The sequence below is a fragment of the Diadema antillarum genome, unplaced genomic scaffold, assembly GCF_040938485.1.
Source record: "Diadema antillarum isolate AM-2024a unplaced genomic scaffold, OU_Dant_1.0 seq00000599_RagTag, whole genome shotgun sequence".
Lineage (NCBI taxonomy): Eukaryota > Metazoa > Echinodermata > Echinoidea > Diadematoida > Diadematidae > Diadema > Diadema antillarum.
Window position 1 is genome coordinate 351,193 of NW_027271529.1, and position 60,948 is coordinate 412,140.

Below are 60,948 nucleotides of genomic sequence, written 5' to 3' on the forward strand. Positions count from 1 at the left end.
AAAAGCAAAAAGGCACAAAACATGAAAACAACAAACAATATTAAAGACATAAAGCATTGATAACTTGGGCAACCTGTTTTTCCCCCTAGTAGACGTTATCCTATGATAACGATAACGTAAGGTCAAGATTGGTAAGTTTGCTGAATTGAGCCTGCGAGATTCCAGACATCATGTCAGTTTGACAGATGAAGTTCTTCATCTTTAATTCGTACTTTCTAAGTCACTTAGCTTGATTCAAGTCAAATAGCGGTACTGCCGCTTAATAAATGCGGGCATTAGAAGTTATCACTAGAATGAGAACTCATCGAGGACGTGGACCTAGCACACTGGATAATCGATATCGGGTTTAAGTTTCAGGGTACTACAATCGTGTCTATTCATTGAGCGTGTGAACTTAGTTGTTGTCTGCAAAAACTTTACACTCGTCCCCATTTGCACCGATTATAAGGTCGAGCGAAGAGTTGCTTTGCAAGTCTTAAGTGATTACAACAAAAAAATAATGGGTTGTGGAGACAGGAGACAAAAGTGTTCTGTAAAAGATGGACCAGTTCTCACGGGGGTCGCCCTGTCAAAGACGATAAAAAGAAGACACTGAAACTTGGGAGATGAAAAGCCCCCGATCGTCAAGCCCATTTTGCCTACTCGGGTTAAGCCAGGCCTTTGATTGGCTGTGACGCTTGACCAATGAGTGAGCTCTATTCAGGGCGTGCGCGGCGTGCGGTTTGTAAGCTATTGTTTCACACATCGCCACACAGTCATATCAATGTCCCAAAGCACTGCGACGTTCGCGAATAGCGACCTTGCCATCAAAAATAGTTCTAGAAAAGAAAACAAGGAAAAAAAAAAACAAGAACTGACTTGTACATCCCCGCTCGTGTGTTCATCGTCGGTTTACTATTAGGTCATTAATATCGCCTTAAGCCCTGTTAATCCACGCGAAAAGCCGAGAACAAGCCACGCGATTGCAAACCTTTCTCGGGTTGTTGGGATCATTGAGGAGAAATACCGAGAGTTCTTGTCAGCCTGTCGACGTCTCGTTACTCTCACTGGTACTTCTAGTTTTCGAACGATTTTGCGAAGACGGAAAAGAGGCAATTTGAGACAAAGGAGAGAGAGTTGTCGACGGCGAACATTCGACACCAAGTTGTCCTTTTTGTCGTCTGCTCCACAGTTCTTACGGGAGCATCCCTGCTTGGTTCTGAAAGAGGTTTCTATCTACTTTTCCTCTTGCGAATGGAAACAGTATATTGCAAGTTGGTGCGGCGTTCTTGTTAGAGGACGACGTTTAGAAGACTGAGCCGGAGATTCGGTGATAAGCACGCAGATCGGCTGGCCTGGCCGAGAGGTTTAGCTTGCTCGCTTGTGCAAATTTTTGTTTGCTTTTCAAACCTCCTCGGATGATCAGTGTTGCATTCTTCTTCTTCTTCGAGATCAACGAATATCATCGGGGAGAGAAAAATATGCCCTCCGGCGACTTTGAGGAAACGACGCCAGTTTAGAATCCCCCGTACCGACCACTGCGGACATAATATTCGCTGTTTAGGAAGACTTTCCTGTGTAGTCTCCGACGGTGCAAAGAAGCTAAGGAAGGTGCCATCTCAGTATGGATGCTGTTACCAAGAGCATGAGAAAACACTTATAGAAACATTTCCTGCAAGTAAACGCCTCGCACTTAAAACAAAGAGGCGCTGAGGTACACCAATCGTCTTCGTTGCCTGTCTCTCTGTCTTTCTGTATTCTCTCACCCTCTTATTTCCCCTCAAAACTTGTATCTAGGGTAATCGAATCTTGAAGTCGCCTGTATCGAAGGAGAGAAAAAAAAAAACCCGACAGAGAACCGAATTTGTAAACTTGGATTGACGGGCAAGCACCCGGGGGGTTTCGGCCAGACGTTGGAGGATATATGGTTGTTTTCCTCGGGTTGGATACTTCATACATACACATCTTTTTTTCCCTTTCTTGCTGGAGTTAGTTTTGATGAGCAGTCTGAGATGAAATTGGAATGGTTTGTAGCCTTTTTCTTCATTCCCACCGCCAGCCTGCTCGCCAAGAAAACGACGGCAGCGTCCAGCACAAAATGGTGGTAAGTCCGTCTTCATTTCTATTAGTTCACCTATCATTACCACGGTCAATGTTGTGTGTTGAAATATTATGTCCGTGTCTTTCAGTTACGGCAGCGCACGTTGTATTTTCTTACGGTTTTTCTTTTTCGTTGCTTTTTATTTTCTGTGACTCTTCCGTGACCACGAGAAGTAAACCATTATGCTTGTGGTCACCTCTTAGCGTTCGCCCAGATGGCATCACTACACAAAGAGTCGAATGATGACATACTTCCTATAATGCACGAGCGTACATCCAGAAGTGCAGCATCACTGTGCATATGAACACGCTAGGCGAAAGTTACTGAGAATGCTTAATTAAGAGTCTGATGAGAAGTATACTCTTCGCTGTTTAATCAGCAAATAAGGGCTCTGAGAAGCTTAAGTTTAAAATTCTCTCTGTGGATAGTTTACACTTTCATATTAATAATTTTGTATGTTTTCGTATGTTTTTGATTTTGTTGTGTCATGAAATGTAGACCCCCTTTTTGTATTTAGTGATATGGACTAAACTTATAACGAACTTGTCGCAGAGGTGACGATGACAGGGCAGTGTTTAGCCTCCGGCGTGTACGATACACCCTCAGTGCGACATACGTTAAAAACGCTTACATCCCTGTTCAGGTATTAAACATTTAATGAGCAGCGACGTAATCTAGCATACCATACTCCCCCACTCACGTCTGCACGTGTATGCATAGAGCAGCAAGATGCTATAGCCTTTATGAAGTCTCCCTCATAACAAGTGGTGTTAATGATTTGATCAGCTATTTGAGGTTCAATCTTTCATGGGTCTTTTTTTTTTGTTGTCTTTCCTTGAACAATTTCTTTGACAGTTATTTTGTCTCTTCTTGAGGAATATCCAGATCGCTTAAGTGATATCTTGCAACATTGCACGAAATCATTGCTTGCCTTATCCTGTTAGCCTCCTTCCAACTCGATAGAATGTTCAATAAGCTACCTAATAAAATTTTCTTATCATGATGGAAGTTTCAAAGTATTTGCGTTTTGTCTCTCTAATCCTAGATTTTCGTGTACATAAATGGACTGCACGTTGTTTTGAAAGTGGCTCCGTTCTCCATTCTAGGCAAGATGCAGTTCTTTAATCTCTTACACACATGCAAATATGTCAACTAATTCACATGTTCTACACTGTGCATGATGGGAGTTAGTATAACATGCCTCTGATGTGTTTCCTGCTGGTGATTGTTTCTTTCGGTGCTCACCTACTGAAGAGGTTTTAATTTACATGCTGAGTGGTTTTGCATACATCAGTTAATAGAGAAAGAATGATCTATTATGGATGATGTACAGATTGAAACATGACTGTAGTGTTTAAAGCATTTGAGCTGTGTTGTTACTATCTAAGGCTTTGTAACGCTGCCTGCATGTGTCCCGGGTTAAGGTTACGATACGGAAGAGGCTGGGGAATCAATTCAGACGCACACGTGTGTCTGTGGCGTGCGATCCGCGGATGAGCTCACACTCCAGCGGCTCGAGGCGGGCTCCCCTGGCCGATACACACTGCGCGATGACAGTACCTGCCGCGCCTCCAAAACATCAGCTTTAATCATCGGCAGCTGGTTCCAAGTGCAGCCTAAACATCAAACACTTGCACTTTCCGCCTTCTAGGGGGGTCATAATCTCTATGACTACCCGTTCACACGACTCGACATGAGTAAATGATTTCTAGCCAGACTTTCCTCTGTAACCCTTTTTTCCTTATCGATCTTATTTGAAAGGCTAAAGCAAGTTGTGTTTGGCGGGTTGTAAATACGGTGAGATATAGAACCCACAATAGTTTCCAGGCACCCATAAAGCATCGCTCGCTTTGGCACTATCACCGCCAAGAGTTAAACTACTCCTTCCGCTTTCGACATGTCTAAAGTTCGGCAGCGAACAAGTAATCACACGGGGATACTCTGAAGAACTAGTAGATAATAGTAAGATTGGATAGAAGGAGAAGAAGAAGGAGAAGAAGAAGAAAATGAAGGGGAAGGAGAATAAGAATAATGAAAATATGAAGATACAGCTAGTTGCGGTTTTGTTTCAATAGGAATAGTATAGTAGTACTAGTAGTAGTAGTAGAAGTACAGTGTAGTAGTAGTAGTGGTAGTAGTAGTAGTAGTAGTAGTAGTAGTAGTAGTAGTAGTGGTAGTAGTAGTAGTAGTAGTAGCAGCAGCAGTAGTAGTACAATATGTAGAAGTACATATAGTAGTAGTAATAGTATTAGTAGTATTAGTAGCATTAGTAGTAGTAGTAGTAGTAGTAGGAGGAGGAGGAGGAGGAGAAGGAGGAGGAGAAAAATTAGGAGGACAGAATGAAGAAGAAGAAGAAAGAGGAAGAGGAGGAGGACGTGAAGATATGATTGTTGAAGAGAAGGAATATATGATTGTGAAGAAGGATTCGACTGTATACAGCAATCTTCTACCAATCACTACAATGTCATTGTCATCTCATACCCGACGCACTTGTACTTCAAACCATAAACTTCAAAAAGTACAGTAATATCATCATCGACGAAACGCAAATTAGCAGAACTTTACACATTTGGAGAGACAATATTCCTTAAGTCTGACAAAATTTTTGACTCCAAAATCTATACGTGTTATTGTTAGATCTACACTAGTCTTGTTACATCCTCACTCACATCCCCCTCTGTTTCAGAAGGGGCAAAGCATGCAGGAGCAGCTGGAATGAACGAAAAAAATGTTATTTCTTCACCTTAAAACTTATTTTTATAAACCTCGTTTTCTTGTAGGAACATCGGGAGCTGTACGACCGATCTTCAAGTGCTTTTCAACAAGGTTTAGATCAGATCAATTCGGTTTTATTTCTGCATTCCGTTGTCAATAATACAGTATAACAAACTTCAACAAAGTGTCGGCAATACTGTACTCAAATACTGGGCAACGTTAATCGGTCGATGCTTGTGTCGTCATTCCATGGCGTATCTCTCTCTGTCTTCCTCTCTCTCTCTCTCTCTTACAATAAAGATATTATTGGGCTTCGGAAATATGACAATTGGGGGTTCCCCATAGACGAGTTTGCCCCCCTTCCGCTCCTTAACGATTTCAGACCGCCGTACAACGGAGGGGGCGAGATCGCAGCATTTGATAACTATATTTGTCACCGTTGTTCTGAAATGAACAACTCAATGTCAGATCTAGATATGTTAGCACCGGTGATGGTCTCTTTTCAAGACTTATTAATTATTCACTTCTATCTAACTACATTCCTTTTTTTGGGGGGGGGAGGGGGTAGGGAGACCATACGTATTTATCGATGATAGGTACAAAACGGTACGGAAATATCTACGATGTTATATCAAGACGATAGCGAATAGTGCATTCGTAATCCCCAAGTATACAGTCTCATCTTCGTCCAGTTCTAGCAACCGAAAAAGGCGAAGGGTTATTAAACTTGTGATCGTGAAAAAGCAATGCTGTCTGTTTCACTTCTTTGCAAAAGTTTGTGCGCTTGCAGATTATTATTATTGTGTTTTTTTTAAAGAGAGGGTTGATACTCTGACTTTTGATCCTGAAATACGCTCTGTATGAAAATCAATGCCTGTTCGAGTTTTATAGATCCAATTATACGTGAATACGGGTTATGCAGTTATGGTTGATTGTGGTCGGTTACGGGAGACACGCAGGGCAACCTTTTATAAGAATAAACAAAGCCAGCAACAATAATGAGCTGTAGATATGAAAATACACCAAGGACCCTTATTGGACGATAAACACACGGAACTAAGGTGCTGCGCCACTATAAAATCATAAATCACTCGATAAACGACACATTATTGCAGGAGAGTAGTTATTATACCAATGAGCATACTCATGCCAGATTGATGAATCAGTGTGTCTATTACCTGATGGTACTGTATCATCTTTAAAAATAAAGAATGGCTACTTACGTCATTAATCAACTTAGATGGAAAGTTAGGAATGGACAATAAAAAAGACAACCCTGTCCTATCCAGACTTACCCCCTTTCATGGAAGAAATTCCAGGAGTAACGTACAATTTGGGGGTAAATTGGGCGCGAATCAGGAGATGTTCAGCACCTTGTGTGGTGGAGATATTGGTGTGAAGAGAGCAGCATTTATTACCTGTGGTAGGTAAAACAGCAGTATTGGCGCGTATCTTGTGAAGTGCGGCCACACAATGGCTTTTGCTTTGGGCTTCAACTTTGCAGTTCTGGGTTGGAGGTGTGTGTGTGTATGGGGGGGGGGGGTGCAGGAATACCCCCATCTTCTGTAGATCACGTGACTAAGACAAGCCTGATCATTACTTCTGAAAAAGGTTTTTAGATTGTTGCAATTATTCTTGTTCGGTCATGGGCCTTTTACGAGAATAGCAAACAAGACAGTATTTACTCTTTGCTCCGATTAAAAGAAATGGTAATTCAAGGTCTTGGCGGTCTCTCGATCTTTCGGATACATTATTTTGTACTGTCAATGAACTCAGAATTACTTTTGCCTTGCTGAATTTGCTGTATTGATTGAGTATGATTTCATTTCTGAATTTTCTGTGAGTTCGATGACGAGTGGCTAGTGTTCAATTATATACTAAATGATTGTTCTCTTTGTTATGCTTTTATTTTCATTTTATTCCTATATTCTCAGGAGATTTTTATAAATACACACATGATAATTTCAAAGGTCTTTCCAAATTATGTACTCTCCCCTTGTCAATACGCTATTCATTATCATAGAATATATTTCCGCACCGCTCTTTTTAATTAAAATATCTGTAATTAAGTTTAAAAATCAAAAATTAGTACATACAGATGTTATTCTGGTACTATTCTGCATGAGTCAGCCTTTCCAATGTGGGATGCGCATGTCTGACATGCCAGGGTTGGAAAAAGTAAACGCTATGATATGCTCACTGGAATCGTGTGGCTTGCGTAGTAACTCTATGGGTGACGAAAAGTCCTACAGACAACAGGTTAACTGAATCATTATGATCAACAAATCTTCCTCCAAGAAACCCATCCTGGTTGCTCCCAACATCTATCACAGAGATGTTCCATAGTATGCAAGGCGGAAAACAATATGAATCAACGAACCACGAAGTAATTGATGAGTGAATGTAATACGTTCGTATAGCTGTATGAATCTGTCCATCAGCAAGGCCATTATTCGTTGTGGACGATGCTTTTCTAAGCTACTTCGTTGTTAGTCGCGTTTATCCTTGATTTGACACAGCGAAATGCCAACCATCTAATCTATAATAACACCAATCAACCCAGCAGTTTGAATGTGCCAAATTTTCACTTCAAAAGTCCATCGACATATAGGGGGGAGTTGCTGTGTTCTGTGATGTCTTCATCTTTACCAAAACAAAACAAAAACAATTATCAGCGGGCCTCTTTTGTTCTTATTTGCCTCGGCTACCTGATAAAAGGAGCGATTCTTGATTTCATTGCATGGACTTTGAATCCAAATCATTGTATCATAATCTGCCTCCAACTTGTGGTTTTCATCCAAGAAAATTATATATTTTCATTTGTGACTAAAACTCTCTCAAATAGCATTCTCTCAAATAGCATTAACAATGATAAAACAACAAATCTGCACATAATTATGCACTTGCACCCTAACTCACCATTGCACTGATGCATTTTGTAGCTACCCTATTCGGTTACACAATTTGATATGTATTAAATGATTTGTAAAGAAATATAAGCCATATGCTTTTCCTGAGGCCGCCATCAAACTCAAGGTTCAGCTTAAGATGACGGTCTCCTGCATTTTGTATGTATTAACTCGATTGAATAATCAATGATTTTCCCATTGTTTTTGTATGATTATAATTCACCTATACAATATTTCATTATTGGCACGTTATGACTGCATTTCTATTCATCTTGTGTTGGATATGATATGTTACAGTAATGGAAAATTGTTTGTTATGTTGTATAATACTTTATGAAAATGCAGAAATTAATCAAATCAAATCAAATCAAATCAAATGAACGCACACATACAGTACACGCACACATACAGTACACGCACAACAACAGCAACAACAAGAACAACTACAACGACAACATCAAAGCAGCTTCACTTAACGATTTTAACACGAAGGCGTGATCAAGTGATGCTGGACTAGGTGTATTCATTTCGACACGTGTGTTCTTTCCTGTAATACAGTGTATACCTCACGCTCGCTTTTACCTAGAGCGCTATGTGTGTCTGTCAACCGTATCACGACAAATTATGAAAATTAACCCAGACTCTGACGCCGCAGTTCGGCTTCAACCAACAGATTCTCTTCCGGCGCTCGAAGATAAAAGACACAGAAAATATCCCTGACTAAGGGAGGAAGCTTACAAACTGATACATCCTACCCTGAAAATTCTACAGGGTGTTAAAACCCGAACCAAAGAGCACTCAAGTCTTGGCAAGAAACGTTCTCGCATATTTTGTTTTGTTTGTTTGTTATTTTCCTCGTGATATTCTGCGTGCTTGTTTTCTGAGAGTGTTGTGCTGTCATGTTCGCGCCCTTTTGCTCACACTGGAAGCTGACGGATGCCTGCTGGCATGAAAAATGTTCCTCTTTAAAGTGTCGGGCCATGTCCCGAGATAGCTGTAACTTTGGCGTGTGTCACAGTGACGTATTGCTCCAACCCCCTCGTCTGCCCGCCCGTAAATAATCCAGCGAAGCGTTACGAGAACGCGACCGGGGAAGCGGTCGGCTGCAGACGGGCGGGCAGCGCAGGGCCGAGTGGCGAACGTCACTCTGAGGTGCACAGCCAGCGTGTTGATTAGAACACGTAGGATGCGGGCTATCTATAGCAAGTTATGCATCATTATCTCAGACATCATTCTCATCTGTCTTTGTGTGTGTGCGAAATTAACTTGTGCATTATATACTCTCTGTGACTATAGATAATATGGCAAATGTGACTAAACACAATCATACATTATGTATTTGCACATGTATGCGTAACGAGAGAAAATGTTTTCAGCAACACCTGTGAACATGACCTGCAAGTGTATAGTCATAATTCTTCGTTTATTTCATATATCCATATACACAAACAAGCGTTATATACTTACGCATTGACACGATAAAGATAGCAATAATAGTAATGCTGATAACAAAAATAATAATGTTAGCAATTACAATATTTATGATCAACGTATGCAAATTTCATTTCATTTCAGTTTTTTCATATTTCTCACATAATAATATCACAATAAAGTATATTGATACGAAAATTATAAGGAACATAATTTGAAATAGAACTTCACCGGAATGTTCAAAAGTTTGTCTTGGTATAAACACAAGGTCTTTATACATGCGAGTTAAACTGAAATCATAATGCGAAAAAATATGATGGGGCCTGCGTAAAAGCAAGCTTGTATAGAGCCGCAGGTCCCGTGATAAAATCAGATTAGGGGACGTATAAGTACAGGTATTTTTTTTAGACCATACTATAACTGGGGGATCCGATTAAAACGAACAAAGATCAGATCAAATAAGTGTTACTAAATAAAATACAGAAAGGTCACATGTTGCAACTATAACCTACTACAAGTAAGGACATTGGGAGAACAACGACTGAGATTGTAAGGAATCAAATATACACACATACACACATGATAAGTCATATATACATGCAAACATATAGGCCTAGATATATCAATATACCTGTATATCTAGATTTTAACATATCTTAATTATACACATTCGTTAATTCCTATCTTAATTTTCTAATATGCATATGACACACTCTATACCTATTTAAATCCATTCTGTATCATGAAACCTTTCAGTTCAGTCTGTATACACTGAATTTTCAAATTTTCGTTTCTATTCACTGAACTGTAGATGTACATGCATGTTACAAATGTAATTTGTGTGGAAAACTTGATAAATGAAATTAAATGAAATATAAATCTACGCCAAAATGAAATCATTTATACACGCACACACACACACACGCAAATACATGCGTTATATCTGTGAGAGGTGAGAGACAGCGGGGTTAAGATATGTATGTAAGTTTGACATGATCATAAACTAGCTAGCACTTATACTATTCTCTCAGCAAACACACACGCCGCGGCATTCTTTCCCTAAGCCCTGGCGGATAGAGGGGGTTCTCGTCTTACCGACCGGAACTCCGCGTCAGATACTTTAGCATGTGGCCGTGGAGAGGCAAAAGTTCAACAGAAAGGGAGAGAGAGGAAAAAAAATCTCCTCCCCATAGGGTCTTCCAAGTTTGCAAGCCCCCGAGTTCTATTTTCTTCCGCAGTCTCTCATACACTCACCGCGAAGCGCTGAACTTCTGCTGTGATATACCCACAAATCCAGCTTTCTCTATTTATCATGTTAATCACATTTCTTTTTATGTGCTGGGTCAGATTATATATCATGTATATATGACTGTTGCATGAACATGAATGAGACTATATATGTATTCATATATATCACTGTGTGTTCATGTGTCTGTGTGTCTAGAAAACGGTGTGTAACCATGGTAACCAAGTCCATAATCAAAGCCACTTCTCCATAATTCATGATGAAATTTTATTTCATCTTAGGTAGATCGAGAGAATAAGCACAGTTGGTAGACGTCATCTTAATTTTACCTCTTCAAAGAGGTCCCACCAGACTGTTTTTTTTTCTATTTTCCCATATTCAGTTCAGTTATCATTTATTTTCATCCAACAAAAGAGTGAAACAAAATACAAAGCATACATCACAAAAATCATATATTGTTTTACCAATTTGTAAGAAATACAATGCTGCATGTAGACCATATATTTATGAAGAATAACCGAGAACATTCATTCATACTTTGCAAGGTTGGCATAAAGGTAAATATGGAAAAGAGTGGTCCACCGAAAAAAAAAACCCAGGACTTTTAAAACGTGGATCACTAAAAACGTTATACGTTTCATTCAAAATCTATTCATGTACAGCTAAAACGTAGCTGTTGAATGTAAAACAGGTGACAAGGACATCATCATTATAAACAGGTACTCTTCTTAAGTACCAAAAATACACATTCAGATTAAGCTAACGATGTTAGAGCCTAACAATTGTAACATTGTTAATTCAATTCAATTCAATTTCATTTCATACTTCTCGTATATATCATTATTACATCAAAAGTAATAGTACCTTGTACCTTGTCAATAATGTATAAAACAAACAAAAACAACATACAATGTAAATACATGGTATTTATATTTAGTAGTTATAATGATGATTGGTCGAAATCTCGGTTTGGGCTGTACAAAGAGAAATATGACGGGACCTACAAGAGTTGTACATGAAAGCAAGCTTGTTTGGCTGTAAGCCCCGAGCAATAAGTGTTTGTAAAGGTGAAAGACAAACGAAGAATGTGAACAATGCTACAAAGTTCGTCATCATTCACACTTCATACTACCCATCGACTAGGAACTATTTCTATGCAAATGCATGCTGACGTGTGCTGATTTGAGACACCCTCATCATCACTTATGTCGCTGAATAATATCTAATATGTGCCATCTGATTTATAGTAATTTTTTACTACTTTTCTTCATATTACTTGGGCAATTGTTGGATACACTGTACACCCAAAAAAAAAAACCAACACACACAACAACCTTGGAAACTACGATTCTGCCAGTGACGTCATTTGTCATTTACTAGTTTTGGTAAAGTACTAGTATGATTAACAAAAGACATTGGAATACACTGAGCATAACTTTACATGTTTCCATGTTCTTAACAATGATAACAAAAGGACATCGCTGGGAAACATACAAGTTATGTTCGACCTATAGGAGAATTAGTGCATTCCAATGTCTTTTGTTAATCACATTAGTACTGTAGCAATGGTTGACAGATGATATAAATGGTAAGAACTTTGGTTTGGAAGTTATTATTTTTTTGTGAGCGTATCCAAGTAATCTAAAGAAATATAGCAGAAATATCATTACAAAATATTCAGCACATATTTAGATTTTTTTTGGGGGGGGGGGGCGGGGGCACATAAGAGATAATTAGGATATCATTAGTCAATGCAAGTCAACATGCATTTGTATTGCATATATAGTGCCTTTAATATTGTCTCATTGTAATTGTTTCAATATCAGGACAGTATTCTCCCACAGTCATAACGACGACAAGACGAAAAAAGGAGAGGAAAAGAAATGCCATGAGCTCGTTACCATAGCAACGTCGATCAACAACCTGTAAGACAAGGAAGACCAGCTGTGTCAGGCAAAGACGCGGGCGAAATAGTGATACCCGCCTTCTTCGTGTGAGGATACATGTTGTAGATAATTATGTAAGGTACTCCGATTTTTTGAAATTCATCGCTGTTGCTATAATCTATAACGGAAGTAGATAGATACAAACTGCACTGCAGTAACTAGCAATCGGGCAAACCAACCAAATTAACTGTTAAGCAATGAGCACGTTTGTTTGTCTTTTGTCTACTTGGTTGTTTTCTCTTTTGGGGCGAATGCTTTTCTTTTGTATGATTCAATCAGTTTGCGATGGATCTAAGCGTTTTCGGAGAGTTGGCGAGGGACTACAGAGTATACATATAAAAATCTTTGGCGATGACTACTGAAAGCCGTGACACATTGGCACGGGTTCGATACCCACAAACAGCAACACAACACTAAAAAAGCAACAACAACAGCATCGTGATACATTGGACATCACACTTAAAAGATTGTTTCATAGTAAAATGTTTGCCATCAATCATTCACCGCACCGCTGTGAAGTCTTAACACCCGCCAAAGCTGTTTGAATGGGGATTCATCGCACCATTCATTGGTTGGACCGTGCCAAATGCTGTGGGGGAAAAAATTATGCAGGAGTACAGGCTGCTTCTCTCCTCCCTCCCCCCTTCGTTGTCATGACAATGTCAAATGTGACCAGAGGCGCCAAGAATGTTGGCTGTTTCACGTAATGTCTCACGTATGGCGAATAGACATAACTTTGTCTTTGCGTGAGTTGTGCAAGTTCCCAACAGGAAGTGCCAAAGGAAGCGAAACCCGAAATTTTAAAGGAGCGAAGAGGACATCCGGTTGATGTATCTTCGGAAGGTGTGTGGAATTCACGCATCATAAGAAAGTTACTTCAAACTAGAAATCGTTTATCGACAACTTCGCGCAAATGAACAATCAAAGACGAGTTTGAAAAGGTTTTCACACAATGAGGCTGCTATAGAACCAGGACGTATCCTTAACGAACCGTCCTATGTTCACCAACCTAACCAACTTTTCCCCGACTTGATTCTTACATGCATCTATCAGACTGGAGTATACTGTGCTTCTGATATAACTCAATTGCTCCTTAAGATCAACATCTTCACAAATGGACTTTTTTTTCCTCACAAGAAGATGCATTTATGTTCTTGTGTGTGTGTGAACAAAATCACACCCTCAAAATGACCCATATCGTCCATCACTGCTTACGCTTGCTTTATCAGGATAATGCAATTATTCTGGCAAAATGTTTAATTACAAATCGTAGGCCAACCCCCCCCCCCCCCGTCACCAGCGAATTGCAGGTGTGTTGGTTGGACCCATCACGCTGCCACATTCAGAGCGAGCATGGCGTTTATTGCACACCATGATGACGATGCACTGTTCTCAAGCGATGGAGGTATGGATCTTACACCCCTTTCCTCCACTTTTCTGCTAATATTACCCTCACCATCACCTTCTGCTCGACCGTCTGTTCCACTTCCCCGCTTCTACCAAACATAACTTTCACGACCACATTAAAGCGCAGCCCTCGCCAGCTTACCCCAAAAAGCATCGCTCAACCCACCCCCCTTCGCACGAATATCAGCAAGAGTTTAATGTTTCCACGACACATGCATACAGTATGAATCACCCCTAATACATAATTAAGATTATCCGCAAGAGTGGCATGCGTTTTTTGCCTTGTCTTGCCAGCTTGGCTGAAACTCCGAAATTATAGACTTTTGAGGATAGAAACCGCCTTTTGGTTTGGGAACCAAGGTCGTGAGTGGTGTCACAATGAAAATGAGCCCATTACGGTATGAAATTAGTATTACTGCGGTGAGCATGATCACACTCTATTCAATAAAGCGAAAGCTGAAACTAGTCATCATGACAAAGTCATGCCGTCAAGCTACCCCAAAGCTCATTAAGATAACGTTGCAAAACATCAACGAACATTTCCATTGCTTACGGAATATGGCAGATGGCTCGCGCATAATCTCCAGATACGTATATACCGCCAATCTAACAGAATATGCCACATTCATCCCAAATGGGTTGCAGAGTGACATAGGTATTACCGTTTGTGTTGAAGGGTAGTATAAGTAAAAAATAAAATACCTGGCTAAATGTTATGTTAAAGGTGTTATTTTTCTTGAGCTCCAGATGTTCTAATTCCTGCATTAAAAAAAAAAAAACTTTTTGAAGACTTGTTTGATGCAACTGAAGTAAAGTGTTAAAGAATGAGGTGTTTCTTGGAAGGTTTTAAAATGACAATTAGTGTTATGAGCTTCAGTCTAGTGACAGACTAGTGATTTACTTCTTATTGTGCAATGTTGTGTAAGTTAAGTCAGTGTTACTCATGGTCATAATGACGATGAAAATACGGATGACGCAAATGACGTATCTACAAGCTTTTATTAGTCACAACTAAATAAACGAAAGTAAATGGAATGAGATAAAATAGGAACAAGGAATGATGTAGTCATGTACTAATGATAATAGAAGTCACACATCAACAAGAATGATAATAAAAGATAACATGAATGAATGATTAAATTTAAGAATGAATTCGCCAACACTAGACAAAAAGTTCAACATACCCACGAGAGAAGGACAAAGGAGATAAGAAGTCAATGTTAATGATGCTAACATCATTCAATTCAGTTCAATTTACTTCAGTTTTTCATCCATAGAATGAAATCAAAACCTGGACGCTGTCTGATTAAATTTTGTGTTATAGCATCATTCCAATTAAGGGTTACAAGTCTACTAATTACAACTAACAAGTCGCAGAAGTATCAATATGAGACCTATCGGCTAGATAAAAGACACGTGGTTGCTCAGTTTAAATCTGGACAAACTCCTCAGGACCACGGTTCTACTTATTCCGTAACCCAAAGCACTGCGTTCGCAATTACTATTGAATCAATCATTATGAAGTTTTATAATTCAATCAAGGACCATGAATCTTCCCCCCTCCCCCGAGTACACACATTGTCGTAGTGAATGTATGTTGCCAACAACTGTAGGACGTAATGAGATTTTCTAAGTTGCGACATTAATGATTCAAGAACGTAAGATCTTCGCATGAAATGCGCATTATGACGTCACACATCGTGGTCGTCTGATCAGCGCGATACCTGTGATGCAATTACTTTAAGTACGAAGAGGTGCAGAGGAGATGCACTTGGCGGTATAACCCCAGTGTTTTAACTTCCAAACTCTTCCGTTCGGTCGGATCTGTTATGTCACTTTTGCTCTTTGTTCGAACCATGAAGCAATCTTTCCTTCTCCGGCTGATGTGACAGTGTTTGATCATAATCTTTTAACTTTTTTACATACCACCATTTTGTCATCCTTGTATATGATCGTGATTATGTTCATCGCAACTAAAGTCCGCATCACCAGCATTTCTCCCATCATCCTTGGTGTTTGGTCACCATAGCAACGACACTGCCATTACCTCCTCAACCACCACACTACACTACGTCCATCTTCTTTACCACATTTCCAACAATTTGGTTTCAATACACACACACATACACCATGTCAACCACCTCTACGCACCACCACTTCCGCCACCAATACAACACCACCACCAACAATACAACACCACCACCACCAATACAGCACATCCACCACCACACTATGAACACCACTAAGATACCCTTTCCCAACCAATATACACACCACCACGTAAACAACGTTCACCACCATCTCCAATACCACACCTCAACCCCACCACACCACCACACCAAAACACTCTATTATCACGTTATACACCAGAAGATCACCTGATGTAGGATGCATTTAACAGACACCACTGCTGGGAATATAATGACTTGAGCGATTATACGATTATAACTTTCATGAATGGCATCGTCATTATTGTTAAAATTCATTATTGCCTCGATCATTTTATCAACGGGAAGAACATGAACAAAAGAATCACGATCAGCATGTCCCTGTCTTTACCATGATGAAAGTGGTTGAACCGAATCAGCGTTGTTACGCGTGACGCTTAAAGGCCTGTATCGATCAACCAAAGGAGTTCTGCCCCTATACCCTTTTCTCATTAACCCCTTGTTTGAGGAATATGAAAAGATACCCAGTACGCATTTCTAAACTTTGATAGTTTAATCAAGGCATGCAAAATCCTGTCTTTCAATATACATGTCGAATGAAATGGCGGGACGAATGTCAGTATAGCTGATGATGAATAATGATGATGATGACGAAGAAGTAGAAGATGATGATGATGATGATGATGATGATGATGAAGAACGACACAATTTGCCACCTTCGCCACAAACTCATCAAAAAATGAATGAACACATACATGCACACCAGACTTAAGTTGTTTATTCTAATTGTTACTTTGTTTACGAGGAACATACATATCCCTGAAGGTACAAGTAGTATTTGTATGATCAAATGGAAGGGGGTTGCCATCTTTACAGCAAGAGTCGATGCTGAAATTATGTAGGGGGGGACCTGAAGGAACTATACTCGGAGGTAGGAAGTAATCAGTTTATGATGTGAGTTCATTTATTGATGCCTCGCTATTGCGATTGTGAGGTCCAAACTTAGTTCACTTTAATCGCATTTGACGCTGATGATATCACGGAGATCATAAGGGCCATTTTCCGTACAAACTCTGGAGTTATGCCACATGGTTTTGATGACTTGCTGAAAATACGTTTATAGATGTTAGTGTTACTTATACTGATCATGCATTCATTGTCAGACAAAATTGTGTTCTATTTTTATCCCGTATATCCATCCTGATTTTTCTCCTACGAAGAAAGTGGAGAGCTATTTCTAACAAGATAAGGATAGTACTCACCAGTCCTATATCAAGGGGAGCGTCTCAAAACACGTGGAAAATATGACCATGAAGCTGTATATTAACTTCACCCCTTAAAATTTGATTAGGCGCGTAAGATTGATATTATTACAAGCTAGTACCTCATGCAGCTCGCGTATTGCCACGGGCGTGAAGGGTTGAGTGAAATCCAAGATGGAACGTGTGGATTTGATAGACATTCGACTTGATCAACTTATAATGAAAGTCAGACCTAATCGTCTCCGCTAGATGCCCCAATTATGTGACGAATTATGCTAATGACTGCACGACACACGGAAGGTAAGGAGCGGACAGGCGCTACATGCGTACCTGGTTTTGTCTACACGTGGAGTTGGTGGAGGTATTAAGTGCACCCGCATCATCAGATTATATTGAATTCTTCGCGCGATCAGGTAAAACGTGTAGATCGCAAAGAGCAAAAGGTGAGAACACTATTTTCCCAAGGAACGGGACTTGATGACTACGTACAACGGAGTTAACGCAGACAAAGGTCATATTTTCCAGGTGAAGAACATATAGCGTAGGCCTACATGTAAACGGATAACCGGAAGTTTTTGCGGGATTGGTATCGTGGCGTGCAATTCACATCAAATTGAATGTGAATGGAAAAAGAAAGTTTATGTGAAAACAAGTGGGCGTTTGTTACTCTTGAAGACAAACTTGTGCTTGGTGTGGTGGCAGAAGTATGATAGTGATGCATATCAACAGAACATAGGAAGTGATTACTCTTTTTTCCCCCCAAGCTCAAGCTTATTAATCCCTAGTATTGGTTAATCATTTTTTTTTTTTAGCATTAAGTTTCACTTATCATGCCTAATGACGTAACGAACTTAGTGTCTGTGTGTATTTAAGCATACGAATATAAAACCAAACAAGAAAGGTGTAGTAGAGAGTTTATAATATGCCGCTTTGAAGGAATCTATCGACTCCGACAAAATGCTCACAGATTACAAGATTTCTTGCTTTTAGAAATCCTGTCAGTAATGGCGGACAACGATTTTCGTTAGAGGATCCCGGATGGATGTGCATGAGACGCTGTTATCTTCGCTTGCTAGCAAGGCAAAGTGTGATTATTGCGTGCATGACCTCAACAGCGAATCAGCTACAAATTTGCACGACGCGAAAGCTGCAACACACTGTACGACCTTCTGCGGGACTTGTCGCAGCCAATTACGCGCCTCTCGGTGGCGTCTTCGTGAGATGTGTGAGAGCATGTGACTCCCCGCCAAGAGAGTTTTCAAGGTGTCGCTGGCAGACGACGATCCAGCGCACAGTGCATTGCCCGGCGTGATGAGTCTTGTAATCTGATTGAATGCTATATGCGAAACAAGTGCGTCTGTAGCGTGATTTGACGAGAGAGAAATTCTGACCAGCCCCTTCTAGATGCGTTTATTGGCAACTTCAGATGTCTTTCTTCGCAGAGAAGTGAAACTTTAATTACCTTATCCATTTGCAGTTTTTAAGGTTATAACATACAATATTGAAATGATGGTGAACCTTGAACAAGTAGGGTATGTTTCGAATCAAGCGCATTCGAGGTATCTTTATGTGTACATAAAGTCACTGTACATTATGGAATTAATACTGTTAGTTATCCATGATTCTTTCAAAGATTTCGAGAAGAATCCACAATAACAAAGACGAACATCCCGAGCTTGTAGTGCATTGTTGGACCTTATGCATATGTGGGACCTACTATTTCAAGAAAATGTCCAATACATAGGCAGTGTCTTCGAATGTATGTAGATAGGCAAATGTTATGGTAACCACACAATACTTGTACTGATATAATTTGTCGGCTATTCGAATCCGTTCAACTGCAATCTACATTCTAGAAATTTATACGTGTCCCAACTCCTTTTCAACTTTAATGTCTTCATTTATGTAATCCGTTTCTTACCCGAGAGCATCTGCTATGACATTGGTTGTTTGCATTTTGTTTTGTTTTGTTTTGTTTTGTTTTTTGTCTGCATTGTCCAGAAGTCTTACTCTGCTTTCGGTGACACCGATGTCTGCATGTTAGCTGTGTTTGTACACCTACAGTTTTTTTCTTTTTGTCTTATACAAGATGTGGTTTCATTTTCAATTTCTTTTGTTTTGAACCTGGATTTGAGTTTGTTTATTTTTTTTTTTAGATTCAAGTATTTACTCTCTGCTCAGGAAGAAAATGCTTTGGTGTCTCACTTAAACCCAGAAATATTGAGTTCTCTGTTGTCACATCCAAATGCTGCTTTATCCAAAAACTGGCGACAATTTATAATGACACCAACATCTATTATAGTGTCAGTACAAGTATGTTCTCTCCAGCACTGAATGAATAGTATCGGTGCATAACGCAATGCAATCCTCAGGGTGAAAAACAATAGCTTTCCTTCTTCCTATAATATACTTGAACCAATTACGAACTATGCTCTGAGAAGCTTTGTTTACTGAAATTACGCAAAACGGGAAACACGTGTTCGTTGTGAGTAAATACAGCGAGGCACCATACGTTTCCTCAAATCACGTGATCAAAAGTCGTTAAAAAGGCATAAGGGATTAGCACATCGCGCCGATTGCCTGAAGTAAGCGCCAATTCCAAATAACCGCATAAACAGGTGCCAGTACAGTCACCGTGATGCAACGAAGAGTGGGCATATGCGCTCAGCGAACTGACTACCTTAACATGATAGAGAACTCTGAATAGTGACGCTCGATTTTTTTTTCTTTTTCGATATACTGAGGGCTAATGTTTGGCTGACTTACTAAGTATGTGACTACTTGATTTCTGACAAGCTGGGAAGGAATGTTCTTTTGAACAACAGGAGGTTGAGCTATCCTTGACTACATTAGAAGTGTAGCCATGGTTACAACTCACTTGCGATTTGTGTTGATTCTAAACCCCTTCATGTTAATCTGCATGTTACTTTGTCATTGTCCTGTAACACATGACTGCAGAATTTGCGAATGAGAGAAAGCTCTTTTTCTTTTTCGCTCTATATCGGCACAGTTGTTGGATATAATTTCATATCATTTTGAGTGTGCAAAATCTTCAGCATTTCGTTTGTCCATTAAATCGATATTTTTTTCATTTATTGGTCCCGATCTCCTCATTCATCCGATCTTCCCGTTTTCATCATGACTTATTGACGTCACTTTTTTCACTGTGAAACCAAAGCAATGATTCTTAAACCTACTCATGTCAGCTTGCAAAAGTGAGTTAGTGAAATGAATTAGCATGAAAGTAGGTATATTATGTTGTTCTCCTGTTGTAACAAAATTGACTACTGTAAGAAGTATATAAAGTGTAAGTATCAAGTATAAGTATAAGGTACATGTATAAGTATAAGCATAAGCATAAGCATTTATGAGCATAAGCATAAGTATAAGTGTAAGAAGTATCACGACAATGATAATTTCTTGTTTCACAGTCGGCAGTGCATGTCGCGAGTTATCGGAAAGGTTCGGATGGATTTCGACATCTATCGACGGAGTCGCGTGGAACTTGAACATCTTATCCACACTTCGGGGGTTTTACGAAGGATGCGTCCTTCGAAAGTAGAAGAGTGGGGATCGACATGGATGCATCAACGAGTAAGGTGTCTTTTCGTGACGCCATTAATTTGTGAATGACGTTGGAATTAACCAGCCTGGGCGTCAACAGAACTCTACTTGCATCGAATGCGATCGCTACGCCACACTAAGGCAATTACACAGTTGACGAAAGGCCTAATGATGTATGGTACGCCAAGCGTTCTAAAAACTCGCCACTTAATCACCATCATACATGAACCAAAGAAATACGCTGCACAGGGTGAAAGCATTATTCTCTGACGATAGTTTTATTTGTCAATAAAGTCTGCTGACCTCGTTGTCTTTTGATTTATGATAGGAAAGAGAGAGATTGAGAGAGAGGTCAAAACGATTATTTATTGTTCGTTTAGAGTCATATCTTAGGGAAAATTTCTGCATCTGGCTTTCAATTTTACTGCAAACAACAAGCGAGAAAGTAACATGGCATACAGTATACTAGGCAGCGACTAGCTGCTCAGCTCTTCGGGACAAATTCATGAGAAGCCCTCGCCTACCCCACCCTCCGCCGTACCCTAAAGCATGCTAGCGTCTCCGAATGGATTTCAAAATCTGTTGACTGTACTTTTCATCGCTCTATCCCGACCACAAAGATTTGGAATTTCTCCTCTGACATTTTCACCCTTTGTCGTGGCTTGTTTCCGTATCACATGCCACCCTCATTTCCATTCAAATCGGATTTTCCCCCTTCTTCTTCTTTTCTCCTCCACTAAGGAGGGTCTGTCAGCGGCTAAATTGTTGCTAAATGACCTGGCGAAGGGTCTTAAAGGACCGCCCGCGTGCGCGCTGCTTACGGCGGTAAACACGCGGCAACCATCAAGGGGCTGCGCGCGGAGTGGCGGTAAATGCCCCCCGACCCGCCGTACTATTTGCCGCACAGTACGAGTGGCTTACCCCACAGCGCTTCGTTTGTGGTGGACTGACCCGGTTGTGGCGTTGCCAGTTTAGCGCCCTGTAGGGATCCGATAACCATCTGATTGATATGCCTCCTTTTTCCGTAACTATTTTCTTCATTGACACAAGGTATGCAGAGGGTATAAAATAGTTACATTTGGACGTTTGACAAAGGTTGGTCTTCCTTCTAAGCGAAAGAAGGCTATTGAAGAACTTTCCATGATCGAGATGGTAAACTATGATTTGGCAAAAGCCAGGGCATTCAGTTTTTGCACCCATATACAGTGAGTTTTTATCTTTTTATCATTCCATTTTGTGCAAAAAACCCAAAAAACTTTGCCTTTAAGGAACGCCAACAGCAGAATTGCGCCATGTGATAAAATGATTGTGATTTGGCCACCGTGATTTGGCACTTACGTCCCTCTAAAAAAATGTACTATGATGATAGAAATCGTGACGTATTCAACCACCATTTTTACTTCCTTCTACCCAAATCGTTTTCTCCTGCTACAACAACTAAGATCCCTACTACCGCAACTACCACTGCCACTTGGCCACTACTACTATACCGCCACAATACTACTGCTACCAAACTATTCTACTACTACTACTACTACTACTACTACTACTACTACTACCTACTACTACTATACTACTACTACTACTATTACTGCTACTACTACTACTACTACTACTACCACTACTACTATTACTGCTACTACTACTACTACTACTACTATTACTGCTACTACTACTACTATTACTGCTACTACTACTACTACTACTATTGCTACTGCTACTACTACTCCTACTCCTACTACTACATGTACTACTACTACAGTACTACTTCCACTACTTTTACTACTACTACCGCTTATATAGTTAAAGCAATTTCAAGTTATTCCCCTACAACGCATCTTTTATAATACACTGCTACTTTACCATCATTACTACAATCAAACCCTTAAAGGACAAGTTCACCTTCCTAAACATAAGGATTGAGAGAATGCATCAATATTAGTAGAACACATCAGTGAAAGTTTGAGGAAAATTGGACAATCGATGCAAAAGTTATGAGTTTTTAAAATTTGTGTGTTTGAACCGCTGGATGAGGAGACTACTACAGCTTGTGAGTCATTTGCGTACAACAGTATAAAGAAAATGTATAAGAAAATTCAACATATTTTCACTTTTTTCGCATAATAAAAGAGCACTTGAGTTGCCTCTTTCTAAAGGCAGGGGAAATAATATTACCCATAACATTTGTCGGTAACGAGTCAGGGGAATGTGTACCTTTTTCAAAAGATGGAATTTTGTGAAATTCTCTTTATATTTTCCTTATATTGTTGTACGCATGTGACATCGTACACTGCAGTAGTCTTCTCATCCAGCGGTTACTGCACAAAAACTTCAAAAATTCATAACTTTTGAACGGATTGTCTGATTTTCCTCAAACTTTCAATGATGTGTTCTACTCAGATTGCTACTTTCTCTCAAACCATATGTTTATTAAGGTGAACTTGTCCTTTAACAAACCAATGATAATGATGAGTGTATAGTAACACGTTGTAACGGCAGCCACATCAACAGAAGCTCCTGTTAAGACTGCTTCTGCTGCTACTATTACCACCGCTGCAAACATCACCACCATTTCAATGTATGTTATCAGCGATAGAAATGAGTGTTACAAGTGCCGCGACTGCACAACTACCATCTCTGATGTGGTGCTTCTTAATAGAACACAAGCTGTTCGTAATAAATGTTCTATACTTTTCTTGTTCAATCTATCTGCTGAAGAATCCACAGAATGTATCCATCAGTCTAGCATTTCATGTGGAGAAGAAGTAAAATGAGAAGTTCTTTATCGGGACTAGATATGCGCAACGATAACTTATAACAAATTCTGGACAGAACACGATCAATATTCTGGCATTTGGTAGCTTTACAGTGTGGAAGAGACGCGTTTTACGCTGCTTCCCATCCACTCGCAAAATCTGCCCAACATCAGAAGCAGCGATTTTTCTCCCCTTCGCTCTCATCTCTTGGTATCTGAAAAAGAGCCTCCAGAGAACTAATGTTGTTAGTCTTCGCGTGCCATACTTCAATCACAATATGTTGGAGGTCCATTTCCTTGAGGTCTCGTCACACGATATTGTCGTTGTTGTCCATGTCGATGTTATTCATCGACGGCAAGCTCTAATCACTTGTTACAAGCATCTGTCCCATGCCTAAATGTCGCCCTCAAAAGCGTGACACATTCCTACAAGAGTGTGTGGGATAATCGTTGGCATGCAGTTGTCCCTCTTTCCTCCCTTTTACTACAAGATTGCCACCTGCCATAGCTTCTGATAGCTATCCGATTCGATGGTTCCAGACGTTTGAGACGACTCTGAGCGATACTTCGTGAATCGCTTTCTCATCGATAATATCGTTTCAGACGTTACGCATTCTACCACTCGGTCATCAATACACCTCATTTTTAACTCAAAGTGATCGATGAATGTTATCCCCAGAGCCTGACAAACTTGGAACGACTCTTCGTCCACATTATCTTGTCGTCGTCCTCACATTTATCATCCGCAGTCCTGTTACCAACGGTTACAGGCATCCATTCTTTTTCCCGCCTTGTGTAGCCCATCGATCACAGCATCGATTGATTGTCTGTTCATCAAAGCCAAACATCATTTCCTTCTTTTCGAAAAAGTCTCGATGCATGGCTATTGTATTCTAGTGAGAATCTGAATAGACGAGCAGCTGCTCTATATCATACACCATGCTCGAATAGACTGTATAATAAATACAGAATAAAGTCCAAACAAGGAGGAGAGAAAATCTCACTGGAATACTATCGGCACCACCTGATGTACTTTTCATGACGTCATTGACGTCATCGATGCCTCCGGTGCATGGATGACGTCATCAACGTCATCAATGCACCCTGGTATAAAAGCATATCAATTCTGTCACTTCGACCGTCGTACTGTTTGTCTGCATGGTTTGTCGTTACATTTTATAATGGTGGTCCTGATTTGATTGGGAGTAAGAGATTTGGTTCAACCGTTCTTTTTGCATTGCTTTTGTTCTTTTCTTAATAACAGATCATGGAATGAAATTCTATCACAAATCAAAAGGAAAAGAAGTGGAACAAACACTATTTACCGGCTGGGATTTTTTTGGGATTTGACGAAGATTTGTCATCGGACCAACAATACCAACAAAGTTATGACCAGTATACAATGTTGGCAGATGAAAAAAGTTGACCTCAATCAGGCGTCTTGGTCACTATACTTTGACGTAAACAAGATAGTGCTGTTCGTTTATCATATGCCTCAAATGTTTTACCCAGTAATTGACTTTAAGCTGTCTCAAAGGGTGTTCAATGGAAGGAGAGGATTAGGGCATACCTTAACCCACTTAAGACTAGTCCCTATTAATACTGGGGGATGTTTATGGAAAATGTGTGTAATAGCAAACTCAGCTGACCCTCAACAGGTTAAACGTACCGGTCGTATAGCTTTCTCTGTATGCACATGTACGGATCTTTTTTTTCTCAAACTCACCAATTCACATCTCGCTTTCAGTGTAATTTATTTTGAAGCGAGTTCTTCAAACAGAATTCCGGCTGCCACCGAATTTCAAATTTCCCTTTTTACCAAAAAAAAAAACAAAAAAAAAACGAAACAACAACTACACACACACACACACACACACACACACACACACACAACACAAAGAAAACAACAACCAAAAACCCAAACTAAATTGCAAATTATTATTTCTCAAATGTTTCATTATTATGTCATATCATAAACTTTTTCAGGATCTTTCTCTTTTTTATGCTGATCAATTGAATCAAAGTGCGAAGTAATCGTTGCATAAAATTGTGAGTATAATTTTGACATCCTTACAGATCTCTTACACAGGAATCAAGGTCATAAGAATGTCCGAAAAACTTGTAATTACCAGAATAGATGCAGAGAGAGAGAGAGAAGGGGGGGGGGTTGAGAAAAAGGAGTAGAAGTAGATAATGAAGGACAGATATTACGGAAGCCAGGATTGTGCTGCAGGAGTTGCCGAGTTTGTACTTTTCTTTCATGTCAGGGAGGACGAGCGGTCATTGAAGATTTCCTTGGGGCCGGGTGAAGCAATTAGTCCAGATTTCACCACATCATTTTCTCCTGGCTGAGTGGCCAGCCAGCTGCTCCGGTCGGTCCGAGCCGCACAGGAGCTGACGATGAGGCTCCCCTATAGATGACCAGCTTCCTGGTGGAAAATTCGTGACGCAATTCGTGACGTTCCTCTCCCTTTCTTTCACTTGTGTCTTATTTTCATCACCCACGACAGGCATTCTCCCGTTTCTTTCACTTCTCCGAGATGTAGATCACGCACGGTCACTTTCACTCTGGGCGGTGATTTGGCGCAGGTGGTAGCGCGTCTGCCCCCAGATCAAAAGGACCTGGGTTCGATTCCCGATTCTTACTGAGCAATGTTGTGTGTAATCATACCGTCCCCTCTACTAAGAGACAAAACACTCTGTCCTTTGGATAGGACATAAAATGGAGGTCCCGTGTGTGAGAGAGTCACAACTCATGCTCGTAAAAGATCCCGCTTCATTGCGATCCAGCTCATCCCTACACTCTGCTTCAAAGGGCAGGGTGCATAACCCGGTGAAGTGGCCCCACCTCACATCCAACTGGAACACATGGAAGACCAGCTAGTGTAGCTGCATATCATCTAGCCATCTTCTCAGATGGAAAAAATGAAGAAAAAAAAAGCAAATAAACCCTTGATTTAATATCTTTTGATTTGAATTTATTTCCTCTTTTTTTCATCATAAAAAAACAAAGAAACAAACATAACTGAGTTACAATGATTATTACTATACATTGATACGTCAACTTTATTTTTGATGTTCAAAAATAATCGAAACATACACTCTAATAACTCTTCGTGTTCATTTTGCCATCATCTCTCGATCGACGTTTCTCTTTCTAGCCTGCTGAATCATTACAATCTCTTTCATAGAGTTCTCGAAAAAGAAACAAAAAGCTGACAAGAACTCCTAGCCCATCTCAAATGTGGTACCTAAGCCTCTTAACAAAATCACTTCGTAATACTACTGAATTCCTATGCAGTGCTGTCGTTGGTAGAAAGTGACAGAGTTTGCTTTGCTTCACCAATTTTCATGCAATGCCGCCAATGAGACCTTACGCAGAGCTTCGAGAAACTGGAGCCAGATTAGCAAGTTAAATAAAATAAAATAAAATAAAATAAAAGAATAAACGACTCATGATAGAAGTAAATGAAACAAAACGAAACAAAACAAAACAAAACAAAGCAAGACAAAGTCAACCGCATGTAGATGAGAGGAACAGACAGAGAAATTGTGACAAGATTTGCCTGTGTAGCCATGCGATTTCTACGCTCTTTGCCAGCCGGAATTAGTATTTGTTTTCTCTCTTGGCGGTGGTCGGCAATGATAATTGGCGGTAAATGAGCAGATCTCGCCCTCATCCGATTTGCGGGACGTCCCCCGATAGGAGTAGGTCATCGGAGAGTCGAGACACTTAGGGCCGTGTCGAGGAACTCCTTAAACTATTAAATCATCAACGTATGTCCGGTAAACACGCAGCCAGTACACCTTTTTTTTGTGAGGGGACGGCCAATAGAGGACAGAGTTATCGTGAACTAAACTGACCTTTATCCGAAAGAAGTGGATCGCACTTGAGAATTCTGGACAGGCGGAGGGGGCTTGGCACGTTTCCCCGCGCCATCGCCTGCAGCTCATTGGTGTGAACTCATCGGGCCAGCTCGCGCTTGACATGTTACAGACTTTCTTGATTGGGCAACTAGATGCGGTCTCAAGATTCGCTTGATATCTTCTCTTTTCTCTTTGCTTCTTTTTCTTCCTCTTCTTCTTCTCTTGTCCTTCCTCTCATTTTTTTTCCCCAAATCTTCGTTTATGCTATTCTTGTCCTTGTCCAATTACCCCTTGTTTTTCGATCGGGATTACTTAGTAAGTGTGGTAGTAGTTAATACTAAAGTGCACTAACAACGCGGAGAACAGCACTTTAATGTGTTCCTGTTTTGTAAGTAGCCGATATGAATGCACTCACCAGATGCCTTCGTATCGTCTGTCAACTTGTCTGTGAAGAATAAACGCGATATACTTAAAACAAGCAGTCTTGAAAACAAGCCAAAACAAGATAATTCTGCGAAAAAAAAGTCACTGATGTTCGCAAACAGGACGCATCGATCGCATTGTGCATCTTTATGAATGATGTATACTAAGAGAAGAGGCATCTGCTTAACTTTGATGTAGTGATCATATAGAAGATCTGTAGATTCCAGCTTTATCCATAGAAACTGGTCGAGCCCGTCGGTGCCACTTCGCCTCCCGTGACTTGCTCCCACTGGGACTAAAGAATGAGAGAGAAGGTCTGTCACGAAATAAAATCCTTTTCCGTCTTTTACTTTTGAAAGCTCAAGACAATCGCGGAGTGAGGAAAAAACATAGATGGGGGAGAACTTCCGATCTGTCATTTTTCAAACATTCTTCGCCATTTTTTTTCTCTTCTGATTCTTCTTTTGCTCGTCCAATGGGATCTCAAGAGACACGAGCAAAAAATGGAGGTATTCCATCAAACTTCAGACTGGGATATGAGGTTATCCAGCTACGTATGAGATATAAACATGAAGAAGTTGTGTTATCTGCATGTTCGATCCTTTCTTTGATGTGTACTGTGTGTAGTCTTGCAAAACGCTTTACTATCCACAAAAACTTATTGACATAATACCATGTATATTGGCGGACACGATACTGTGTTTGACATTTGAATTTGTTGCTAATTTTACACGTGAAACATAAACATATCTGGACGGAAACGAAGCGAGAGTATGGAACGCTTTACAGATTTGCATTAGTACAAAATGTCGCTAGCATCGGCTAGCCCGCTTGCGAACAAATCATACAATGAAAAAGATGAGAAATGAGTGACTCTAAGTAATATTTGCCCTTAACGTTTTATCTAAATAGGCAAAACTTTTGATGCGGAGGATTAAATGGAGATAATGAAGTCGAGCCGTATTGGAAAAAGGGGGAACAAGTCATTAGAATTTTCATGGCCGGGGAGCAGACGACATTCAGATGGCGCGTACCAGTCGAGTTCAATGTCTCGACCATCGTTCTACCTTAGTCCTTACAAATCCATGAGATCCGACAAGATCAAGGAGAAAAAAAGTGGTGCGGTTTCTCTCGGTTGACAGGCGACCTTGCTTTTCTTCAGTTCGAGAATTTGTAACAAAACACGCTACCAAAAATCCAAGATTATCCCAGGGAAGACGTCTAAATGTTCTTATTTTTTCTTTGTTAGTCTTGTCTATATTTTTTTAATGAAGGAAAATAAAGGCGAAATGAAAGAAGAATGAAACAAATGTTTATTTTGCTTTGTTTTATATCGGTGTGACATATCGATACCGGAAGGATTTGTGTGTAATCCACAAATATTTTGATCTTGACCTTATCACTGCTCTCAACTAAGATAAGCCTGAAGCAAAATGAAATAGCAGAATAGTTCTCAAATCTTGTTTCTCTTTTTAAAGGCTTATTCTCCACACTTAATCCAAAACCTCTGGAAAAGAAAAACACGTTTAAGACATATACAACTTCCATAATTTGCGGACGATCCCAAGGGAAATCCGCACCGGTTTTTGCCGTTAGGCCAGGGTGTAACCATTCCTCGGATTTTCCTACTCCAACGGAAATTAAGCAATTAGTCCCGTAAAGACAAATTTGCAATAATTACTATGACATCAGCAAATTTGCATTCTCATTGCTTGTTCTTGCACGTGACGTGGAGTTAAAGGAGATTGTTATTCGTGGTAATTGAGGTAATTTGAGTTGTTGTATTAGGGTATATCTGCTCCCGTCTACGTTCCATTTAGAGTCACGGACTGTATTTCTTTTCCGATATACTTTAAAGGGGAAATATTACCTACAAATTAAGGGTACACAAGTAAAGGTGATCTGCACTAGCAACATGAGCAACATGCAAAAACCTATTATTATTATTATTATTGCTAGCTGAAGAGTCAAACCATGACACGTGGAATCCCCTCTCCCACCCCATGGTCAACATAAGTTAGGGCATGTCCATGCTCTTTCAACAGTTATGAGCCAAGATTACTGTAACGAAAACACATGACAAAAGAAAATATGAGTGTAACCACTAGCATATATTAGAGCTGCATAATATCATATTCAACAACTAAGGAACCATAATTTGATACGGAACTATGTAAAAGCTATTCAAGAGTATTATTGCCAAGGCAAAAAAGAAAAAAAAAAAAACAAGTGAGGCATGATTAGCATTACACACCGGCATCACTATCAGATTATATTGACACTTTCCTAGAGGGCCGGTTCATTGAGCCGTCATAGTTGCAACTTGTTGGTATATATAGGCAATTGCACCGATCGCTAGGTAGTGCCGAAAGTCTCCTTTGTACAAATACGTTGGCTGCTAAATTTTCTTAACAAGACAGCATAAGTTCAACATAAGATTCATCCCTTAAATGTTGTCATCAGCATGATCATCATTTATCGTTATTGGTGTTTTTGTTAATGTTATTGCTTCCGCACCATTTGTCTCTATATTGCTGACTGAAAAAAAAGATCAAAATCAAGAGTGACTTTTGACATCAAAATGTTTCATTTTGTTATTTCTACTCGCAATGGGAGATCATTATGATTGCGCTTGAAAAGAGGATACATTGGCAGCGGTGTTATTCTACCTTCTTTAACCATTTATTTTCTGTTACACAGACTTTATCATTGAGCAAAGTAGCTGGGAGGTTAAATTGACCGGCTTAAAAAGAAACGAATAGGGCGAAAAAGGGGGACCACCTGTGAGAAGACTTAGATCTCTATAGAGTTGCTAACTGGGCCTTCTTTGAGCCAAGTAACACGCAATCGTTCTATATCCGGCTAATCCCAGTTGATCGCGCGTCAATAATCGAGCGCTTAAACGGGCTACGAATTAAAACCCGATCCCCAACAACCGCGAGAGGAGGCGCGCACTCCTAAGTACTTGAGTTTTTATTCTCTTTTGACCCCCTTAAGGCGATTTTCCAGCGCTGTGATCATCATAATTTTGTCATTTCATTGCTGATAGCATTTCTTAAAATCACCCTGCCTGACAGAAAAAAAAATGAAATTGCTAATGTAGTACTAAGCGAAAATAAAACTTAAGTTGTTTGGGTTTCTTTGGTTATGTTTGATGTTAATGCCGATTTTGCTTTGAAGTTGTGATTACAAATGAAATAGTAATCATGCAAATATAACTGGAGATCAATAACAATATGGGAATAGTAAATTTCCTTTAAACGGTTAAGGCTGTAATTCGATAACAATATTCTGGTATTTTGGTATTTTACATGTTTTAGAAGATTCATACATACTGCTCGATCTCACTTCTGTTGATTTCTACTTTTATGCAGTCCAGTCATATCAAATGCATAATAAATTCACCCGACCTCCCCGTCTGTCCCTGATGTATGCCTTTCTGTCTGTCTGTACCCATCTTTTTTTTACTGTCTTCTGCCCTAGGTTCGTTCTAGTATTTGTTTTGATAATTTGCTTACTTTGTCATTCATCACTTGTTTTACTTCCTTTGATTACTCATTCAATTCAATTCAATCCAATTCAATTCAATTCATGTCATGTCATTTCATCAAACAAAAAGTAATACATAATACAAAGTATACATTTGTCAATCATATACCTTTCTTTGATATTTGACAATTATTTACAGAACTTTGTTGGAAATGTGAACGAATGCAGCGTCTTTCTCTTCTTTATCTCTCAGGTCTTTGAATGCACTTTTTCTTTCTCTCGTAACCTTTTTTTCCACCTCATTTCCTTTTCATTTCATTTATTTTTCAGTTTCCATCAAACAAAATGTAAACAATCATTAGCACAACGTAATTGTATGAACACAAAATTTCTTTTCTTCAAATAGTTGCATGAACTCGTGAACTGTCACGTGATGAAATAACAAACTTTGAGCAATTAAAGTTGTTGTTGTTTTTATGAAATATACGCAATATACAAATAATAAATATACAATACGAAGAAACGGAGGATTGCACATTCAACCGTATTTACAAAATACAACTGTTCCTCCACGAGGTCCCACAAAGTCATATAGAATTAATAATTAACGTTGTGGTAAGTAAGGAGTAATCAAATAGGCTGTTGGAACTACTTACTCATCTATCTACACGCATCTGTCTTTGTCCTTTTTTAAAATCAAACGTTTTATTTGTGATCTCTCTGCCAATTCTTCTGTATATCTCACGATGTACCTGTTCATCTACTTTTCTTTTTGATTAATATTCTGTTCAATCACCGATCATACAATGTTCTTTTAACCCATGCATATCTTCTTCCCCTTATATCCAGCCGTCTTTCCCAGTTTAATCGGCAACACTCAATTCATCTATCTGTCAATCAATCAATTAATCAATCAATCAATCAATCAATCAATCAATCAATCAATCAATCAATCAATCAATCAATCAGTCAATCAGTCAGTCAGTCAATCAATCAATCAATCAAGCAAACAAGCAAGCAAGCAAGCAATCAACCGATCAATCAACCAATCTGTCTCTATCTATTTATCTATCTATTTGCCTATCTATCTATTCATCATTCCATCTATCATTCTATTTATCTTTCAATCATCCAGGAGCATCGTATTATCGCCGGGAATGACGAATGTTGTGACGGACACGCAGGGTATAATCGATGTTGTGGATCCAAAGCTTAAGGTTCTCAACAAGAGGCAGCGCAGACTAGTGGCCCAGAACCAGGGGGCCCTGATGGCCATCACTCGAGCGGTCAGGATGGCGGTCAGCGAATGCCGCTACCAATTCCAGAACCGGAAATGGAACTGTCCGACGTCGTACAAGGAGAGGGGACAGACGAGCTTGTTTGGAAAAATCTTGAATAGCGGTAAGTCACCCCCAGCCCCTCCCCGCTTCTCTTCTATCATATCCTGTTGAACGAGTTTGTGAGAGCGTAACCTCTCGTGAAGAGGTTTTATTTTCTATTTCCGGTTTTATTTCGACAGGACAAATACAAAATTGTCCACATGCACTGTTGGTACATAATTCGTTACAGAGTGATACAGTATCAAATTAAACTTGATTCAGGTTGTTGTGACAATTGCAAATAAACAAGGAACAGGCTAGTTTCAGCTTAAAGAGATACTCCCAATAGACCCAATAGACTTCCTCAGCTAGAATAAGCCCGTACATCAAGGAGTGAAAGTTTTCTTCAGATCTAATGGAGAAAAAAAAAGCCATAACACTTTTAAATTTGACATATTTTCACGAAACAGAAATATCAGCCGCAACCACAATGGTGAATCAAATAATGTGATGAGGTCGTGACCTGAAAAAACTCCTCTTGTGGTTTTCAAGTCTTGACTACGATTCCTTTATTTGAGAAGAAATCAAGGAGAAGAAATGGTATCCATCGCGTCGGATTATCTCTAGATCGATTTGTAATGATTTGGATACGATGACGTTTAAAGGGAGAGTTGTGACAATTTTCACCTTTTCTCAACGGATATGAGCAACTAATATTACAAACAATGCTGGTTCTTTCCGTCAAATTCAATCAGCTGATATTTTGAACGACAAATGTTCAATCAAGATTAATTGCCTCAACTCAACTTCGTTTCATTCTTTACGCGACATCGAATTAAAACTGCAAAGTACATTGATACTTTTTTTTTCTTGTTGACAACGTAATGTAAGTATGTAGGTATCTTATCAGAGAATCCACATGTCAGCGTGATATTCTGCGAAAAGTTCGTGGACCCAATGGAAAAAACAAATCAGAAACAATGCTTGTACAATTCCTTGTGAATCCCTAAAGGAAAATCTCATTACTATTCATGATTGATCGTCTGCCAGCTCGGTACTAACGATCAAATGAGGAACAATGTCATCCGATGAAGAAGGGAAAAAGTATTCCAGGAACGCGCTATGTCGCTAACTTGGAACTGCGCACATCCTTTCACTCGCGTAGGAGACACTTCCCGAGTATAGCTTTCAAAGAACGCGAAATGTTGTTTACGCTCTTTCCCCCTGCCGTCGAAATCGCTAGTTGCCAAGCGCTTCCAAGCCAGCTCACGACCGTGATTCCCCAAATTGGAGAACATTTGGAACCCCGTCAGCTGTTGGTTTCAATCCGAATGCGATACTTTCTGTATCTCCGTCTCTCGCTCCCCCATCTCTCACATTTCCCCCTCTTCTTTCAGCCTACAACATCCGCCCAATCGTGATGATGTTTTTCGCCAGCGCGCAACCTCCACCCCGAATGTGCCTGTTCTCCGCACACCACGCCGTCTTGTTGCGCGAATTAGCCTCCTGGGTGGCGAGGTTGCGCACTCGGTGTTTCGTTTTTCACCCGCAAATCAAGGAAACAAAGAAAGACAAAACAAACCAAAATTTTCTAACAATAATATGAGTAAGGAAAATATCTCTTACTCGTTGGGTTAAAGAGATGCACGAATTTTCTTGGGAAGTTTTCTCTCTATTAACCAGAGCTTGGCCTTGGACGTCATACCAACTTGATAACAAGACCAAGACATTTGAGAAGTGTTTCATATCCTTATAATATGTCTGTGCAATAGCAATGACAACTGTGACATGAGTGTCTGGGAGACATGCTATGTAAATTAATCTCTGTTAAAGAAGCCCATTGGATATGTATGTCAGGGCAATCAGTGAAGAGAGATTACTCACGTGAGAGTTATTTGTAGGATTCTGAGGGTGCGATTATTCAGACTGGGTTCATTTCTCAATCCGTTGGCAGATCCAGGGAATATCAAATACAAGGAAGTTAGACTTACTCGCTAACAATACCATCAGATGCAGTGCTGAAATTAATCGAAATTGTCTCTTTTTCTCTCTCTCAAAAAGTCTATTATTGGTTTACTTCTGGTTTGATCTGTACACGATTAGCATGATCTGGCAATCAGCTCATTTATTTGCTCATGGGAAAAATGGGAAATGCGCGAACATTTCCCCAGGTTTTATCACAACGACTGATAGAAGTTTAACACGTGGAAAGAAAGTGTTAAACTCTTAAGAACACGGGTGATTTATATGCACTAGAAAACGAAGCACTATCTACTAAGGTTAGAAAAAAACCCCAGATATCAGCGACTTGACACGTTTTATTTCCAAGCGAAGGGTCTACTAAGAGTTTTTTGTTAATTGTTCGTTTTGAAGTTTTCATAGGATGCTGAAAAGAACAAATAATAGAAACCACCCATCTTTGAGCAACATACACTTATAATTGAAAAGTAAATCTAATCATCATCTTATTTATGTTTAATCATGAATGTAACTATCATTGTTTCCTTAAGTGTTGCCAGCATCAACGGAAGACAGATATTATGAATACAGGAATGAATTATGACACACAGACATCAAAACAAACATCACACACAACACCTTACAAGTATTCTTCTACTTTCGCTCGTATGATGAAATGCTCTATTCGAAGGCGCGCTGAAACTTGCACGAAACCTTGCTCCGCGTTCGGCGGGATAGGAATGCTCTCACATCTGTCACAGTGCTATATGCCGCAGAAGGGAGTAGAGGAGAAGAGTGAAAAAAAGAGAGATTGGGAGAGAGGGAGGAGAGACGAGATAGGGTTTCACTGCAAGAGAGAAGAGAGAGAGGGAGGGAGGAAAAAACAACAACAACAGAAAACTTGAAAAAGTCAAGCAGCCAAAAACTTGTTACTGTTTCTATCCCAAACCTTCCCTCCCCAGCGCGCTACCGCCGCGTCTTTGATGAGAAAAACCCATCAACTCAGCGCCGCATCACGCCGGGCGCTCCCCGTCGAAGGGAGCTCAACCTTTCGCTGGAATGACATTACATTACGGAGGACTCCGCTCAAATCCAATTTGCATTCAGCGTCCCCGTGTGTGTGCCTTTATTAGCGTCGGAATCTGCTAGCGGCGATGGCGCTTACAGTGCGGGGAAAATTCCGGTGAAAAAGATGGAAGACTGCAATATTGCGTATGACGCCGAACATGAGGAAAAGTATAACTGAGCAGAAATGAGGGAGAATAAAACGTATCAGTGACATACAGAGCGAATGTTAAAGGAATAATCACAAAGAAAACTACGAAAAAGTGTTTATCTGAGAAAAGTTATTACAATTTAGATTTCAGAAGCAATGCCAAATGATAGTAATGATGACCATAATGATCACAAAGATAATGATGATGATGATGATGATGGAATAACAATAACAACAACAATAACTATAATAACAAAAGTTATAGTAACAATATTACTGTCATCGTTCTTATCTGTTACATATGTCATTATAACTTGTGAGATTGGAACTATATTGTGTCATCATCATCAGTTGTAATAGTGTCATTATCACGATTTGTATTGGTATTTCAATACGTGTTGTTATCATCACAATTGTTATTATGACAGTTTCATGCGGCGACTTTCAAACAACATTCAAAAGACACTGATGACAACAAAGTAGTTCAAGAACTGTTCTGTTCGTAAATGAAAGGTGAGAATGGTAGCTAAAATTGGTAGCTGAAAAAAAAAGAAGAATGGTCTCAGGTCACAGTTTTCAAGTAATGAGTGCCTTCAAAATTGTCATTGACCAAAACTCATGCACCGTGATGTAATGTAGGTGCATCCCAGTAGCTATATGGCCTCTGTCCATAAAAATCACACTCATGGTAGCCCATTCAGTGATAGACCTGTTCTCTCAGATGGGTCTACCATTATCATCAACTCAGAAGAGCCAAATACACGTTAATACACACACTGTACACCTGAGTCAAAAGAGACACGTATCAGAGCACAACGTTTTATTGAAGATTCGAACCCGTGACCCTGTACTTTAGACTCTACATGCTTACCTCACAGCACTCCAGCAGAGTCTAATAAAGCAGATAGCAAATCAAACGTGGCTCACAAAATGACGCCCTAAAATTAAAATATTGAACTCGGGTACAAAATAACACTATAACCTGAACGGGTACAAAGAGAAAACATACCTCTACTTGCTACAATGATATTGAATATTTCTCTACTTGAAAGTATCCCGTATTCACGGTGATTATTTGTACTTTGTTACGCTATTAGCCTCTCTCGTCACCGTTGGAAACCACACTTTACATCACATGCTAATGGTCTTGCGCTCTTATAAGGTTGTTCCCCACGAAAGGTTTATTCTAAAGTGTTTGGAACCAGAGCTATAGAATGAAGCGGTATGACCATGATGACTTGAGTTTGAATGTTCTGGAGATTATCAAAGCTCATTCATCGGTAATTTATGTACACTTGTGTACATCAATTTATTACTTTTTACAGTATCTTCGGATTGCATTACCGACTTGTAAGTTTAAGAGCATGACTAGATTCAAATATTTATGCCACTAAACCCTTACGGAAATTTTGTTGTCTTGTAGCTTATTCAAGTAATGACACGTTTTATTAGTTAAGATTGCTTTACTTCTAAACGAAGTCATTAATAAAATAATAAAATAGTCAAATAAAATTAAGAAATGTACTCTTAAATTTGGAGGGGCAACTGCCTGTTTTCCCCACATCCCAATATGATATGTATAGGCCTATGGCGCTGCTTCTAAGCATAAATGCGTGTAACATTTATGATCTGACGAGTGATCAAAGAGGAACAGATAATGGAAGAACACAATGAATGGAAAAAAAAAGAGATAATGATTACAAATGGAATGAGGATGATTTTCTTTTTATTTTGACAAATGCAAATCAGTTAATAGGCCCAATTAAAACATGGGCTACAAACTCAATGAATGGTGGCGTTTCTCTTTCTTCATCATGGAGCATAAATTGCAAGGTCATTGGCATGACGGCAGTGCGTATATAGTGTCAGCGGCAGCAGCAGAACTTTAACGCCCTCATCCATGAGGCTCGTATGGCAACAACCAAACAAAATCTCCGAGCGAATTGCCAGGCAGCAACCTTTGCAGAAAATGAAAGATTACAATTTCTCCACCTTGCTTGTTTATCAATTTGTTTGTTTGTTAGTTCTAGACACCGTGTCATCTTGTTTTCCTTGCCAGATAAGTGTCCATCTCACAAAGTACAAGGGGTGACAGAGCCAATAAAGAAATGCAGTTAACTGTTTGTCTGGCAGCCTGCTTTTAAGTCCCTGTTGGTTCTTCGATCATCGTCCAACCTTTCACCTTTCATTATCTTCTCTATCATTTTTCTGTCAGCATGGACGTGCTACGCATCACGTTCCTGCCGATTTTTGGGCGCTATTAGCAGTACATACCCACGGAACACGCCAAATTAGCATGTCTTGGCCCAAAACCTTTCCCTCGAGTATGTTCGATTTGAAAATGATGTCAGTTTTTAATGACATTAGTGTTGGGTTCCCGCGCGTTTCCCTGAAGGCATTAGAACACTTGTTCCTTCCAGTCTGCCTTTTATCCTCTCATGGCCCTTTACGTCTCTCACGACGACTCGGTAAATAAAGGCTGCGGGGCTCTTTAACTGAATGAACCCAGTGTGGGACCTTCCGCAATGGTTAACGTTGGTCTTGAACGTCTGCAGCATGGAAACCGTCAAAAAATGGAAGATCAAAGTAAATGGGACGTAGCATCTGATTATCAAGAGATGTCGTGTCGCGTAAGCTGATCAACAAAAGATCCGCCCAAGCCGCGCCGAGGAGAAAAACCAACACTGCTGACGGCGCCTTCTCTCAAATTCTCGGCGCTGCACTATCACGATCCTGACGGAAAGACGTCTTAATTATCCTGGAGTCGACCCTCTCTCAGCTGGTGATTAAGGTTTAAGGCCGAGGAGATCCAAGTCCGCTGTCTGACGATATCATCGTGACAGACTTTTGGATAGCTGGTGGAGAACGTTGAGATATACTTTATGTTTATTTTTCTTCACCATTTATAGATCTTGAGTCCTTACTCTACGTCAGACTGTACAGACATAATGTGGCCTCAAAAAGTTGAATTAGATATTACCATTTCATTTCAATACTAATCAAGTGAACTATTACCACATTCAAAGTCCGAAACTTTCGTTAAAAAGTTTGGAGATGTGTTTCTGACAATAACTTAAGCTGTGAGTAATAAGGGCACACTACTTTGAAGGGTTGTTGGAAATGCCTCCCTCCACAGATCTTGGGCAAAGTTTGGGGCTAGAGGAGAGTTGAAGGGTGGATATTAGGGGACGTTTATTTTCGGGTGTTATTCCGAAGATTCATTAATCCGAAAATGGCATAAGGTTCGTTATGTCGAAGTTTCGTGAATCCGAATATGAAAAGAAGGCGCGTATTAACGAACCTATAGGAATTTCGATTCTTATTTTCCTTTTCGGATCAATGAAGCTTCGGAATAACGAACCTTTTTTCATGTTCGGATAAAAGAATCTTCGGAATAACGAACCTTCGGGATTACGAACTTTATTTCATTTTCGGATTAACGAACCTTCGGAATAATTGACCTTCGGAAAAATCTTCGGGATAACGAATTGTAACCGTATTTTCTCCTCTGCGGGACGTTTGGTGCTGGGCGTGGTCCGTATACGCTCTTAAACGAGGGCTAGAATCTAACCATAACTTCGATAAGATATGTCACCCACTCCTCCGCACCTCCTTTGATCAGGGAGTATAAATGGGTACCTGGTGACGTAGGAGAATAATGATGGCTGAGAACAGTGCGAATACTGAAGAGCTAGGATAAACTCGATAAATGTTTACATTACCTTTCTCCTTCTTGTTGTTATCAATGATTAATTATGCCATATTTCCATGATGTTGAGCGCGGTGAATTTTCTTTTTCACCTTGTCGACGGTTGTGTACTTTTTGATGGTGACATTTTATCAGACACTTTCGCTTTGGTATCATCATGTATCGAATCTCTCATTCTCTATATGACATAACCGGCAGTTAACCTTTGACTGATGTTCGTTATAACTAAGGTTCGTTAATCCACAACTGAAAAAAAGATTCGTTATTCGGAAGGTGTGTTAATCATAAAACATAATAAGGTTCGTCCTTGCTAAGGTTCGCTGGTACGCGCCATTTTTTTTTTCATTTTGGATTAACGAACCTTTAATTCAACGCAACAAATGCTCGGATTAACGAACATCTAAGTATACTGACGGAATTCGTGTGATTCGGATCAACGAATCTTCGGACTAACAAACATTAACCTATTTGTTGTAGAATTGAGTAGGGAGAGAAGAAGACGTCGTATCATCAGTTGCATAATGTCAAGGATTTAAGTTCCTCTAGATATGAACCATGCTATTCCACTTCACCCCCTCCCTATTCCTAAAAGGGTATCGCAGGAGTCATAGAATGATATTGAGAGACACACATGACACAATTATGTATTCCCTGTAGTTACGAAAGCTGTGTGTTTAAAGAGAGAAAACATATAAACATGCTCAATACGTGACAGTTCTGAGGTTAGTCATAAATGTACCCTACACATACACATACATACACAAAAATATCGGGTCACATGATGAATATGGAAATCAGGTAAGGTAATGACGTCACCACTTCAGAAGCCCCCCCCCCCCCCCCCACTGGCTTTACGAAAATGACTTAGAAAGTAATTATATGTTTTAATGAACAAACCTAGGCGATAGCATCAGCATCTTATTCAATTTTCATACGCAATTCATTGTTTCGTGAAAAATGCAAATCCTTATGATTGCAAAACTTTATTAATGACTCATTTGAAAACTTCACTATTTGCTCTTATACGTTTAAATGGACTTTATCATTGATTGTATTTTCTTTTCAAAGACAATTGATAACACTGCCAGGAAAGCATACTCAAAGCGTATCGGCTGCTTCGACGATTTCTGCAATCATTGTATAGGCCTATACTTTGCTCACATATTCTTATGGCCCCTAGATCTGCCAAGCGCATAAATATAAGTGTGGGATTCATATTATGACATTAATATCCTGATGCATTGGCTAACAGCTTTTTGAATAAACAATCACATCTTCCCACCCCCCCATGATTATGATACACTCTCCCCCTCCCCCCCCAAAAAAAAACAAACAAAAAACACCGCGATGTTTAAAGTAAACCTCCTTTCCGTGGTTTATCTGACTTTAATAAACATAGTAAAATTAAACAAACAAAACGATAAAAGTTTCTTGACTATCAAGCGTTAAATATGAACGTTATTATTTTAGGATGTTTAGCAAAACATTGACATCTATATTACAATCACATTTTCAAATTAGATAAGTTTATGATGTTATGGGCTGTATCTCCGTTCAACTCTCAGTTTGTTTGTACATGAAAATTATCCGTTCCTATTGTTGTTAATGATTCAGCAATTTAGCAACCCTTTCCCCTTGACTTTGTTATCATTATGTAATCGTTTCAACTCCAGAACAATTTGACTTGAAAGATAATATATGGCGTCTTCTCCTAATGTCAAGCAGAAACCAAGAGGTTTAATTCAGATATGCGAATGGTAAACCTATGACACCATGACATAATCACCATTTCTGATTTGCAGGTTGATCGTGATCGATATCAACATTTATCTTATTGCAACAAAATGTCATAAATTTCTCACTTTTCGTCGAAGTAGAAACGAAATTTCCACTGTTCTGAGAATCACTGTCATCTTGAGCGGTGAGCGGATTTTCACTTTGAGTGTCTAGGCCGGCACAGACCACTCGCAATATGACATATACGATGATTTATGGATTGACGCTTTGTCTTACATCTGTTGCAACATGTGTGGGGAATAAATGGGAAGGGGGGGGGGGGGGGGGAGGAGGAAGGAGTTCTGTCACGGCTCCTCGTGCGTGACGAAACAGAAACTCGGCCATCAATAATCACCCCTGCTGAACCACCGCGGAATAACATTGAACCTCTCAACTGCTGCGTATATTCAAAAGAAAATCCACCTTTTGAACAGAACATTAACGGATCGGAGGCATCCGACACTCTAGATGATATCTGGGAAAGAAGAAGGGACAAGGATAAAAGGTCAAGGTACTATCATCACTTAAGATGTGGAGGAAAGTAAGAATTTATAATGAGCAGTATCAAACTAAAAGACAAATTCAACAAAAAAATTTGAGCGGTAGATCTTAGTGTTAAAGAATTTAAAAAGATCAGCAGGAAACAATAAAATCAAAAAAGGAAATGCCTTGAACGCAGATGGAAAAAAGTTACCAAGAAAAATGACTAGGTTTAAATTAAAGCAAATAGTGATTCCTAAAGGAATGAAATAAGACGTCAAACTTACAACAATGAAGAGAACATCCACATGGTTACCAAATACGTTTGGTGCTTGAAAAAAATACGCAACACTTTGGAGTTCATGGAAACAAAAAATGCTATAACATTACGCAACAAATATTCTTCCTTACCATTTACATGTACGAATAACGGTGATAAATGAGCACGGATTATTCAGTGTTTTAGTAGTAAACATATGGCTTTGAAAAAAATAATTGAAATTAATTTTGGATTGGAATCAACGATCTCCTGAATACACAATCCAGCCCGAGTATATATGCCCATTTTTTTTAAAACATGGCTTGTACTAAAGCACTGAATAATCGGTGCTTATTCCACGTCGATAAAGGGCAATTTGTAATCCAGTTGCAATAAAAACCACTCGACGCTCCCCCCCCCAAAAAAAATGATTGATTTGGATATCATTGTGGCTTGAGATAACATAATGTATGATAGCAGAAGGGTATTCAGAGATACGACTCAAAGTCAAGATTCCGAAGATTCAAATGAGCTGTATATAGAAGGGCAATCGCGCTTGTTTTGTACAAAATAAGAGTTTCTGCTTATTCGCAAATTGTAACTGCAATTTTCGCTTTATTGTTAATGACCTTGAATTTGATTTGACTGAGATTGAAGTATTATTGAATAATGAAAGCTTCGACGCTGTATAGGAGACTAATTCGTGCTCGCTCCTACATACATGCCTTTCTCGTCAGTAAACACTGGTGAGAGATTTAATAAAACGTTGTTACTGCAACCCATTCCAGTTTGATTTCAGATTTGAGGTCTCATTTTGGGGAAATGCTATTCGTGTTTCAGCAATCTGTCCAAATCGAAAATGTGAACAAAACCAAGATTTTTTAAACAATCATTTCCACAGCCTTTCGTTTTCATTCTGTCGTGTCTTTTTACGGAGCGTATATCGCTTCTTCTCGGTTAGTTGCAATTCTTCCAACTTCCACGGTTTGAATGTTCTCTGAGCAGAAGACAAAATGATTGGTTTAACCTGGGAGGCTTATCCATGAAAAGGATTCGATCGGTCCGATCTCAAAGTGAATGCCATGTTCTAGGTCCCTTTAAGGTGATTCAATTTAATCCCCGACTAGGCGGAAAGTGAGGACCAATTTGTAAACTGTTGCAAGTTCTCCAGTCACCTGTTTTGGCCCGTCAAAAATGGACTGCCGCACCCCTCCCTCGCATCCCTCCTCCCCTCGCCTTTTCCTCCTCGCACCCCTAGTCATTCATCCTTCTCTAGAGATGAGAGAAAAAAGAGGAGGAGAGAGGGAGTGCAAGTGGAGGAGGAGGAGGAGAGAGAGCGCAGGAGGAGGAAAGACGCGGCCGACCACCCCTGATGCTGGGAGAATGCACCCGAGTAGGCTCCCCGGAGTACGCGTCCGGGGTTGCAGTAATTGAGTAGCATGAAGAGACAGCTTACGAACCGCAATGAGAGAGGCAAAATTCGGACATGGGGGGGGGGGGGGGCGATCGTAAGTCCCAAACTCTAACCTATAAACCGCCCTAAGATCTATCTATCATTTATTCCATCTTTTTTGTTGTTATCTCTGTATGTTTTTGTCTCCTCACCTTCTATTTCAGTAACAACTATACTTCCATCTATACTATAAATCCATCAACATAATCCATCCGCAAAGGTGTCCGGTTATAACTTCTTTCATATGAATCCAATTTTCTGGCATTACTTTTCTATTTGTTACTGTTTCTGTTTCATTCGCACTCCAATGTTCGTCAACATTTCTCCTGTTTCATAATGATAAGTTTAGTTTTGTCCGTAGCTACCGCACGTTACTCTCTCCTTCTTAACATACATACTTGCTGGTCCTTGGCTGACAATAGTATTTCAAAGTTTATTTGATGAAAATTGGTTTTGAAATGGCTGAGATATCCAAAACAAAGCAATCTTAATAAAAGGTAGGACCCGCCTTTTATTAGAATCGGTTTTTTACTTTGTTTTTGGATATCTCACCCATTTCAAAACCGATTTTTCCTCAAATTAACTTTGAATTCCTCATAGAGCTGCATGCTCTTAAACATTTCATAAAGTGGTTTTAAGTATCTTGCAAAAAGTTAAAGGTTTAATCCTCACCTCAACCAATAATATAGGCCTATCATCCCTTTAAAGGTTCTGTTACACACACACACACACACACACACACACACAAAAGAAAGTTTGATCTTTACAATTTTACCTTACTTCAATTCATGTACCATTATCGTTATCATTATTATCATTATTTTCTTGCTGTTATTATCATTATTATTATTATTATCATTATCATTATTATTATTAATATTATCATCATCATCATTATTATTATTATTGTCAGTGTTATTACAACTGCTACATTGTCATTGTCATTATCATTATCATTGCTACTATTACAACTTTCATTATGACTGTCATCAACTTTGTCATTTCGATTACTATTATATAAGCAGCGGCAGGATAATGCTATAACTGAAACATTCCTTACGATGAAATTGGCAACGCAAGCAACAGACCTCTTGCCTCATGATCGCAACATCTACGTCATCGCTTGGTTCAAGTACGTCATTGATATTCCAGCAACACTACTTCTGAACACGTTAAACGGGTTATAAGTCTTTTTCATGTATAGACGACGGGTATGGCGGTCTTGGAAGAAGCCAAAATTCTTTGTCAGTCTCAATCTCTCTCTACGTATCTATCTTTCTCTCGAAATATTTTTGTGTGTATACATGTCTGTGTCTGTTGTGCGTGTGTGTTAGTGTGTGTTTGTTTGTTTGTTTGTTTGTTTTTGTGTGTGTGCTAAAATGTATTTTATCATGCATAAAATCAAAGAACGAACTTTTGGTTGCATCAATGGTTTCTATCTTAAAAGTCATACAGTTTTTATTTATCGCTGTAACATAGTTTACTATACCTGGCACACGAAGTACGCAGTGCTTAAGAATCACATGAAGAAAAAAAAAACCCACAAAAAACAAAAAACAAAACAAAACAAACATGAAGACAAGATAACCAAAACTCGTCGGATAATCTGCTCGTTTCAATTAGTCTCCTCTTCATGATTCTCAACATTAATCTGTGACAAAACCCATATAATTTCCATCACATGTAACTGGCTACTCTCTGGAAGAAGACAGCAAAACGTGACACGACAAAAGACAACAAAACAAAACAAAACAAAACAAAACAACAGCGTTCCTTAGCGGCGCGCGAATGTCCCCGGGGGCGCGCAAAAACACGGCACTTGTACACTGACCGCAACATCCTCAACGCACTATCCACCGATACGCAGATGATCATGCCAAAGCCGCGACACTATCGGCAATAATAGGACTTTTGCGGGCTTCGGAATTTGATTTGAAATAGATCCAGAAGTTGTAGGTTGGGGGTAAGGGAACGCTTCCAAAGAACCTTTTTAGTCCGAGGAATGGATAGTGTAACTCTGCTGTTGTTATTGACGTTGTTTCTGCTTTCAATGTTGTCAGCGTCAACTGTTCATTCGTAAACCTTATTATTTGAGCAAAAAAGAAAAAAAAAATGGCTAGAAAGTAACTACCGAGCCAATTTGTACATCACTGAAGCCCGCATTGTAAAATTTGGTCCGGAAGAAACTTCAGTTTTGGTCATGTTTTATTGTTACTTCAAGAACTCAATGGTATATTTATAGAATAACCACCAATAACGCCTTCGGCGATAAACTTGAATTTGTACTGAGCAGCAAGAGTCCGCCAGATGGGTACTCAATTCTTTTGAATTGCACGGAAGCAAAGGTTCTTTTGCTGTATTGTTATACTTTCTCATTCCTTTTTATAGAAGGTACTGCTACCACTCTCAAGACACTATACGCGTTGTCTTGTTTATTCTGTAATTCTTTTTCTTCTTCATGGTTCATTTTAAGGTATGCCGACTTTTGTGGTCACGTGTGAAAATTTGCAGCTATAGTAAGCTTTGCATCAACCTTGACTTCTTTTTCTTTTGTATGTTTTCCACTTCGGTCTGTTTCCCCTCATTAATTAGGCGATTTCCTGTTGCATTTGCGGGTTTCCCTTTTTTGGAGGAAAATATTTCAAATACTTAACACAACATTGCTTGCCACAATGCATGATGTGAAAAAAAGAGCGGGATCTGTTTGTCGTCTGTTGCTTCTTGTGTGCTCGTAACCATGGATACGGTCGTAACGATCACCAAGGTCTGTTTCTGTTGACATCACATTATGATTACTAATGGCATCATAGTCACTAATGTTTGTATGATATGCGCGCGTCAATTTAAATACCATGTCGAGATATACTATAGTACCTCGACAAAACACACACGACCACACGATCCTGTGTTTTGCGAAAGAGTCGAGACAGGAAACAAAAAGGTAAAAGAAATCCATTTCACCTCAATGTATCCCTCTAGTTTGTTGTTGTTTATGTTGGTTTCTTTGTTGTTTTTAGCAGGATGTGTGTCTACAATGATTTAGGAGACATTTTGCTGCAGGGCCGTAGTGTAGAACTTCAAATCAGAAATCATTAAATCATTAACTTCTATATAGAATTAATTCAACTCATTTTGCCCCCTTTTTTTCTAGATCTTATCACTGCATCTTTCTTTACAATTTATGCGCACTGTCGAAACACAGAGTTGTGCCTTGGATTGAGTCAATATGGATTTTGGTTGTGCCAGAAATCAACGACAAGCGGCTGCAGCGATAGAGGTCGCCAATTTATGAAAAGTCGGGCAGAAAAATAACTTATTTTTGCCTCTTACATGGAGAAAAGTCCAAAACATATCAGGGAGAATTATTAAGTTGTTAGCGGGAGGAATGTTGTATGGTGGAATTGAAGAGAGCAGTTCCTGTTAGGAAATGAAATAGAGACCTACAAACTATTTTTCTCTCTCTCCTTATTGTCGCGAAGAAGTTGGAGTAAGTGAGAGAGAGAAAAGAGAAGAAGTCCATAATAGGATGACGAGAGATGTGGTGAGATGCCCTAACTCGCCACATCTGGTTGAAAGCGGAGGACGTGTTGGGGTGAAAGTTAGAGGAGCGAGCCATGCCCGCTTAACCCCTTCTGACACCCTTCACTCGACTCTTGTAGCTGAGGAGCGGATTTAAGGGGGGCTTGGCGGGATGGATTCCTTCTCCACCTAAGCTGGGGTCTTCAGTCATCGCCACGACCAATGAAAAAGCACAGCACCTTGCCTCACAACCGGTGTAAAACGTAAACGCATCGGCGCCGTATCGTCTGCTGTAGACTCCCTTCGGAATCTTTTTAGTGCTAAAAAGACTAAAGGGAATACGAGGTAGAGTAAGAGGAGGTAGCAAATTTTGTAAAACTTCTTTGCTTTTTTTTTTCCTGGCGCAAACGGGCCTGCAGTCGGGCGATATGGGGTAGGGTTTCATTCGACGGGATTTTCGGCACTTTCACAATCCGCCGGAAAACAATTAGCGTTTCTCAACAAGTTCAATGATCTCTTTTATGCTTTAAGATTGAATGACAATTCGTCTATGGTCGCCGATATGATAACTCTGAGACAAAACATTGCGTTTTGAAGAAATCATAGCTCGAGCATAAAGTTGAATGACACAATTTATATTGGCGTTATGTAACGTTCTGGACACTACGAACCCGTCGGCAGGGGTAGTTAAACGTCGAATTGAAACATCGCCGGCGTTTTGGCATGCTGGGCACGGGTGTGTTTTTGTTTGAGCCCGTATATGAGAGGAATCTCGGGTCCACGCGTTGGTCCCTCGCCTTGAACTTGGCGTGTTTGGGAATCGGTGTGCCGATTGGACGGGGATAATGTGACGGTTTATCCCGCAGAGCGCTTCAAACCTATGACTCATGCAACAATGTTTTGATACGGATGAAACTCGCCAAGGTGTTATGTTCGAGGCGCGATGCGTCCAGCTGTTCGGCTGAAGTTGATCTGTGTCTAAAAAGTCTCAGGGAGCTGTGTGCCCCACACCAGTCAAAACTGAACTCGCATATTATATTGTCATTGTATAGAACTGGCAATATTTTGAAATTTATCAGTACGCATTGAATTCCCAATCCCTCAACATTTTAGTCTGAAACCCATCCATATGAAAAAAAAAGTCAACTAAACTTTAAAGAATTATGGACATTTTAATAGTGGCATCCTCCATTGTAAGCCCAAACAACTGCTGACAGAATTTTGTCATACAAACAATACAGTCATATATATACAAACATTTCAAAGTACAAATTGGATGAAACCCACCTGAATATACAACTGTCCCGATATGAAGATAAACATAATGGTCTGCTTACAGTAATACTGATGAATATGATCTTACAAAGTAGGAGAAACATCATGCTGGGGCCTACATAAATGCAAGCTTGAAAAGTTTGAACAATTTCAGTAAAATTTTGCTGCTTTCTTTGAGTGACTTCACTCGTCATTCTTGACGAAAGTCAAATGGAATTTTCTTTTCATGTCTAAAACAAACTGTTTATCAGAATGGTCTTTTAACTCCTCAAACATACTTGCAAGGGCATTTAATTTCAGACGAGATAATGATATGATAATTTATGCTGTACGATATCTAATCCCGCCCCCTCTTCCCGAAGTATCTCAAAAAGATGTGTTTCTTTACTCAGGGCACGGACAACGCAATAACTATTGCACGAAATTGCAGAAAATAGAGAATTGCAAAAATTCGATACCGAAGGACCACTCTCGTTAAATTCGAATCTTACTTTTTTTTAATGATTTTCCCATTATTTCGAAGGAAACAAAAGGGATCGCTTAAATCGCAGTCCTATCCGTTAGTCCATGCCCTCTTATACATCTTTTACCTACTTCAATTCTACCCTTTCATTTTTTAAATCCTATTTTCCTACCCTTTCCACCATCATCCTGATCATGAAAGAGATTCATCTCATTCAGGGTGAACCTTTCAGTTTTAGCAGTGCTCTACTAAAGCGTCCTGCCATTATCATTAGCCAAGCCTTGCCAAGTATCCATCAATGTTTCTAGATCGAGAGGGACATTGTGGGTAAAACGTATTGTCCAATGACGTAAGATGTATTTGCCAGGATTCGAACACAGGACCTCTGATTGGAAGTCTTATCCACTATGCCACCATACCACCATACCACTGTGCCCCGTTCCGCTAGAAATGAATGTCATTATAATTATCCGGACCACTGAAGCTACTAACGATATCAATCCAATCGATACTATAAGCAATAAAACTCATCGATTGGTCCAAATGCTATGCCATCTTCAAGAATTGGTTTGGAGGTATCTCCGTTGAATACAAGATGCGGCACAGCGTAACCATGGCAACCGTATCGATATTGTCGTGCTCGATACATAGCTCGCAGCTATAAATGAGAGGCTAACACCTCGTTGTGATTCATGAGAGAGAGAGCAACACACAGAGAGAGGGGGAGTGAGAATAGAGACAGATAGAGATAGATAAGGAGAGAGGGAGGAAAAAAAAAACAGAGAGAAAAAAAATCCCGAAGTGTCCTCTAGAAAAGTAGTCGACGATCAGTGAACCAACAAATCTAGGGTTCGCAGATCACGACTTGTGTCATCACGATCAGGCAAGCGCGAAGCGCAAAACTGGTGAGCTGTAGGGTAAACATGACGAAGAGAGGCATGAGAGAAAGAGAAAGTGAAAGGGGGAGGGGGAGGGGAGGGAGGAGGTGGGAGAGGGTGAGAAGAGGTTCAGAGTGAGAGAATCAAAGAGTTCTTGAAGACGGGAAAGACAGTAGAAGGGAGTTTATACAATTTCTAGAGCTTTTTCGTGAAGTAAGATAATGGTATCGAAAAAATGTCATTTTCTTTCTCCTTCGGTTTCATTTGTTTCGGCACCGGCGTTTTGTAACACAAATGAAGGGACCTGTGTTACATTTTGACATTGGGCAAACATTAGAAAGTGACAGGATTTTGATAGGACATTGATATGGGTCATAAGCACTTCTTCAGTTCAGTGCAGTTTTATTTCTGCATTCCATTGTCAATACAATGTGACAAAAAAATTAACCGAATGTGGACATAGTTATATAAAATATGATAATGTTGTGCGTAATACATTTAACAGAAAACGTAACAGAAAACCCACATATATGAAGCAATTTCATATTGAATATACATCATGAGAGAGAGCAGTTTAAGGACAGTTTAGAAAAAAAAAAAATGTAGAGCAGGAGTTTATCTTCATTCGTTTGTAAGCCATTTACCATTTACAGGTGAGTTGTTATCGTAATACCCTCATAAGTCGTATATTAACTACCACGCTGATCGTCATAACACCCCCCCCCCCCTCCCGCCGTTTCTTAAAGGAATAGTTTACAGGGAAGGAATCATACCATACATCATTCTACAGCTGTCATGATTACCGCAATGATGATCTTTCAAGTGGAGTTTTGTGAAAGTTGTCTGCTTCACTGACCAATGAAGCTTACAGTGCTTTTGATACAAACCAGTTGTAGGAAAGTTGTGACGTCATATTGCCACTACTGTTACAATTTGTTCATGTGATTATAAATGATGTCGGTGTTTCCTGACGGGTTGTTCTGTGCAATATATTTCTCGTCCGATTGAAATGAAACTTTCATTGTGGTGTTTCTTAGTCTGTATTCTTAGCATTGTGGTCCACTTGGTCGATAAAGCGGGGTCTCCTTAAAGAAAGAAATGGGAGCTAGTGAGGGTTCACGAGCCCTCACAAATCGCTGGAAATCATCCATGCCGGTATAAAACTGGACTCGATCTATAGGTTGCATTTTATTATTCCTAAAATTCATTTTTGGAATGTATTTGTTAATCCAGTGTTTAAATGAGGTTCGTTGATTATTCCAGAGGTTCGTAATTCCAAAAATGAGAAGTAACTTTTTTTTCGACTTAACACTGAAGTATTTTAAAGGGATGGTACAGTATTGGTGGAGATGAGAATTGGGCCTTTAACTTTTTGCGAGATACCAAGAAAACACTTATGAAATATTACAGAGCATACCATTTTAAGAGGAATTCAAAGTCTATTTGATGAAACTCGGGTTTGGAATGACTGAAACATCCAAAAACAAAGTAAAACAAAGCGATCGTAATAAAAGGTGGGTCCCACACTTTATTAGAATCGCTCTGTTTTGGATATCTCAGCCATTTCAAAACCAATTTTTATCAAATAAATGTTGAATTCCTCATGGAATTACATGATCTTTCATATTTCATAAGAGGTTTCTCATTATCTCACCAAAAAAAATGTTAGAAACTTGAAATTAGGTCTCAACCAAAACTATACGATCCCTTTAAGGGTTAGATCATTCTTCTTCATTCCTTCTGAAGGATTAAAGGCGAGTACTCTTGTGATGTCCTATGAAACCGATTAGTTTCGTAAACTTCTTCTCTCTCTCTCTCTCTCTCTTTATTTTCTTCATTATAGTTTTATTTAATTGAATTACTCTCTAAAAAAAAATTGCGTGAAAATATTCACTCTTAAAGGAGTGAATACAAAAAAGAGTGAAATTAGAGTGAAATTGGAGTGAATTTTGAGTGAAAATGTTCATTTTCACTCGTTTTAGAGTGACGTCAGGGATCACTCCCAAATCTTCGAGTGATCCCTGAGGTCACTCCAAAATGAGTGAAAGCGAAAATTTTCACTCAAAATTCACTCCAATTTCACTCTAATTTCACTCTTTTTTTTGTATTCACTCCTTTAAGAGTGAATATTTTCACTCGATTTTTTTTTAGAGAGTATTACAAATTGCTATGGTGTTCTCATCAATCGAGAGGGACACAAAAGAAAGCAAACAAATTGAGAAATATCCATAATTTTTATAAATGGATCCCCGATTCTCCTTTGGATTTTACTCAATGCTTCGTTCACCTTTCCGCATTCATAAAATCGCACGCATGTCAGTTTGCGTCTCGATGTAAATCGGGTGATGTTCGTTATGCCGATAGTTTTGGTTATGACCCGAATATGAAATAAGGTTCATTACTCCGAAGCTCGCTATTTCGAAACATACAAATTCCGTATACCTAGATACTCCTTAACCCGAAGATGAAAAATGATTCGCTGATCCAACATTTGTGGCGTTATTCCAAAGGTTCGTCAATCCGAAAATGAAAAGAAGGTGCGTATTTGAACCTTCGGAACGAACGATAATGTAGGCCTATATTTCATTTTCGAAATTACGAAAAGTTCCCCTTTAAGTTTTGTTCAGTCCATCTGAAACGTGTTGAAACAGATTGAGGTGAAATGTTTGTGACGACAACTCTTTTTAAAGGGGAATGAAACCCCAAAATACATGTGAATTGAGTGTGAATGATTCAGAAATATTAGTAGAACACATAAGTGTGAAGCTTGAAGTTTGAGGAAGATAGGGCGATCCATTCAAAAGTTATGAATTTGTCGAGTTTTGGTACTTCAATCGCTGGGTGAGAAGACTAAAACGATTCCTGACGTCACTATAACAACGATATAAAGAAAAATATAAAGAGAATTCCTCAAAGTTTCGGTTTTCATAAAAGAAAAGTACACATTCTTTTCACTTATTACTGACACATGTTGAGGGTAGTACAATTTCCCCTGCGTTCTGGAAGAGGTAAGCCATGTGCTCCTTCATTATGCTAGAAAAGTGAAAATAAGTTGAAGGGATTTAAACAACATTTTCTTGCATGTTGAATTCTCTTTGCCTTTTTCATATATCATTGTCCAATATGTTTTCGATCCATTCTTTCATTTGCGGAGCTCTTTAGACATGACTAAATCGAAGGGCAATGGTACTTTATTAATCATAATTATCCAAACAAATACTCATACTGAGTCTGTAATATATTGTCTTTTCTGTTTTTCCGGAAATCTAAATTGGTCACGCAATCTGTTCTTTCGGTCATTCTTGTTGTATTGCTTTCACTTCATACCTCTTTTTTCTTTCTTTCTTTCTTTCTTTCTTTCTTTCTTTCTTTCTTTCTTTCTACGTTTTCTTGTCCTGTTTGTCTTCTCTTCTGCTTCTGTTGTGGAAACTAATGTCCTTATTGTTATTACAAGTATTATGTTTACCATTATTGTTATTATCATTGTTGTCATATCATTCGCAACGCATTTATCATTATTACCGTTATCATCATTATCATTGCATCTGTCGCCATGTAGCAATTGTCATAAGCTTCTATCAAAGGCATTATTCTCGCTACGTTATTTTTTTGTTGGTTTTGAACTGGAAGGTTTACCACTGTTTACCCTCAATCGACTCTGATGCCGTTCGCAAAGAGAAGAGCAAAGCGAATGACGGGCAGGCATTCGTCTCATTGTTATGCAGCCACGTGGTTTGGTCTGGGGATCTTGAATCGGAAGGTCTTAGTGTCAAATCCATGCTATGCTATTTACAACGGTAGCACATGACACATACAATGTATCTAGGCGATTTTAGAGTGACTTCTGTTCTTTCGTGGTAATAGAATACCTCTTATATAGCTTTATCTGCTCAGAATCAAATCAAAATCAAGAATTCAGATTGATGCTCTCCAGATTTACCTTCCGATCTGTTCTTGAAGTCACCTCTGCAACATAAAATCAGAGCTGCAATGTAAAGTATTTCTTCTGCTATCTGAGGCATTTCGTGTATTTCTTGTTCTTCTTTTTGAATTTCGTTGAGTTGGAGAGCCGATCACGCTGGATTTACACCTTAACAAAGACAGGGGTGAAAGCGAAGCCGATAGGAATGGCTTACCCAGAGTTCCTCGCGAGCGGGACTATCGGCGGAGGGCCGGTAGTGGACACATTTCAACGCGAAAGGGGGCTTGGGAATTGAACTGGAGCGTGCTATCCGCCTAATCCCACTTCGAGGACGCCGTAGACAAAGCGAAGCGAGAGGAAGAAAACTTCAGTCTAAAAGTTTGTTTACTATTTGGCGGCTAACTTCAGTGCCAAAAGACGGGGAGGAAAACGGAAGGACGCGCACGGCCTGTCGGGAATTGGCGCAATTTCGTATATAATGCCCATAAAGGATAAGGAGGAAAAAGGTGGAGACATCAGAAAGAAAGAGAGATGAAGTAACAGAGAGTATGGGGATGGGGATAAGCAGAGCGCATGCGTCGCGGGATATAGGTTGAAGGGGAGGTTACGGAGGTTTTCACTGCAAGAACTGTGAAGAATATAATTTCAGGCTGATGCAACAACTAGTTTAATAAAACAAATAAAAAACTAATAGTATAGGAAAATTCTCCATTGTATGATGTGTTGTAAATAACAACGTATTGTTGTGTGATTTCCAGTCGCGAAGCTCCCATGAGAAAACATCCGAAGACTACTTGTTTCACGACAGTCTTTTCGTATCGGCTCTTACCAGCTCGCATGTCATTCTTTAGAAGTGTCCACAAAGACGCGAGCGTCATCGTCTATCTCCTTTTTAAGTCTATATCCTTTTAAGTACACGTAAATTTCAGTTATGGTACAATGTACAGATTGTATGCCTTATTGTGCTCGAAAAAAAGGCTGCATTTCATTTGTAATATACGTTCAATGCAGAAAATTTTGAATGAATTAAATTGAATTGAAATGAATTGAAGACGTTAAACGGTGCACGTGCGCATTTCAAATGGCTAGTGAATATTAGAAATAAAAGCCACGCAATAACCCCCAGTAAGTCATTCTAACATGGAATGGATATAACTAAAATTAACCAAGCTCACTCTACTGTTGATAGGGAGGGTATCGATAAACCTTGTCGGTGCTCGATGATCTCGTGTGCGTGACGTATAGCTCTTGGTGGAGGATGCGGTGCTCGACGCCGGAAGCGCGAGACGGGTTTTATCGTTCATTGACGTGTCGGAACCAATCGGCACAGCCTTTGAACCTGGTCGTGACTCACCGAGTCTTGTCTACATAAGGACTTGGAGTGATTGAAAGCAATGGAAATTACAGAGGGAAAATGGGAGCAGAAAAAGCAGCTAATTGCAAGGGGGGGGGGGGGGACAACAAGGGTAGACTATGTGTTTCGATGTTGATGGCATGAGAATTTTATGGAGTAAACGCTGGAAAAGTCAATAGTGATTGTACAATAACACACGGGCAATCAGGAACATTCAGTGAAGTGGAAGAACGTCAGTACTTCACACGATTCAATTATTGACAAAGTTGCAGACGATGTGTAGACTGTTAAATATCTGTACTGTATTATAGACATATATAATTGTGTGTAGCCTTCGTGCACCACCCTTTCCTCGCAGCGGATACGTGTCAGTACCGGTAAGTCATCTTATTATTCATCACAGAAAGCGGTCAACATGTCCAGAATGTACCAAAACACTCTTTTTATCGGCGACCCGCTCATTACCTCGTAAGATAACAGCAAAATACCTTCTGATTGTATCCCAGCGAATGGGTGAGTTTATTGGGTCCGCTCAGTGCTAAGAAACTGCGCAGTCCCACCCACGCTCGGACGCGCTGCAACAATGCGCCACTTGGCGTTCAATAGCATGTCCGTGTGAAAATCAACCCATCGAGAAAGAACGAACGGCCACAGGTCTATCGATTACATAGGGGGAATCCTTTTCTTGAGGGGCCTGAAGCTGTCGCATTCCTGGTCCCGATGAATAGAATTCTATTACTCTCTTATTTAAAAATTTTATTGCCCTCGCTTAACAGTTTCGTTATCCCCCCGCGGAGCATCTTTAACACCGTTAATCGCCTCTAAGCCGCTATTGATAGCTAGTAATCCTTTTCGCTGCCCATTGACGAACCTGTGACTAACGGCGTGAGAATCTGGAAACACTCTCGGGGTGTCAAACCTCCAACTACGACTCTGACGACGGTAGAGATGATAATGAGAATCGGGAACGGTTTCTAACTATTGAAAGCGGATTATTCTCTTTGAGCTCCGATGGAGTCATCATAACTTGGAAGAGTGAACCCTCTGACTCACCTTGACTCTTAGGGTTCATCTTCTTCTTCATCATCATCTTTTTCCTTCTCCTTCACCTCCTATCTCTCTCTCCTTTTACCACTCCATGTCCTGCTAGAGGTCATGCCACTCCCCCTGCAAAAGTTTCTGTTTTTGTTAATAGTTTTATTTTCCAGAGATGATCTTATGGACGTCTCTTGTCCATTTGTGCATGTCTGTGATTCTCCAATTCAGTATGCATTTATCTAAAATGACAACCTATGAAAATGTCCTTTAGAAAAAAAAAGAGAGATGCATATTATGTTCATGATTGTCTTCAATGAATACAATTCCCCTGTCGCCGTTCAAAATTATTCAAGCTTATTGGTAGAGATTGTATTGATAACAATTTGACTATCATAACATCTACCTTTTCCGCGTTCAGTTTCAGCTTGATTTCATGTCTGCATTTTCAATGAAAATCATATATGAATGATTATCAACGGTACATGTATTTTTAACGAAAATTACACAAAAATATAATGGCCACGATAATCTGAAATATTTGAACATATATAATGAAATCAAAGCAGTAATCGATACACTTATGTCCAGTTTGAGAGAAAGGAAAAAATGCAGGCCGAGTCTGCCATCTTAAGCAGGTGCTTCATGCTGATGACAATCTCAGAAAAAAAAAATGGAAAAATACACAGAATACAACGGGCAATTTGTAACAATGTAATAATAAGCCTTAATATATCGGTGATACCATCTATCATCACTAGCGATTTAACTAAGAAACTCTGAAAATCTGTATCTCCGTTGGTAATCTATTTCCCGATTTCTGTGATTCAGAAATATAATTATTCCTTCTCGATGTGCCCTTGTATGGTAAACGACCGGGTAAATGGAAAAGAGAGACAAGACGAATGTATTGCACAAAACAGAGCAACCCATTTTCACATTCTATAGTACTGTAAAACCAGATTGTTTCGCGTGAATGAAACTTTCGAGAATTTATAGCACTAAGTCTGTTAATCAAACCATTTTGTGTGCTTTGTGTGTCGATTGACTCAAAAAAACACAAAGGGCTGTATACACTCTCCATAGTCCCTGGTACAGAAAGTGTTATACCCTTAGTGTACATCAAGCGATCGAGGCACGCAATAACTCTGACATAGAATGGTATCTCACAGGCAAGGAAACTTTTCCTCTACAATTTTTCTTCTTCTTTATCACCATTAATCTCTCTTTATTATGTTCTTCCTGTTACCGTGGTGTTCGATAATAAAATGTTATCTCCCTCGCAATGTCTCCTCTCATAGGTTGCCGTGAGACCGCCTTCATTTACTCGATAACGAGCGCGGCGGTGACCCACTCACTGGCGAGGTCGTGCAGCGAGGGGACGATCGAATCCTGCACCTGCGACTACAAGTACCGGGGCGAGAGCGGGAGCGACTGGGAGTGGGGCGGGTGCAGCGACAACGTCGTGTTCGGACAACGCATCGGCAAGAAGTTCGTCGACTCCGGCGAGAAGGGACACGACTTGAGACATACGATGAATCTGCACAATAACGACGCCGGGAGGCGGGTAAGAACGCTCAAACCAAATACAAGCACTCACCGAGAAATGCAATGACATTGTGCATGCACAAAGACATGCAATGACATAGTGCATGCACAAAGACATTTCATCTGTTTATCTGATACGTATCTATCTATCTATCTATCTATTTATGAGCTATTTATCTATAAAGAGAGAGAGAGAGAGAGAGACAGAGACGGACAAACAGAAAGACAGACAGACAGACAGAGACAGAGGAAACACACACCTAGAAATAACATCCTGCAATAACATTGAGCTTACGAGGATTATATAACGAAATATATGATTATCTAGCTATCTATCTATCTATCTATCTACCTATCTATCTATGATATAGATTTATACTACATAATTTTATCAACATAATAGAGATAGAAAGAAAACAGATGTGTATGTTATGTTAGTGAAAGCGTGATCACGATAAAAGCTGGTATTCAGGACATCGAATTATTTCACCGGTTCTTCTCTGGGAAAAGTGTTATGAAAAGAACTACAAAAAGGTCAAATATCGGCCGAGTTTTGATATCTTCTCGCGGAAAGAGGAATTTCACGCATTCAAAACGCAAGGTCACTCAGTTTTGCTTGATTCAACGCCCCCCCGCCCCCCCCCCCCCATCCTACTAAGAAGTTTGTGTGTTTTTCTCCATGTCTTCAGTTTTTCCTCTCGATGCGATTTGGGTTTCCTTAAGATGGGGGATGGCGATTAAACGAGCAACGATCAAAGGAGAAGTAATTTAGAAGTTGAAGGCATAAACATTTCTGCAGAACGACATACAAAAGACGGTTCATCTCGCTTAACAATGTTTACCGAACCAGCATAGAGAGAATCTCGCCCATCCCTGCCGCGCGAATGGGGAAGCTTTTGATGCCGTGGCGGTCCTAAAACTCGCGCCTTTTCATTCCAAGCGGCTTGAAGTGATCGTAAAACCCTTGTGAAGTCTGTCGATTTGCCGCCACCTCATGCCTCCTCTCCACTCCTTCTCGACTTACCTGCTTTCCTTCCCCTCCTTTTCGATGATCTCATTCTACCTACACCCTTTCTCTTCTTTCATCAAATCTTCATCGTTCGTTTCTCCCCCCCCCCCCCCCTCCCCCTCCCCCGTCACTTCCATTTACTCAAACTACCATTAATCATTTCTGTTCCGGTTAAATCTTGTTTACCCCCAGTTTTAAAATTCGTCACTTTAAAGAGAACAAATGTAAGCTTTCTCCCGCCTATAATTCTGCGCAGTTTGGGCAAAGGTCTGTGCATCTTCAAGACCGAAATCTGTTTCTTTTCTCTGCCTCATTCGCAGACAAGCCTCCCCTCCACGTCTTTACCTGTCCGATTCTCGAACTTCCCCCGTCTTCTCCTAATTCTATCTCCCTATGTAGCATTATTTCTTTCCCTTTACATTGTCATTAGGCCTATGTATTTTCTACACCCCCAGCACCACACCCCTTGAATCATTGCCCTTGGGTCCGCCCATTCTTCACATTTTAACATGCATATTGTTACACATGCTATAAGATTGAAACCTGGGTACAAGGTTTTCCGTCTTACCCAATCCGGCCTGTGCATCTTCACATAGCTTTAGTTTGCAATGCATTCTTGGATGTGTGACATGGAGAAAATACACAGTTAATGTATCAAGTGACACCTAGCTATAACAGTACAGTCTAAAAGTTCTTATTCAATGTTGGTCTTCTTGTCCTCTGGCTGCAAAAGAAGTATGAATAAATCCATACCAATCATGTCAACCCCCCCCCCCCCCCGAAAAAAAAAAATGAGCTGGTAATGGCAAGGAGTGAGAGTGCTGGCTAATAAGTTTATTCATTACGTCAACGTTACAATCATTGTACACAACATAGACAATCTTCTTTCATGTCAAGGAAAGGTTATCTTCATAATTTTCACGTTTTGATTATACATGTAGCTAATATCACAGCGCAGTCATAGACACAATGTAATACTGATTTATACTCACATACATGTATTCCGATTCCTCTAAACTTATTCATGATAATGATAACGATACAGTTTATAACAATGTCATAAACTGATAATGACAATATGGCAATAAAAGTACCAATAGTAGTAAGAGTAACAGTTTCATTAATAATGATTACAATAATAATATCAATGATCACAATGACAGCGTATTTCTCTGCAAAACTGGTGTTAGGTTGTTCAAGCTGAGTTTGAAAACGTCAATTTCTGAATGAGAACAGCAAGAGACAAAACAAAGTATTTGCTGGAGTTGAGTTTAATCACTTCAACTTTCATATTTTCAAAGCAAGAGCCATTGGATTTCACATATTGCTCGTGATTAACAGTGATTTCGTACAGGATTCGAAAATGCGAACTGCAAATTGAGAGAAACTCGAAGTCGGGTGATTTAAACCTAAGTGTAAATCAAATTGTCCTGTAGAATTATAAGTTTCCTTGTCCTTGGGTCCGTTTCATGAAGTCATGTCATCACATAAAAGTCTTTACACAAGAATGGCCAAAGTCGCTTATATCAGGGAGGTGAGAGACCTCCCTGCTTATATGTAGCTATATGAGACTTTCAAATCCATTTCATGAAGTCTCTCTTAAGTGTGTACTATTAGAGAAAAGTTTTTCCTTCGACTTTCATGAAACGGACCCCTGGTATGTCACGATGAATGGTGAACCTTTGGCAAGGGTAAACCGGTAATGAATATTCATAGATGTTGTTTTTATTTTTGTTATCTTCCAGACTGTCTCCAGCGAGATGAGGAGAGAATGCAAGTGTCATGGGATGTCAGGGAGCTGTACGGTGAAAACCTGCTGGATGCGTCTACCAACTTTTAGGGTGGTCGGGAACCTCATCAAAGACCGTTTCGACGGGGCCTCCCGCGTCACCATGCGGAACGACGGCAACCCGAGCGACAGCGAGAACGAGTCCAGCTTTGTGCCTTACAACCCGTCCCACAAGCAGCCGGGTGAAAGAGACCTGGTGTACTTCGAAAGCTCGCCGGATTTCTGCGAGAGAAACGCCAAGTTTGGCACGCCCGGCACGAGGGGGCGGGAGTGCAACGCCACGTCCCTGGGGGTGGACGGGTGTGATTTAATGTGTTGCCAAAGGGGGTCGGACTCCACCGAGATCAAGGTGAAAGAAAGGTGTAGCTGCACATTTCACTGGTGCTGTAAGGTGAAGTGCGAAGAGTGCACGTCCTATAGAACTGTACATAGATGTTTGTAGTCAAGAAAAACTTGGATCCATGATGGATCAGAGACAGAAACCTAGGTGTGTAGCGAAATTTCGTGTTCGTGAGTCCCTTTGAACCGTGGAGACGGAGTTCCGGATGCACGTCGTGCTATCGGGAGCGGTGCCATGGCAAAATGTTGCTTTTATAACATCATCGAGCATGATGCACGATGGAGAGATAGTAATACCGACTGTCGACTGAGCGCTCTTGGTGTCATCTCGGAGTCTTGCAGAACACCAGGACTGACTGAAACGAATACTTTACGCCTTTGATA

General features: G+C 39.8%; 1 protein-coding gene across 1 annotated transcript; it reads left to right on the plus strand.

The window, feature by feature from the left end:
- Positions 1-1,991: 1,991 nt before the first annotated feature.
- Positions 1,992-60,667, plus strand: LOC139735815 (protein Wnt-1). Its single transcript, XM_071646564.1, has 4 exons — positions 1,992-2,083; positions 32,398-32,663; positions 57,181-57,446; positions 60,182-60,667. Exons 1-4 carry the CDS (start codon positions 1,992-1,994, stop codon positions 60,665-60,667), a joined length of 1,110 nt encoding a protein of 369 aa, XP_071502665.1.
- Positions 60,668-60,948: the final 281 nt, after the last annotated feature.

Excerpts from the sequence above, each read along its gene's own strand:
- LOC139735815 (XM_071646564.1), top strand. The coding sequence starts at position 1,992 with ATGAAATTGGAATGGTTTGTAGCCTTTTTCTTCATTCCCACCGCCAGC. Across the intron at positions 32,664-57,180 it reads TGGAAAAATCTTGAATAGCG|GTTGCCGTGAGACCGCCTTC; the intron begins GTAAGTCACCCC and ends CTCCTCTCATAG. Across the intron at positions 57,447-60,181 it reads ATAACGACGCCGGGAGGCGG|ACTGTCTCCAGCGAGATGAG; the intron begins GTAAGAACGCTC and ends GTTATCTTCCAG.